This window comes from Oreochromis aureus, linkage group 2, assembly GCF_013358895.1.
Source record: "Oreochromis aureus strain Israel breed Guangdong linkage group 2, ZZ_aureus, whole genome shotgun sequence".
Taxonomy (NCBI): domain Eukaryota; kingdom Metazoa; phylum Chordata; class Actinopteri; order Cichliformes; family Cichlidae; genus Oreochromis; species Oreochromis aureus.
The window spans coordinates 36,168,572-36,240,660 of record NC_052943.1 but is presented as its reverse complement, the minus strand read 5'-3'; the positions used below and the strand labels follow the sequence as shown (position 1 = coordinate 36,240,660).

At 41.6% G+C, this 72,089-nt stretch overlaps 1 protein-coding gene across 1 annotated transcript; it reads left to right on the top strand.

Moving 5' to 3' along the window:
- The first annotated feature begins 43,123 nt into the window (after window positions 1-43,123).
- Window positions 43,124-56,392, top strand: LOC120441353 (G2/M phase-specific E3 ubiquitin-protein ligase-like). Its single transcript, XM_039615957.1, has 7 exons — window positions 43,124-43,342; window positions 54,734-54,851; window positions 54,933-55,032; window positions 55,130-55,292; window positions 55,395-55,501; window positions 55,596-55,740; window positions 56,237-56,392. The coding sequence occupies exons 1-7, from the start codon at window positions 43,124-43,126 to the stop codon at window positions 56,390-56,392; spliced, it is 1,008 nt and encodes a 335-aa protein (XP_039471891.1).
- Window positions 56,393-72,089: the final 15,697 nt, after the last annotated feature.

Below are 72,089 nucleotides of genomic sequence, written 5' to 3'. Positions count from 1 at the left end.
TCCCAACAATGGACTGTTCTCTCTGTTGAGGTCAGGGAAGCGATTCCGCCTCCCTGAGGACCAACACAGAGAGACTGAGGAGGAGCTTCTTCCCGCAGGCGATACGGTCTCTCAACCACACCACCACCATAGTACTGACCCACACATATGATTCCTACACACACACTGGACAGTCTGGACTTTGCTTACACTCAATCACTTTAAGCATATTTGCACTGCACAAGACACTCACAATGTGGTTTGCACAACACTGGACATTATATTTCTTATATTTCTTCATTTCCATTTAATATTTGTACAGCTGCTGCTATTGTATATATATTTATATTATATTTCCTCATACATTCTTATTATTTCCATACTGTTCATTTTGTTGTACAGTCACTTTATTTTCAACTTTAATTCATATATATTTTATCTTATTCTTTCCCAGTTAAATTTACCCTTCATTCTAATTTGTATTGTATTGTGTATTTTGTTGTACAGATATTCTATTTTCAACTTTAATTCAGATATATGTTATCTTACTCTTTCCCAGTTAATTTTACCCTTCATTCTAATTTGTGGTGTACAGTTATTTTATTTTCAACTCTAATTCATATATATTCTATTTTATTCCTTCCTAGTTAAATTCACCCCTTTTAATTTTCATATTTATTTCCTATTTCATAGCCTTTTCTTTTTTTTCTTTAGGTCACGAGCAGTTGTATAAGGCATTTCACTGCATATCGTACTGTGTATGACTGTGTATGTGACAAATAAAATTTGAATTTGAATTTGAATTTGATATTAAATTATGAAATCAGACCTGCTTCTATGATATCAGGCCTCTCAGTCCAGGTGGTCTTGAACTTCGGAAGAAGGACTGCAGCAGCAATCAGTTCAGGGTCTTCCATCATCCCACCAAAGCGCTTTTGGACACCATCCTTAATGGCACTGATGAGTGGGAGACACATTTTGGTGGAGGTCTCCAGTCTGCTCAGTTTAGCTTTTAGCTGGAAGATCACTGGAAGGAGCCACCCCATGTGCGTATTGGTCTCAGACTGAAGGAGGTTTAAAGCCTTCACCTCAGGCTTCATCACAGTGCAGTACTCAGTCAGGAAAGCAATTTCAGCTGGACTCAGCCTGTATGACATAAAGCAAAACAATTTTTAGTAAATTACCTTTTGGCCTTTAGTTGTGGAATGTAGAGCCAAGTATGGACATGTATTTTAAAAATTCAACAAAAGGTTGGAAAAACAAATAAGTGAGGTAGCTCCAGCATTGTGTTCCACCTGTGTCATTTATGTCATACTTTAGAAATAAGAAATAAAACTCACATTTTCACTTTGAATTCTTCACAGACATTCTTGATGCTCCCCCTTCTCTTGTATGATCCGTATGATTCTCTCCAGAGCTATGTATGTTGAGTTCCACCGAGTTTGATTTGGCCGGATGAGCTGGAACTTGCATTCACTTTCCACAATTTCTGCTGCCATGTAGGACCGACCTGACTTATTCCAGATTGCTTGGCCTTTCCCAAACGCTGCTCGTGATAGCCGTTTGTATGCATCATTCATCTCTTCTGCATTGGCGGTGTTAAGGGTGCATTACTCGCTTTTCTTACATGCTGCTGCTGGTGTCGTCAGTGTTAATGGTTCGGTTTCTTTTGTCTGCTGTTAATTCTTCAAGTCCACGATGTTCTGTCGGTCTTCATCAGGAGATTAACTGGCCTTTGAGCTTCTTCTCGGGGTCAAGGACAAAGTGACAGGTGAAGCTATAAATTTTAGCCAAAAAGTGGCCTGTTTTTCCCAATTATTTCTCTATCCTTTTGTCACTGTACCCAAAGTTCCAGGTTGAGAGAAGTCCACCTGTATCAACACACTAAAGCATAGAATTAATATTCTTTTCATTTCTTTTTCTTAAAACCTCCATTTGCTTCATCTCCCAAGGGTTTAACTCATCTGTCTCTCTTCTCTGGGTGCACACTCGTCACAGTGAGTTTCCCTTTTATGGGCATGCAAAGTTCCTGTTCACTATTTCCTGTCACACACCACAGGCACACATATTTCCTGTTTCTGCAGACTCTGTCTCTCTTTGAATTTCACAGTCTACAAACAATCAGTAATTCTACTAAATCTTGATCTAAAAACAATACACCTTCATTTCACTCACACACATTTAAATAGAGCTCTTTCAAACATCAGGACAATTAACACTTCTTCACACACATCACCATTCCTTAGGTCAGTTTTGTAGCATCAGTCACACAATAATTTCTTAAGTGGGTGTACCAAGTGTATATACTTATGTGTTTTTGAATTGAGAGAAAAAGAAACTCAACCTCTCATAACATCACTCATGCATTTCTTCAATTAAAAGCACTCTCAAACTTTAAAACATCCTACTTTACATCACAAACGAAATATATTTCACACCTTTATTTATCATTCAAAACCCTTCTACTCACCGCACTCACACACTTAAACTGTGACACTTAAACTTAGTCACAGATCACACATTCACAGCAATTAATTCAGACTCTATTTATACTCTCGTAATAAGCAAAACCAGCCTCTTAGTTACCGGCATTTAGCAAAATTTTCAAACAATAGTTATAAAGCTCAATAACCCTCTAAACTGAAAGCAACACTCTTCATGCGCGTCACCGCTCCTCATTTGCATAAACACACACACCATCAGTGCACATCCGGCAGTGCACTGCTGACACAGAGACTTCTCTCACACAAAGATCTCTTATTTTATATTACACAGACGTCTTATAATTACAACTGCACAGATTTTAGGCCTCTTAGCTCCTACCATATTTCGATAAATTTAACATAACGGTCCAACCGATAAAGTCCCAGACTTTTTTGCGACCAATTCACCAGACCAGACTCTAACTGCTCTGTCCAGATTTCTAGCCCTAACTTAATTTACCAGTAGCCAAACAAGCGCAGATAGAGGACTCGAACCCCTAGCAATTTTGAAGGTTCCCCAGTTCTTCCCGGCCGTCGACCGTACTAACCCTATTCGCCGATAGGTCAAGGATAGGCGTCCCTACCCAGGAGGGAGCGTTAATTCCGAGAAAATGCGCTTCTTAACAGACGCCGCTGTCGTTCTATACGAATTTAGAATAATTTGAAACAATTTCACCCCTAGCAATTTTGGAGGTTCCCAAGTTCTCCCCGGCCGTCGATCGTACTATCCCTATTCTTCAGGGTAGGTGAAGGATAAATATCTTTATCCAGCAGGGAGCGTTGCCTCCGAGAAACAGTTCTTAGGGGTCCCAAACTCCTCGTCCTAACCTTAATTAGAATAATTTGAAACAACAATCTACCCCCAAAACAGGATTAGGATTGAGGCAGGTCTACCCTTGTGGACATAGGGGACTTGAACCCACAAAATGACCATCACAAGATAGACCCAATGACCAACGGGACTTGAACCCACAAAAATGACCAAGTTCCCTACTTTCTACGTGAGACTCGAACTCACTTTAACTCTTTTCCTTTTCTTTGGGACTTGAACCCAGTACTTTTACTTATAACTTATCATTACTTCAACCAGCATGGTCATGAAATTACCATCAAAATCAAAACAGACATTCACCAGTAATTTCAGTGAGTAGACTTTAATTTTGTAATGTCCAATCTGGCACATTTTGGAAAATTCAACAGGTATGTGCCTTACCTTTGGATAAGCCGGCTTGTCTCTCACTTCTGACCACTGACTCGTATCTGCCCGTCTAATCACCACGGACCCCGGATCTCTCCATCTACACCTCCAAAATTCCCCTCTCCCCGGACGATGCCCCCAAATGTTAAGGGTCCAGAAATTGAGGAGGAAGACCAAAAAAAAATAATGACCACTGATCCGGCCGGGTCCAATTAGATGAAGAGTTTAATGAATACACATGTGGAGTCCAACACTGTGCAGATTCAGTGTTGAACTGTCTTACAATAGTCAGAACAAAGACTTTATAGGGTTGGGGTGATACTGCTCCCCCCCTTCTGTTGCCAGGCAGACTCAATACAGCATACGTCAATTCAAAACCACAAATGTTCTGTTGACAACTTTTAACATAGTTTAAAAAGAACATTGTCTTCGGCTCGAACCCAGGTGTCTTCCTGTTGTCCCCGGACGCTCGCTTATCTGTCTGGAACATCAGGCACACGTTCTGCACAAACTTTCACATAGGCAGGCACAACTTTGCAGTTGCAAGCAAAACATGATTAACTGTTACCTATATCACTGAGTCTATCTACGATGTGTGTGTATGTGTGTGTATGTATGTGTCAGCTTCTGCTGCCCTTTATTTCACCCTTCACTTCATCAGCTAAACCTTGTAACCTTTCCACCAGACAGAAGGCCAGCACATACACAACTGAAACTATGTGTGTGTATGTGTGTCTCGTCCGTAAATGCTCTCTCATCTCACCCTTTGCACTTCTGACCTTTCACCAGAACAGAGGCTCATCCTTACATGTAATACCCTAATTGGAACCATATATGTAATATGTTGAGTAAATGTTTTAATCAAGAGCCTCTACTAAAAGCTTAATCCAAAGATATAAATGCATAATAAAATAACCTGCTCTTAGCTTGCACTCAGACTCTGCTTTCAGTTTCACTTTTGCAAAGCATGGCATTTCCTGTCTCCTTTTGCACAGAGTATATTTCCTGTCCCTGCAGTCTGCACAGAAATATTTAAGATTATAGGAGCATTGAAAAGTATTTAGAATTATAGATTCAACTCAACAGTTTAAAGTGGTTCTTCTTGGACCTGTAATAAAAGCTTAATTGGGTGCCAATATGTTTAAACATCTAAATGCAATATCAATATTAATAATTAATGGAATAGTAATAATGATCATAAAAATAGCAGCAAATAATAGCGGTAAAATATTTCTACTCTTCACAGCGGCATCTGTTGTGGCGACTAAATTTAACAGGTGGCATGCACACCTTTGATGTGGTGGAAGCTGGTACTCAAGACCGCCATCTTGCTCCAGGATGGTGAATGTGTCCAGGTAGTCTGCTTTGGTCTTGATCTGACTCCGACTCCGCTTCCTCAGGCTGACTTTGTTCACCAAACACACTGAATGCTTTAATAAAGTTTGAGCCACTGTCTGTTGTCGTTCTTACTACTTTTCCCCTTATTCTGTATTGACAATGAATGTCATCAAGGGCACCAGCTAGGACATCAAAGGTGTGAGACCCTTTCAACCTCTGGCAAGCAAGGGCAGCAGATCTCCTCTCCAAGGTTTCCTCATCTATCCAATGAGCTGTGACTCCTATGAAACTTTGCTGGTGTGCTGTCCAACAATCTGTAGTGGTGGCAACATGGCTGACTTTACTGAGGTGCAACATCAAAGTTTTTTTCATCTGATTGGCAGCTCCCTCTATTCTGGTCCTGAGAGTGGGTCTGGAAATGACTTTGCATTGAGGATTCAGTGTCAACAAAAGTTCTTTAAATGAAAGTTGTTCAACCACAGAAAATGGATGAAGACCTTCACAAATGAAATTGATCATGAGCTTGTCAACCTTTGCCTGTGATACTCGTCTGTTTGCACCCACTGCCATCACACCACTGATTTTTGCTTGCTTTCTTGGGGGTTCTGGTTGCTCCAGGGCTCGCTTCCGCGTTGCTATAAAGTCACTGAAGGCCTTCAGCTTGGATGGATGTTTTCTCTGTTAACAAAATTTTTTAAATCAGCATGTAAATCAATTTTGTTTTCATTAAACACACCAAATTTTACATAAAATATTTTCCCCCATACGTCCCTAATAAGGCATCAATGCATTACATAGCTACTGCTGGTAAATGATACCATTTTACCAGGGCACAGACCTCTGGTCTGGCGATGCCTGTGATATCCTCGTGTTTTTTTTATTGGACAGTAACAGGCTAGTTAATGGCAGGTTGCAAGTGCTGATTAGCAAGTAACAGAAGTCAGCTGTCTTTGACTAATCTAAGGCAAGTGAGCGCTCTGTTATTCTTTTGCCTGCAGTGTGAACATATTGGGTTAAGTAAGAAAGTAGCCGCTTCTGTCTAATTTAACTATTTTTAAAAATAAATTATTATTATTAACAAACAGGAAAAACGTAAGTAAACACATTTTCTTTTGGCAAATTACCAATCCAGTAAAAAAAAATTTAAGTTGCATGGACAACAACGTGCCCGATAACAGCAAGTTGCTAGTACCAACCAACGACATTAGCCGTGTTCTTCACAGATGTCTTAACTTAATGTGATTAACTTGAGAACTCATAATTGGAGCATATTTGTCTTCTACATTGTCTGAGCTACCCATCTTGAATTCCAGTACATTGAATTCAATTGAATTCAGTTTTATTTATATAGCGCCAAATCACAACAAAAGTCGCCTCAAGGCGCTTTATATTGTACAGTAGATCGTACAATAATAGATACAGAGAAAAACCCAACAATCATATGACCCCCTATGAGCAAGCACTTTGGCGACAGTGGGAAGGAAAAACTCCCTTTTAACAGGAAGAAACCTCCGGCAGAACCAGGCTCAGGGAGGGGCGGGGCCATCTGCTGCGACCGGTTGGGGTGAGAGAAGGAAGCCAGGATAAAGACATGCTGTGGAAGTTGGTGTCTGCAGGCACAGGTCTCTCTGTCTTGATGCAGCATTTTAGTCAGGTTGTCTGGATTTTGACGGCACCATTGCAGCACCTTGATTCTTTCTTTTTATCCATCCAGGTTTGCTGGTGAGCTTGGGTTCATTGTCATGTTTCATAACCCAGTTTCAGCCGATCTTTAGCTGTCAGACGGATGGCCTCATGTTTTACTATAGAAGGAGTTTGTGGTCATGTCAATGACTGCAGATGCCCAGCTCCTCTGGTTTTCACCCACTATGGTAGTGTATGGGTAAAAACCCGACACCATGCACCATGGTGGAGGGGTAATAATTCAGGCTTGTTTCACATCCAAACATACCACATTGGCATAAACATCTCCACTTTGTTGCTCAGATGTGGTTTGTTCAGATGCAAGTTTGCACACTAAGCCATGCTGCTATGTTCTTTGAGAGAGAAGAGGCTTTCTCCTGGAAAGCCTTCCAGATGAACAATACTTGTTTTTCTAGTTGAAATATCATGAACTTTAACATTTAACATGCTAACACAGGTCTGTAGAGGTTCGACGTGTAGCTCCAGGGTTCTTTGCAGTTTCTGTAAGCATTGCACAGTTTGTCCTTAAGGTGGACTTTCTGGGACATCCACTTCTGAGAAGACTGGACACTCGTCACTTGTCCAGTTTCTCACTGTAGAATGATGGCCTTTTTATACTTCTTATAGATACCACCCAATTAAAAAGCAGCAAGATTTGGTCATCCAGGGACAGAACAATGACACTTTACTAAACAACAGTAGTAATATAGAGGTAGCATTGTTGCCCCCCCCCACCCCCCTCACCCCCTCCCCTCCACCCTGCGCGTCCATATGAGTGCATGTACGCATGCGTCTCCCCCTGTAGTAGGTGGCTTTGCTCGTGCATGTGAGTTCAGGGGTCATATGAGTTGACATGTGTTTAATAGCGTTTTATTTAATGAAACCATTATGTTTTAATTAAGCTGTTTTTAAGGATTGTATAGGTCTCAGCGCTCTGTTATTTAGACATAAATGATTTAATTTAGCTAGTTTAGGGGTATTTCACTTTTCTTTTGTGCTCTGAAACACACAGAGGCTAATAGTTTCAAACAGAGTTCCACAAATAACAGGTATCCCTTTAGAAATAAACGTTTCTTGTAATACTTCTAAAAACACATATCCCCACACAGCATTTAATTTAACTAGTATAGGAGCCTTTCACACTTCTAATAGTTTCATAGGCTAATAGTTTTTAAACAGTGTCACAAACAACATGTATTCTTTCAGAAATAAACTTTTCTTGTGATACTTCTAAAAGCCACATATTCACATCTAGCCACACTAGCACTGTATCAACCCCCCCTCAGTTTTCTTTTAATGCAACTAGCCCTCTAATTATCTACTAGTCACAAACACACGTAGATGATTTAACTGTTTTAGGAGCATTTTACTTTTCTTTAGCGCTCTGAAAGACACAGAGGTTAATAGTTTTTTAAACAGAGTACCACAAACAACATGTATTCCTTTAGAAATAAACTTTTCTGGTGATAATTCTAAAAACCACATATTCTTAACTAGCCACACTCTGCAACAGTAAGACTTGATGATTAGACAGATGCGGTTACAGGTAAGGCCCCAACAGTCAGCAAAACAAGTCATAAAACAATAAAAGCGGCTCTCTTATCAAGAGCAACCCAGCACACACATCCCAACTTCCACTTTTTTAGAGCATCCGAGGACACACATTTATCCCTTTAGAAATAAACCTTTTTTGTGATACTTCTAAAAAACACATATTCACACTTACTCACTAGTCAATGTTCCTTTAATGCAACTACCCCTATAACTATCTACTAGTCACACAAACATACTGCAACAGTAAGACTCAGTGATTAGACACAGGGGTTACAGGTAGGTCCCCAACAGTCAGCAAAACAAGTCATAAAAAGAATACACGTTGTTTCTTTATCAAGAGCGTCCAAGGACACACACACTAACGTTCACACAGAAAGGTATACCCCCCAACTGCACCTCTATAGTTTCCACCTTTTTCTTTACAACCTGCTCTTTATATCTGCATGTCAGAGGCCAACTGAAACCAAGTCCGCCTATATAAAGACACCCCATCAGACACACAGCACTTCGCAACTGCCGCAAGGTATATCATTTTAACTTTTTATTTTTTCGGACCCCAGACACAGCGGTGTGAGGTAGTTAGCACACAATTTTGCCATGTAGAAAAAACATCGTTTGTTTGGAACACATCATCACTGTTCATAAGAGTTTAATTTAATCAAACCTCATTTTAAGGATCTACGTGGCTCCGCACCACTAGCCGATTCATCATTTTTATTTAAATATCTGAATTTTCGGAATGGTGATCCAAGCGGGACACAGAGGCTGCTAGTTTTAATGCACCAGAATGCCGCAAATATAAATAATAGCCTGACTATCCTGAGAGCCTAGCCGCAGCGACACGTTTCTTTCAAACAGATGCCTGCAGGTGCGTTGGAGCCGACGTTGCTACCCGCACAGAGCGTTTCTGACAGTCAGGCTTCATTTATGCAATAGAGAAAAGCAACAATACAGCGTGTTTCTCTGCTCCAAGACATCAGAGGGCCTTTCACACGGTAATCATGTCTGTTATACCCAGCGCATAAATGTCTGTATGTCAGCGCTGATTATTCAAACCCTGTTTAAAATGTGACACATGTGCTGTCCAAAAACAATTCCTCTAAATTTGCAAAGTTACTGATTTAAAAAAATACATTTTTGCATTTGTAGTTGGATGTCACACATGTGACAGACTCTTGAGCATATTTATATAGCTACATTCACAATGGTATAACCATGCTGAATAAAAGAGGCCCAAGCACCACTGCACTCTAATGCAAGCCTCTGAACTGTATGTTGATAAGTACATGATGTGTAGCTCTACCTCTATAGCTGAAAACAGTTTGTATCCGCACTCTGAGGGTCTGCTGAATTGTTTTTAATATGGCACTTTTTTGATGAACTGCAGATGATGAATTCCTCTTTAGTGGAGAAAGTGTCCTTAAGCTATTGCTGCTCATACTTACTGAGTTCCCTAGCTACTTCTTTACTATGTCAGTAAACGTTTTGAAAAGGAAGCTGTTGTAGATTTAAAGAAACATCCTAATTGAAGCAAATGCAAAAATTTGGAGTAAATTTTATGTGACTGTTCATATTAAATCCAACAACAAGTGAAAATCCAAAACCGACTCCAATCCTTTGTATTAATGATCTCCCCCCCTCTCTCTCTCTCTCTCTCTCTCTCTCTCTCTGTGTGTGTGTGTGTGTGTGTGTGTGTGAGTGTGTGTGTGTGCTCACAGAAGGAAGGGCAGGGCAGGAGCTTTTTTTAATGCATTTCCAATCAGCTTTTTTACAAGAAGTGTAGCTCATACATTGGAACAAATGTATTCTTTTCGATACTTTATAAGTATGAAACTAAAGATTTGAGTTCATGCGCATTAAAATCTAAATCTTTGTGTCACAGTGATTTCTATAAAAGCATGTTGTTTATGGGGATAATGTGACCAATCTTTTGTGGCCCTAATAATGATCAATGGTGATTGAAGAGGAAGCTGAACCCTAACTCTGGACATTTTCATGACAAGTGACAGCGCAGACATCTACTAACGAGAGAACATGTTTTATCATCATAAACACTGTGATATGAAGCATTGTTAAAGGGTCACTCCAGTAATGTTGACTCATGTTTTTTAATAGATGACTTTAAAACACTAAACTCTAATTTCTGTGGTTTGTTTTAAGCTTACAGAATATAACATGTGGTAAGACGACGAGTTTTACTTCTCACTGTCCGTGTTATGTGTATCTATTTATTATGTATGCTACTTTGCTCTGTGGACTGTAAAATGTTTCATTGTATTCATGAAATAAACCAGACTTTCACCGTCTGCATCTTTTACTGTTTTTCTGCCTTTGTTCACTCCAAGTTTGACAAAACCTACAGATATCCAGAGTTAACTCACTAACAATGTGGAGCAGTCTCAGTGTATTTAGCTGCTTTTTCCCTAAAACACAACCAACTGAGAGAAACGCCTGTAGTCATCCACTTTGGTCATTGTGAACGTTGAAGGAGCTTTGTTCCATAGACACCTCATACTAGTGTTTCCTACACTTAATCCATCACTACTATGTTCTATTTAAATCCAGATTCCTTTTATAGTTTGCAGTGAAATTTGTTAAACTGTTGCTTAATGGGACAGAAGTACACGCCACTCTTTACTAACACATTTGTAGATAAGTTTATTGCTGAATGACACAGCTAGCAGTCTCACACACTCTTTAGGTTTTTGAAGTTTTGTGTGTAATGGTTTAGTCTGTCACATCTTACCCTTTTCTCCCCAGTATCACAACAGTATGACTCCCAAAGTATGGCTCAGTAAACAAACAAGGACTCTGAAGTCAGAACAGAAAGATACAGTTGGAAGATTAATGATTGCGTTTTTATGATGCTTAGTAAACTACCCCCTCTTCTTCTTCTCTGTGTTGTTGTTCTTGTGTGTGTGTGTGTGTGTGTGTGTGTGTGTGTGTGTGTGTGTGTGTGTGTGTGTATGGCTTAGAAGTCAAATAATACATTAGCCACACTTACAAAAAACATCTGAATTTCATTTAGAACTGAGACTATAAGTTGTAAGCAGAAATCTTATGCTCAGCCACAAACATGTTTCCCCACTTTCACAATGCTGAGGTGTCAAATCCACAACCCCCAACAAATGGTTTGTTACACGCGGGTGTGAAGGGCAAGCTTTACTCACACAGCCTCACACACAGTAGATTTTTAAAGTTCTTGGGTACAGCGGTTTAGCCACAGATGTAACTTCTACTGTTGATAAAGATCACTCCACCTGTTTATTGCTTAAGAAATGAAGCGTCTTTATTAAGCTCTTATTTATAAATGTCTACACAATAATAGACACTGTGTGCTCTGTGACATTACAGTCTTCTACTGCTGCTTCCAGTGGTTTGCATTTTAAACTCCCAACCTTTCAGCTTGTTTTGAACGACTTATATTTCTAACATTTTGTGATATAAAAGTGAACCATGTGGGTTTTTTATTTTCTGTGTGATGGAAGGACTTAAGACACGAGTTATTAAAACAATTCTAAATGACAGTGTGATGGCCATAGTACTTTATGTGGGCCAAATATGTTAAGGATAATGTTTATCAATGTAAAATTGCAAAGAACCTTTGGATAGGATACAACATTTGTAAACAGTTACCTCAGATCCTGTACTGGCAGATCTATGTAACGTAGAACTTTCCACAGTACTTCCACTTAAGTAAGTAACTAAACACATAAAGTCACCCTTGCCAATAATCGACTGCTGCTTGAAAAAGTAGCACAAACAGACAACTGACTCAGCAATGATGAGTAGAGCTACAGTACAGCAATGATATTCTTGGAGATTTCATTTTTTCATATTTATGCTTTTGGAGTAAGCATATCTAATACACACGTTGTCACCGCGTTTTGTACTACCAGCTGTGAGGGCTCTGCTTTTACTTTGAGCAGTCTGTTTTTATTTTGTCTTGTGAGTGTGTGTTTTTCAAACGAGATCCTCGTCAGTTTGATTTTGTTACCACAAACTTTGTGTGAAGTTCACAACAGAGGTAACCCAAGTTTAAGGAGGCAGGCAGGGGTTGGACCAGCTGCACAGGACAGGTGAAGCAGAGAGTGTCAGCGGAGACGTGCAACAGAAGCAGAGGGAACATTTTACAAGATGATAAATGGCAGATTTTGTTGACAAGATTAAAAGACACGTCCATCAGAGTTCAGCAACATTTTAGTTTGATTAAAGATTTTAAACTACACAGGGTTATTTTCTCCTCTGATAGTAATCATATTGAACATGTCAGTGATGGAAGAAAGAAAGAGTATAAAGAAAAATAGTAAACGTGTGTCTAATTGAACTGTTCCTGTGAACCTTAAATCATCCTTTAATATGTTCAGTGTTACGAACTTGAAGAAGCAGAGAAAAGATCATCAGACATTAATCTAATCAGTTTTCAACCTTCATTCATATTTAAATCTTTCCGGCTAAGTGCAGCATTTGATACCGTTGGACATAACATTTTATTATAGCTATGGAGAGTCCTCTTCACACACTGAGGTTAATTATGAAGCTCCACAGGCTTCTGTGCTAAGACCAGTTCTGTTTACATTACACGTGCTTTAGAAGGCATAGCGTACATTTTCACTGCTATGCAGATGATACCCACTTTTATTGGTTAAACTGCCGGGATGTCTTAGACACATAACGAGCTTTAATTTTCTGCTTCTAAGTTCAGATAAAACTGAGGTTATTGTAACGGGACGTAAAAATCTTAGAAACACTGTGGCTAACAAGATCCTTGTTAGCCACAGTGTGAGCCACCTGTTGTAGTGATTTGGCACATTATAAGTAAAATTGAAGCACACAATCCCATAGCAAAACATCAGCATTTATTTATATACAAAAATAAAAATGTGAGTGTGAATATGTGTTTTTTAGAAGTATCACAAAAAAGGTTTATTTCTAAAGGGATAAATGTGTGTCCTCGGATGCTCTAAAAAGTGGAAACTATGGAACTACAGTTGAGATGTGTGTGCTGGGTTGCTCTTGATAAGAGAGCCGCTTTTATTGTTTTATGACTTGTTTTGCTGACTGTTGCGGCCTTACCTGTAACCGCATCTGTCTAATCATCAAGTCTTACTGTTGCAGAGTGCAAAAATTCTGCCTCTATATTACTACTAACAACCTTTCACTAGCTGGGACCACATCCTCAGTTACGATGAATGATGATGGATGAGGGAACTGTGAAGTGGTGCTGCGGTTTGGGGAAGGCCTTGAAGGGGACTGGCAGAAGCTCCTCCTGTACTAACGAGAAGTGATAAAAAGGAAAAGGACAAGAGGAGAAGGAAAGGAGGGGGCGGGGGCGGGGGGTATGAAATATTACTATGTTATGGGGTAGAAGTAGTTTTAATCTTTTTTTCTATCTTTTATTGGTTTGGTTTTGTAGTATGCTTTTATTTTGAAGGTTGTTTTTTTTTTTTACTTCCTACCCACACTGTAATCAAAGCAATTCCACACCTGCTCACTGATTGAAGAAAATAAGAACAACCCCAGGTTTCTCTTCAGCACTGTAGCCAGGCTGACAAAAAGTCAGAGCTCTACTGAGCCAACAATCCCTTTTACGTTAACTAGTAATGACTTCATGAACTTCTTCACAAATAAAATTTTTATCATTAGAGAAAAAATTACCAATAATCATCCCACAGATGTAATATTATCTACAGCTACTTTTAGTACCATTGATGTTAAGTTAGACTCTTTTTCTCCAATTGATCTTTCTGAGTTAACTTCAATAATTAATTCCTCCAAACCATCAACGTGTCTTTTAGACCCCATTCCTACAAAACTGCTCAAAGAAGTCCTGCCATTAATTAATTCTTCGATCTTAAATATGATCAACCTATCTCTAATAATTGGCTATGTACCACAGGCCTTCAAGCTGGCTGTAGTTAAACCTTTACTTAAAAAGCCATCTCTATTCTTCTGTTTACATTATACATGCTTCCCTTAGGCAGCATCATTAGAAGACATAGCATAAATTTTCACTGCTATGCAGATGACACGCAGCTCTATCTATCCATGAAGCCAGGTAACACACACCAATTAGTTAAACTGCAGGAATGTCTTAAAGACATAAAGACCTGGATGGCCGCTAACTTTCTGCTTCTTCATTCAGATCAAACTGAGGTTATTGTACTCGGCCCTGAAAATCTTAGAAATATGGTATCTAAGCAGATTCTTACTCTGGATGGCATTACCTTGGCCTCCAGTAATGCTGTGAGGAACCTTGGAGTCATTTTTGACCAGGACATGTCCTTCAACGCACATATTAAACAAATATGTAAGACTGCTTTCTTCCATTTGCGCAACATCTTTAAATTAGAAATATCCTGTCTCAGAGTGACGCTGAAAAACTAGTTCATGCATTTATTACTTCCAGGCTGGACTACTGTAATTCTTTATTATCAGGAAGTCCTAAAAACTCCCTGAAAAGCCTTCAGTTAATCCAAAATGCTGTAGCAAGAGTCCTGACAGGGACTAGAAAGAGAGAGCAGATTTCTCCTGTTTTGGCTTCCCTTCATTGGCTTCCTGTTAAATCCAGAATTGAATTCAAAATCCTGCTCCTCACATACAAGGTCTTAAATAATCAGGCCCCATCTTATCTTAATGACCTTGTAGTACCATATCACCCTATTAGAGCACTTCGCTCTCACACTGCAGGCCTACTTGTTGTTCCTAGAGTATTTAAAAGTAGAATGGGAGGCAGAGCCTTCAGTTTTCAGGCCCCTCTTCTGTGGAACCAGCTTCCAGTTTGGATTCAGGAGACAGACACTATCTCTACTTTCAAGATTAGGCTTCAAACTTTCCGTTTTGCTAAAGCATATAGTTAGGGCTGGACCAGGTGACCCTGAATCCTCCCTTAGTTATGCTGCAATAGACGTAGGCTGCCGGGGATTCCCATGATGCATTGAGTTTTTCCTTTCCAGTCACCTTTCTCACTCACTATGTGTTAATAGACCTCTCTGCATCGAATCATATCTGTTAATAATCTCTGTCTCTCTTTCACAGCATGTCTTTATCCTGTCTTCCTTCTCTCGCCCCAACCAATCACAGCAGATGGCCCCGCCCCTCCATGAGCCTGGTTCTGCTGGAGGGAGTTTTTCCTTCCCACTATCGCCAAAGTGCTTGCTCATAGGGGGTCATATGATTGTTGGCTTTTGCTCTGTATCTATTATTGTACGATCTACTGTACAATATAAAGCGCCTTGAGGCAACTGTTGTTGTGATTTGGCGCTGTATAAATAAATTGAATTGAATTGAATAAAGTAGAAATACTGAAATGTTTATGTTTATTTTGTAGGCAGAAAGAGCGATAATCCATTGAGTCCGGACTTTATTCCATCTATTTTCAATTATGTTCCATCTCCAGAGAAGAGAAGAAAAATGAGACTGTATGTGTTCAACAGAAGATCTTTTTGATCTGTTCAACCCCACTTTATCCTACTTGGTAAAATTATAAACCAAAACATTTCTGCACAATTGGTTCCAAGTTTAGTACAAGCTAGTAGTGTTATCATGTACTGTAGTAGTATACTGCAGGAATAGAATGATTGACAAATATGCGGTTTATATCTTAACTCCCCTCTTAATATACTTCTTTTGTGTTTTCACCAGTCAACCAAGCGATTATCCCCAAGATAACAGCAAGAATCCTACTGCAGACCAAACTCCCATCTCACAGCATTTGAAGGACTCCACCAATGAAGAACCTGGAAATGATGTCCAGCCTGTTCTCCATGAAAATGTTCTATTATGTAGTACTGAAACATGTGGTAAACGCCTCCAATCTCTTGAGCAAGAATGCCGAGCTCTGAGGACTGAAAATGTGTTGCTGAAAGAAAAAATGAATAACACTACACTGAATGAAATGAGCTTCCATAATGATGATAAAAGGGTTGATATTCTTACTGGTTTACCAACATATACAATTCTCATGACAGTTTTTAATTTTGTGGCTCCTTTTCTCAAACTTAATCTTGTTTAACATGTTTTCAGCAGTACATGTTAATGTTAATGAAACTTAGAATGAACTTGTCCTTTGACTTTTTGGCTTTTTATTTCAAAATTGACTCAACCACTGTTGCAAAACTTTTCAAACACTGTACCAGTGTGATGCATTGTAGACTGGTACAAAGTCTAGTGTTGTGGCCTGACAGAGAATCCCTAAGACAATCTCTGCTATATGCACTTTGGAACAGCAGCTTTGAGAAGACTGTTTGCATCATAGATTGTTTAGAAATTGTCATGATCCTGGGTCCTTTTGACCCAGCGTTTTGTGTTTTCTATTATTGTAATTTTGGTTCTGTTCTTCCTCGGTTAGTGTTCATTCTTTTCTACCAGTGTATCCCTGTGTTTAGTCTGCGTTTTGAGTCTGTCATTACGTGCATGTGTTTCCTGTTTTACTTTAAAAGTCTCTGTCTTATCTCAGTGTGTTCAGTTTACTTTTCCCCTGTCTCGTCAGGTCTGATTACTCCCAGCTGTGCCCTCCTTTTGTGTCTCATTCCCTCGTTATCCTTCTTTGTATTTAAACCTCGTGTCTGCCTCTGTTAGTTGCTGGTTCGTCTGTGTTGCTCCCCTCCGTGTTCTCGTGTTTTCTCCCTGCATCTCCGTTTCTCGACCCAAGGTTTCAGGTTTGTTTGTTAGCTCTTCCCAGTTTAGTAGTGATGGTGAGATGAAGCCTCGTGATGAAGTGAAGCTTTCCATCCAACTGGTCGACTCATGGTTCGAAGCATTGTGATGATTCACTTGCTCTACTGCGCCATCAAGTGGACGATTCAAGTGAAACAGGCTCTTTGATTATAATGATGTGTAAACCTCTAAACTGATAAATTGTTTTCATGGTTATTTATCCCGAATATTGTCTCAGTATGTCTGATACAAAAAAGAAAGTGGAAACTATCAGGACAGAGTTTTGGTATGATTGTGTAACTGTTAGCCTCAGACAGTCAGTCAATAGTATAATTCAGATCATAGATCAGTACATTTACATATTTTTATAACTATAAAAAGAAAGCTGAGGCTAAAAACAGAAAAACGATTTTATAAAAATATTCAGCAGTAGATCAAAAATGAAAGAAAACCATTAATCAACAAATGAACATTACCTGATGCTGCTGAATTGAAGCAGAGCAAATTACAGAGGTTTGATTAGAGACACACCTTAGCTTTTAAAAATTTTGCATAATGTTAAAAAGTTTAAATTTGTTCAGTAGCCTATTGAACAGCAGAAATTAGGTTTTCTTTTCGGAAGTAAGTAAAAGGAAAAAAACAGCGGCTGACAGCACTGTAAACAACGGTAGTCGTATGTGTAACAAGCAAGCGAATAATGCAGAAAACAGATTTTTAGACGGGAAACTGTTCTTGAAGTATACTGTGTGTGTGTGTGTGTGTGTGTGTGTGTGTGTGTGTGTGTGTGAGAGAGAGAGAGAGAAAGCTGTGCATGAAGTGTGATTCTATCCTGGTGGAAGCAAAACAGCAAAAGTCAGAGGGAATTCATGACGATGTTTATATGAAGCGTAGTTTGGATCTTCTTTTGCTGCTGGTTCGGTCAATATCGTCGGGTGAGAAATGCGACATCTCACTGATTCTGATCCAACAGCAGGTCCACGCTTTGTGTTTGCGTCTATGAGCAGAATCTGTGTTCCTGCTCTCATTTACTGTTTTAGCTGTTTGGTGGTTGTTGAAATTTGGCGTTTCGGGCAAAATAAATTTATATTAAAAATCGATTCAGGATCAATATCACGTTATCCAAGCTAGAATCGATTTTAATCGATAATCAAAACCCACCCCAATAACTGTGTAATCATGCTTATGTACATCTGGATAATGACACAAACTGTGTGGCGCTTCACTTTTAATAAACTAAAAGGCATATATCAGGTTATAGAATCTGTAGTGTTGTTTATTTATATTATGGTACTTATCATTTGTGACATTTATTACTGTGTGCATACTTTATAGAAGAGGAAAAAAATCTCTTCCTTGCTGGCTCCATCGAAGAAGAAATGCTCAAGTAACTATGTAGCACGTACGTAATCCAATTCCACAACACAGTGTGATGGGAAATCAGCTGTGTTTTGCTGCCCATTTATTTCGAATCTGGCGCGAACCAGCGAGACAGTTCCTGAATCAGTCACGTGGTACGGACTGCTCGAGAGGCCTCGAACGTCACTGCATACGTAATCAAAGCAAGCCTCGATACGCGCTTCACAAAAACTCCCCCGAGATTACCCGACACACGATTCGAAGCTTCGACACACAGGACACATCACTACAGTTTAGGTTTTTCAGTTCTTGTTCACCTGCCTTTGTTGTTTGTACCCACGCGTGTAAATAAAGACTCACCTGCACCAGAGCTGCCGCCTTTTGGGTCCTCTCTATAATCTTCACACGCCTGCCACACCGGGCGTGACAGCACGAACCAGCCACCATGGACCCTGCGGTATTCAATCCGTCCGAGGAGCTCCAAGATGACATCACCTATAATGTGGAGATCCTCCTCGGGAAATGGCTGGAGAACCCTCCGTGTGATGAGTTTCGCCGCTGTTGAAAGCCGGCTTCAACAGCTCTTTTCTGGCCTGCCATGGCTTTTGGAATCTCTTCCTCCGACCATGCAGGCTTTTCTCCGGCGCACACCTCACCTTCTCTCAGCCACTCCTGCCTCGCTGCCCGACTCGCCGGATGTGATCTTGCCTGGCCCGTCGGAGCCATCTGCGGGGAGGAAACGCCGATCGCGCCGCCGGCGCGCCACCCCACAGCCAGACGTTCGGACTTCTAATTCGCCGGCTGTGGTGAGTGAGGACTCTTTTCCGTTTTCGGACTATTTGACTGTTCATTCTGGGGCTGTCTTCTGTGCGGCAGATGATTATGGGAACAGCTCATCGCCTGCTCAGCAGCCGCTCTCAGCTCAGTTTTCTGGTGTCACTCCACCGCTGCTTTCAGAAGTCAGGCCCTGCAGGAGGAGCAAGCAGCGGCGAAAGAAGGATTATGTGGTGGAAGACACTGGGCTTACTCCGCTGCAATCCTTTGCTTTGTTCTTGGGACTTCCACGTTCAGAGCTACACAAACTCCCCACCTCCTCGTCCCAGCCTCGCTCCGCCACTCCTGCCCAGCCTCCAGTAGCTCAGTTAGCTGCCCCGCAGCAGTCTCCAGTGCTCCCCGCTTCACCCTCAGTGCAGTCTCCAGTGCTCCCCGCTTCACCCTCAGTGCAGTCTCCAGTGCTCCCCGCTTCACCCTCAGTGCAGTCTCCAGTGCTCCCGCTTCACCCTCAGTGCAGTCTCCAGTGCTCCCAAAGCGTCACCCTCAGTGCAGTCTCCAGTGCTCCCAGCGTCACCCTCAGTGCAGTCTCCAGTGCTCCCCCAGCGTCACCCTCAGTGCAGTCTCCAGTGCTCCCACTTCGTCACCCTCAGTGCAGTCTCCAGTGCTCCCCGCGTCACCCTCAGTGCAGTCTCCAGTGCTCCCCGCGTCACCCTCAGTGCAGTCTCCAGTGCTCCCAGCGTCACCCTCAGTGCAGTCTCCAGTGCTCCCAGCGTCACCCTCAGTGCAGTCTCCAGTGCTCCCAGGTTCACCCGCAGCTCAGGCCCCAGTGCCGCCTGTAGTTCAGGCCTCAGTGCCACTTTCAGTCCAGGCCCCAGTGCCACTTTCAGTCCAGGCCCCAGTGCCTCTTTCAGTTCAGGCTCCAGTGCCTCTTTCAGTTCAGGCTCCAGTGTCCCCCGTAGCTCCAGTCTCACACACTCGCTTTATGCAGGGAGAAAGTCTAAGTTCCACCCAGGGAGATTCTTGCGCTTTGGCTGCTTCAGGCGAAGTAATGCACTCCAGGGCCTCCCCAGAAGCTAGGTTTCACCCCCCAGCTATTACTGGACCCCTGAAGATTAAGCAGCCCTCAGAGAACTCCTCCGTGTTAGCATTGCCTGGGCAAAGCCAGTGCTCAGTGCATTGCCAGCTGCCTTTATGTCGGCTAGTGGACTCTTTGCTTGTGTCTCCGCTGGAGGGTCCGGGGACCGCTCCGGCCTTTGCCTCGTGTCTCCGCTGGAGGGGTCCGAAGGCCAGCTCCGGCCTTTGCCTCGTGTCTCCGCTGGAGGGTCCGAAGGACCGCTCCAGCCTTTTGCCTCGTGTCTCCGCTGGAGGTCCGGCGACCGCTCCGCCCTTGCTTCCTGTCGTCGCTGGAGGATCCAAGAGATCCGTCCAGCCTGCAGCGCCTCCGTCTCCGGCTTCCACGCCGCCGCCGCCTGCAGCGCCTCCGTTTCCGGCTTCCACGCCGCCGCCAGCTGCAGCCTCACCATCCACACCGCCGCCAGCTGCAGCGTCACCGTCTCCGGCTTCCACGCCGCCGCCGCCTGCAGCGCCTCCGTCTCCGGCTTCCACGCCGCCGCCAGCTGCAGCGCCTCCGTTTCCGGCTTCCACGCCGCCGCCAGCTGCAGCCTCACCATCCACGCCGCCGCCAGCTGCAGCCTCACCGTCTCCGGCTTCCACGCCGCCGCCGCCTGCAGCACCTCCATCTCCGGCTTCCACGCCGCCGCCGCCTGCAGCGCCTCCGTCTCCGGCTTCCACGCCGCCACCAGCTGCAGCGCCTCCGTCTCCGGCTTCCACGCCGTCGCCTGCAGCCGCATCATCCACGCCAGCTGCAGCCGCATCATCCACGCCAGCTGCAGCCGCTTCATCCACGCCAGCTGCAGCCGCTTCATCCACGCCAGCTGCAGCCGCATCATCCACGCCAGCTGCGGCTTCTGCTTCTGCGCCTTCAGCCTCGTCTGGCCCAGCCTCCGTGTTTTCAGCGTCGCCTGGCCCAGCCTCCGTGTTTTCAGCGTCGCCTGGCCCAGCCTCCGTGTTTTCAGCGTCGCCTGGTCCAGCCTCCGTGTCTTTGCTTTCAGCGTCGCCTGGTCCTGCCCCGTCTGGGTCTGCAGCTAACTGGCCACTTTCCAGGCCACTGGCCAGGCGACATCGCCGTCGTGGGCGGCCCCCGGACTGCCTTCGCCTGAGTCGCCGCCGTTGCCTTCCGCACGGCCGGCCCCCTGAACTGGGTCCACATCGCCACCGCTGTCGTCCTCACGGCCGGCCCCCTGAACTGGGTCCACATCACCGCCGCTGCCGTCCTCACGGCCGGCCCCCTGAACTGTCCGGGCTCCTGTGTTGTCGGCCCCCGGGCCGGCCCCCTGAACTGGGTCCACGTCACCGCCGCTGCCGTCCTCACGGCCAACCCCCTGAACTGTGCCCACATCGGCGCCGCTGCCGTCCTCACGGCCGACCCCCTGAACTGTGCCCACATCGGCGCCGCTGCCGTCCGCACGGCCGGCCCCCTGAACTGTTTGGGCTCCGGTGCTGTCGGCCCCCTGGCCGTCCCCCTGAACTGTGTCCACGTCGCCATCCTCACAGCCGGCCCCCTGTGGTGTTCTGTTTTGGCCTGTTTTCCTGTGCTCTGGTGTGTTTCCTTTTTGTCTTCTTTTGGTTTTGGACTCGTGTTGTGTTTTCTGGTGCTCCTGTTTTGTTTTGGTCCTCTCTATAATCTCCACACGCTTGCCACACCGGGCGTGACAGAAATATTTCTAGAGAAACTGAGTAGATTGCTAGCCAGTGCTCAGTGTTACTCCTCGTACAAGTCACATCACACAGTAAAATATTTAATTGCAATTTGACCTCAAGGTTCTATTTGTTTTATTTCCTCTGGATGGGGAGGTTGCACAAGTGATAACTTTATTACAGAACAAAGTAATTTTTTTATCTCATTTGCTCCCAGGTGATGTAGTTTTAGCAGACAGGGGTTTCCTGGTTAAAGAGTCCATTCAGAGATACCAAGCAGAATTAAAGATTCCCAGCATTTACTCGTGGAAAGAAACAGTTGGATCCTGTTGATTTGGAGAACACCAGATGTCTAGCTTCTCTCAGGATACATATAAAAGAGTAATAGGAGTACTCCGTCTAAAGTACACAATCTTGCAAAGCACTGTGCCCATAACTTTCAGACAGAGAAAATGATGTGACCTATCTTGACAAGATTGTGGGTGTATGTTGTGCGCTTACAAATGTATCTGAATCTGTGGTGCCCTTGCAGTGATGTAAAGGAAAATTATGTGACTGATATGCTCAACCAATAAATGCACATTATTAACTCTCACTTTTTGTTTGCTTATTGTGACTTGACTTTTGAAGGGAAAGCTTTCTTACTTGTTCTACAAATATCAGAATAAGAGAATGGCCGATGTCACCTGGGCTCACTATTTTTTGATCTTCACATCCATCTCAAATGATTTCCACTAACCACGTTTCATATTCCTGATTGACAGATGCAGATCAGAATCAAAATCAGAAAAAAAGTTTTATTGCCTTTGTCAGAGAACAAAAATCTACAAACTAGCCACTTGCTTCAGTGGTAAGGTGCAATATAAAACACTGAATTATATTAATAACAAAAATAGCATTAATTTAGAATTTTAACTTAGGTTTGATGATCTTCCCCTCTTGTGTGCACCATTGGGAGAGGTTGTGATACAGTTGGTCTTGCTCAGCAGCAGCAGAGGTGGGAAAGCTGGGAGGACAGGATTTCTCTTTTTTATTTTGTTTAGAGTTGTTAAAAATGATGTCCTTGCATTGCTGTTACTCCACTTTCTTTAAAGACTCCTCACTTGGGATGGCCCACTTTTGCACTTCTTAGACGTAACAGCTATCTCTTTTTTTTCACTGGTATGCTGCCATGTGCTGAACAACACAGCTGACACATGTGAGCAGCTCTCACCAAGGCCAGCTGTGCAGTTACAGTGTGCTCCCAAGACAACCCCGTCTTTTCTCACTTTTACCCATGGCTTTAACTGCGGGTCATTAAGCCTTTGGGAATGTTGAACCTATAAATACAATTACAAATGTTAACAATCTTGGTTAAGTACATCAAAAACACAAAATGGCTAAGTTGCAGTCCGTTTGGCCTCTCAGGGCCACCGTACATTAGCCCCATTTATTTATTTTTTATCTGCCCCCCCCCCGATGAAAAAAAAAAAGGACCTCCCTCTTCCTTCTCCCTCATTATGACTACATGCAATCATCATCTCCAAGCACTGCGCTCTGAACTTCATCAACAAACAGGAATGACTGGTTTCATTTCACCAGGTAAAGGTATTATATAAATGAATGCATCCAATTTCCAGTGTGTGAGGAGGTTAACTGGTAACTTTGTCTATGTTGTCACAGAAGGAAACCCTTAATGTGCAGTGATGTCATACATCTCAGACCAACAGAAGAATGTAATATAATGAAAAAAATGTGTTTAATATTCTCTCGGCCTCTTTTCAGTGTTTTCAAAATTGAGGGAATACATTAAGCAGCCAAGCATGAAACCCAAATGCAATATCGACTTGTGTCTGCAATTTGTCAGATCTGTAAAATATATGGCAGCATGGAAATATCCCACACCACCATTTATGGGGCTTTCATAAAACATATTCTTTGGTAATAGTGTTCTGCAGACAGCTTCATGTATTATTGAACACTCTCATTTTCATTCAAACAACCTGTAAATCCTTCATGTAGGCAAACACACTGTCATAAATACACATCAACACATGTGCAAAAGCCTTTAAAACATTTTTGTGAGAAAATGAGTTAGCTTGTCCTTTGCAGACAGTTTTCCCTGACTTGTCGTGGCATTTATCAAAGTAGAGCGGTGCAGTTTCACTGAGGCTTATTTAGTCTCTGAGCTAACCAAACCTCCACAGACATACACTCACATACGCACAGACACTAAGCTAAATTAGCTCACAGCCAATCAAAACTCAGACTGCCATTAGCGGCACTGATGACATTATTGTGGTTTAAACACAAGCTTTTATTCATCTGAGAATGTTTATTCAAACCTGAGTTTGAGTTGTGCATGTCCACCTACTTTTGGTTTTCATCTTTGCACCAGTGTCTGGGGTCTGCTGCTCATATAATCCTGGACAAAATAATCCCATCAGCTTAGTTTGAAAGTGGCTGAAACTGAACTGCAAATTCCTTTTCCCAGAGTAAAGGCTGTCAGGGAGAGTGGGGCCATGAACAGTGAACTCTTCCAGTGACACCCGCTGTAGTGGCACCAAAGAGCAGGAAGGAAATGTTCTAATTGTCCCTGATTACTCATATCACGAATGTTCAGTAGGTCACTGCAGAATTATGCAGGTCAGGGGTCGATTTGTGATGAGGTAACATTCAGCTCTTTTCTTTGGAACTTTGACATTGGAAAGATCATTTGATTCATCTTCTAGTTTACAAAAACGTGTCCTATTTAGTAAAAAAAGACACTTTTTTAAGTCCCTAAAGCCCAGATGAGTCAAACTGCAAAACTGGTGCATATTAAGATATTTTTTAAATAAAACTGAACTGAAAGTCAGTCACCTGATCTTAACCCAACTGAGCATTTCACTTTTTGAAGACTAAACTTCGGACAGAAATGCCCACAAGCTGCTGCAGTAAAGGACTGGCAGAGCATTGAAAAAGAGGAAACTCAGCATCTGGTGCTGTCCATGAGTTCAGGCTGTCAAAGGGTTTTTCACCAAGTATTAGAAATTACCATTTTATTTTCAGTTATTCAAATTGGCCAATTACTTCTGAGCCCCTGAAATGAAGGGATTGTGTTAAAAAATGTTTTAGTTCCTCATATTTTTATGCAGGCTTTTTGTTCAACCCCCTGAATTAAAGTTGAAAGTCTGCACTCCAACTGCACCCAAGTTGTTTCATTTAAAAATTCATTGTGGTGATGTAGCGAGCCAAAATTTGGAAAAGGTTGTCTCTGTCCAAATATTTATGGATATTTAACAGTGTTGGGTAAGTTACTTTAAATTAGTAACTTAGTTACATTACTAGTTACTTCCATCAAAGGTAACTCAGTTACTTCAAGTTACTCGTTACTTTCAAAGTAACTCGTTACTAGGGAAAGTAACTTTGGTTTTACTCAGAATTCTCTTATTAATGTGTTGCTTCCCTAACTGGATACCCAGCAAGGATGCCAGTCTTCTAGCTTGCTTACATGTTAGCACTATCCTGCCACAAGTGCACTGTGCCACCTACCAACAGAAAGGAAAAAATAATGTGCATATTTCTACGAGGGAAATCCCACGCCTGGACCGTTGTCGACTGCCGCCATGATTCTAGTCTACGTCACAGCGCCACATGTGCTTTTTACGTCCAACACGGAAACTGCAGTCGTGGTGCATTCGATTGTACTCGGATTGAACTCGGAAATTCTGCCTTCCGAGTAGGAAGATGTAGGTAACTCCAGACTGCAGATGAGCTGCATACAGGGCTGGACTGGGACAAAAAATCGGGCATTTTGTCTAGAGACCGGCCCACCATTATAAGAAAAACCATAAAGCCTTTGAATGAAAACAAACGCTGCTGTCACAGTGATGTACACTGTCTTGTTGGTATATATGTATCAATCTAATAAACTTAAACCTACACCATTCTCCCTATTCTGGTATTCTAAACAGTATTTAGCCGAAACCCAACGACTGCTTGGTCGAGTTAACCTCCTGAACTATCTACAAGACATGGTGGAAACCTGTGAATTAAGACAGAGAAGACTAGAGGTGAGACATGATCATTACTGAATATTAAAAATAATACATGACAGATTTAGTGATATTTTCATAAACTATTTATTTACCACATCAATAAACAGCATGGCAGGGCAAAATATTTTTTCTAACATGGCAACCTTTAAAAAGTGAAAGACAGGTGAGAAAGAATAAAACTTAATTGACTTTTTGATGGCATTTTACACACAGTACTGGTACAGAATCTAGAAAATGTGGGAAAATACTGGCATCATATACAGTACTAAACTACTAATGAAGAAATTATGATGGGACCCTGAAAAATAATTACTATATACAGTAATGGATTTCTATATATTTTACATCAGATGACCACTTTAGTTGTAAGATTCAGATAATTATTTAATAAAAGTTTGACATTTTAAATGAGAGTAAGAAAGAAAAGTATTTCTTTGTGCCCCCCTTTCCCTGTTAATGCCCTGCCTGGCCCCTGGCCCCTGGCCCCTGCACAGTTACCAGCTGTCAGCTACTTAGAAAAGGATCCTGGTGTTATTTGTCTCTCAGAAACAGCTCATAACTTCCCTTCAACTCATTCATGTCACCTAAAAGGTAAACCTGTTTCTCCATCACCAGTTCAGCTCTGATGATCCAGTAAGAACATCTCCTGGTTTCATCTGCATGTTTTCCTCTCACCACATATCCAAACCGATATCATGACCAGCAGCTTTACAGCTGTGGCTCCAGCAAACATCAGTTGATACTAGAAATTAATATTAAATACATTCTAACAACAGCTGATCAAGCTTAAACGTGCTGCTGTTGTTTAGCGCGACATCCACTGGTTTCCTGTTTCTGGTGCAAAGTGAGCGATAAACAAACGAGAGAGAAAAGCCGATCAGCTGATCATTGATCAGTTTCATGAGAGAGGGGAGAGAGTGAGAGAAGAAGAGGCAGCTGTGCAGCAAAGACACAGAATAACTCCAGCTTTGTGTCTTTTTTTCATTCTAGCTGAAGTCCGGGACAAACTGTGTTCCTTCTCAGCTCAATATGAAACGTGTATTATTTTCTCTGAATGAGGGACGATTCCGTTTTTTACGGGATGGTTGGCAACTCTACTAACTAACCTTATGAATAAAATAAAGTTCACTATCAGTAACATCATAGCACCCGCCCAGCTGTATACAAACTCCGTCATGCTAGCTAGCACGCAGTACGAGTTATTGTAACTGACTGTAAAAAGTCAGCACAACGAAAATAAACTCCACCTAAACTTGGTTTATATCTGACCCAGATAGACTGCAGGTCATAACTTCTTACCTGAAGTTTAGTTCACCTGACACTCGGACCGGTGGCCGCCTCGGGTCTCTCTTCCTCCTGCCTCCCCTTCCCTCATGCACCTGCTGGCCTGCTCCGCCATAGACACCACCAAACAACTGAGTTATTTTTACACGTCGGCCAGCATCTGGCCAATCCCCCACCTTTCATTGTTTATACCGTTACAAAAAAAAAAAAACATCGGCCCATAAAAATGAAAAATCACCATCGGCCCACCGAGTCCAGCTATGGCTGCATATGTGTTTAGTAGTAATTTCTTTTTGTAGAGGGCTAGCAAAACAACCGTTTCCGAGGGCATTGCCATGTTGGAATCCTGACTTCTCTGAGGAGGCTAACCAGAACGCCATTTACTCGAGTGTGACATCATTCCCAGGTCTGTGTTCCGATTTCTGAGGTAAGTTGAACCAGCACACGAAGTAACGAATAACGACCCTATCTAAATCCCAGTAACGATTAACACATTCCTGATTTTGGCATAATAACTAGTTACTGTGCTCGTTACCACAATAATAACGTAGTTACGCGTTACTTAATAACGCGTTAGTCCCTACACTGGTATTTAAAGTATATATAATATATATGTCTTTTTGCAAAAGGAAAAGGAATATACACAAAATTAGCTGACTTGACCAAATTAAAGAGACGACGCTGGTTATCAGCTTTCTCTGATAAGCCCGGCTCTCTGCTTCAGGATCTACATAAAACAGGTGGTTTTGCTCTTTTACTCTTCTTCGCCTCCTCCAGTCACATGATTACCAGATGATGATGATAAAATGATGGTAAAAACCAACAAAGAACATAAAAAATATATATAACTGTCTTCAACGAGACAGGAAACCAGTACTGCAGAAAATTTAGTGCACAGAGCAGTAAAGTAAACATCTGAATTAATTGCTGAATAAAGTAAAATAAAGTAAAATAGATTTTATTGATTGAACACGTATTGTTGGTCTGTGTTCTACAAGCTGTGTAAATCAGTATAGAGGAGATTCGACTGAAGTATAAAAACCTTTCTGTGTCAAACCTGCTCTAACTTCACAGCTCACTTCACTCAGTGGTTTCAGCAGCCTTAACAGCCTCCAAAACATGGCACTTCCATTTTAAACTGAACCTCTGAACATAACCTGCTCCTTACCAGGTTATCTGTTCAGCATCAGCTAGCCAGGCAAAAAGAAAACTGGCTTTAAGCTCATCAGAGCTCACTGCCTGCTCCTCGTGTTCAGTGGGTTAGTGACACCCTCTCCTCTGTACACCTTTCACATGCAAATAAAATAAATGGATAAATTTCCACTGAAGATTGATGCACCTCTGTCTGACATGCCAAAGTGCTCTTGATTTAATTATGCTGCAATATTAAATAATCTGTTCAAGTGCAGGTCTAATTATTTGGGATGCACTATTGACCCAGTTTGTAATTAACTTCAAACAGCAACATCTTGTTCTGTTTATTAATTCATGAAGAACAGGCTCCTGCTAATGATTTAGCGCCTTGAAAATTAATTCCTGATTCTCAGTCGTCTCTGTCGTGGCCTCTGACAGAGCTGTTTTTGGGTTTTCTGTGTACTACATGCTCAGCGTAGCTCAGATCAAATATCTGTGTGCTGTGAAGTACCTGACAGGAAATGAATGTTTCATCTGTCTGCAACTGAAAATATTTAAATGCTGCTGTCTTTTGTTCTCTCTGAGAGCTTCAGCTGAAAGTGTATCTCACAAATGTAATGTTTGTTGAGTATGAGTGTAAATTACTGAACTGCATCCAGAGGCCAAATCCTACAGGCTCCCAAAATGGAATAATGCAAAATATTGTGTTATTGCATTTCACTTTATTCCACTGCATGTGCACCTGCACCACCAAGCCACCGTCCAAGAAGACAAAGAAACCTTATTAATTATTCTTAATAAGAAGTCAGCGGCCCAGCCAGCCTTCTTTCTGTACATACATACAGGAATATAATCATTTTAAATCATCTTTATAAATGGATTATATTTATGTATGTTTGAATAGTTTCAAATATTTTGGCTTCAGATGTGGTTTTGTTTATGTTTTTTTCCAGTTTCTTGGGGCACAGTGTGGTTGTATTTCTCCCTTTATCAACTCAAAATTACTCGTCAGGTGACAAAGACCTGTGGATACCGATCTCTGCTCTCAGCTCACACCATAAAGCACCGTTCTCAAACCTGTCCAGGTGAATCTATAGATTACCTAAACATAAGAGGCGAATACAGCGCTCACTCACTATTACGTGGTTCATCTTTTGCGGCCTCGCTGTTTCACGGATTTTTTTTGTGCAATTTTGCATGTTTTTTTTTTTTTTTTTTTTTTTTTTTTTTAGCGCATTGTGTTCTGTGTCCTGATTGGCTGTAGATCATTGTCCATCTCATGCCGTGTCTCCTGTCCAGTACAGAATGCATTCAGCTTGTCAAATTTACATAAATCTTGGATTGCTAGCAGTGTGACTGATGTACTGTATGTTTGTTAGTTTTCTCCAACAAACACAACAATGTCGATGAAACGTCGTCACCTGCGAGTGACTTTGGTTTCATTCTATAACACTGGACTTATTTTTCTATGAAAGGTAAGAATTTTAGGTGAGTGTTTAAACAAAAGAGAAAAGTGTGAAGATGTTCATGCCTGTCTGAGAAAAGTGTATAAAGTGTGTAGTGAGGGGTTTTACAGCCTTAAAACATCTATAATAACTGTAAAAAATAAAGTTGGCTACTTGGCGGATTTCACTTATCGCGGGTTATTTTTTGAATGTAACTCCCGCGATAAACGAGGAACCACTTAAGTGTAAATAAATTATATCGTGCTTTCCTACTCAGAGTATTCAAAGCACTTTATGCAACTTCACCCAGTTCACATACAAGCATTGCTTTATATAAGTGCATTTTCTAACTAACATTCATACTCTGAGCAGATTGGTGGAAGTGTCTTGGCCAAGATTTGAGCAGCAGGGATAAAACTACCAATTTTCCTATTAACAGATGACCAGCGCTACCTCCTGGGCTGCAGCGACCTCTAATTCTTCTGGTTCTATGTAGACGACCAGAAGATGAATAAGATTTCACAGTTTGCTGTCTAATGCCCCAAAATGTACATTTTCACTGGATCTGATGCTTGTAGAAGATGTTTGAGTTTTTGAGTACAGCCCTCAAAAAGGTGATAAAAGACATGGTCACATGATTGTTGGGTTTTCTCTGTATGTATTATTGTAGGGTCTACCTTACAATATAAAGCACCTTGAGCTGATTGTTGTTGTGATTTGGCACTGTATGAATAAAATTGAATTGAATCAAATAATGATAATAATAATAATAACAATAATAATAATAATAATAACAGAACGATTACAGTGACACTGTAAGTGCTCCAACTCATCTAAAATCTGCAAACCATCAACCTCCACATGGATCCAACAAGGGTGGCAGCCACTGTTTGTATATGAAAATGTTTTTGTACACACCATCTTTCAACACCTGGCAATAAATCAATCATCTGGCCAACAGTCATAGAGACAGACCAGATCACAGTTTACCTCATCATGTAGGGTGGAAGTGTCCACATCTATTTACTCTTGAAGAGGCTGTAAAACGTGGTGAAAGTAGCTGATACAGGCTGATGAGTCAGAGCAACTCTCTGCTGTCCCACGACACTAGTGATGGTAAATTTGATTCTTTTTACTGAATCGAGTTTTAATGAGTCACTCACCAAAGTGAATCGGGCTTTTTGAGTCATTTGAGTCACTGAGTCAGTTGACCAGAGAGTGCAAAAAATTTACATTTTCAATCAAACTTAATTTCTTTCTTTCTTTTCATGTATATCCTACTGCTAAGATGAGTGATTCTAAAAGAAAACAACTATTTTATAGAGCAAAAAAAAGCAAAAAAATTTCTAAAGGGAACATTTATTTTGTTTATTTTTATTTTATTAGTATTTTCCTTAAATGTGTCAAATATATGTTTTCTCATCTAAATGTCCACTGAGCTGTGAGCAAGGGGGCGGTAATGCGCCTTAACATTGGTTGCCAACCAAGAAGAAGAAGAAGCTGTGAGCCAGGAGGGAGGGGGTGGGTGAGTGAGTGAGTGGCCGTTTATCAATTCTCAAGTACGCGAGTACGTACTCACCGAGAACGCGAGCACGGACTCGCGATATGTACAATTGGAACACCTGCGTACGTGATGATGTCACAGGTCCGGAGTTTTTACTGCCGTCCCCTCCTAATTTAACTGTGAGTAACATGTTATGAAGCTTAACTGTAATCACAGCCAAACCGGTTTACTCAGGAACAAATAAAACACTGAAATAAACCAAACATTAACATTTAGAAGTGATCTAAGTGACTTATATATCATTTTTAACCTCAGTAGTGAAACCTCTATTAATAAAAATAGTGTACATGTACATACGTGTACATACCTTAATAAAAACAAGCAGGTGAGATGTTAGAACGCTTTTATTTCTATTTTAGTGGACACTCAATACTATAGACAGCTGCTGGGGTTTCTTTAACCTGAGTAGTGAGAAGACCGCGAGTGGGGGTGGGGGGTTGAAAACGATGTGTCGGGAGTCCGCTGTTGAGTTTTGGACGAAATGCATTCTGGGATATTTAGCTGTACCAAGTCCACACCGATGCATGCTCGATAAAACGGGCGGAGCGAGAACACATCCGGGACTTTTTCGCGTTCTCGGCTTGATGCGTACTTCGAATTGGAACAGTACTTGGTCTCCGACTGATGACGTATCACGAGTACACGAGAACGCAAGTACGCACAAGTACGCATATTGAGAAACGCCCAGTGATTTGTTCGCTCTATGATTCAGCACAGGAGGGAGGGGGTGAGTGAGTCAGTGAGTGATTCGCTTACGCTTACGATTCAGCACAGCAAGGGAGGGGGTGAGTAGCTCAAATGTGCTGTTAGCATGTTAGCAGAGCGGTGCTACTGTGAACCAAGGAGCTATTGTCTTGATGTGAGCTTCTACTCAGGGTTTTTTCTTCCAGTTCAGAGCAGAAATGTTTTTGTTAAGATACTGGATGTTGTGTTTTTCTCCACAATTTTAATTATAAGCTAGATATATTGCTGCTAACAGCAACAGGGATGAGTCAGTGAGTCAGTTGGGCTTGTGAATCATGATTCATGAGTCAGTAAAGTGATTCTCGAGTATTGAACGATTCGTTCATGATTCGAGCATCACCACACGACACGGACACTGAGGTGTTGAGAAGTGTCAGAACTTTTCAGTTGGGAAATGTTTTTGCAGTAATGAGCCAGCATTACTTCTCACACTGTATGAGAGTGAATGTAGTCAAACTGTTTATCAGAGGAAGAGTGTGACTCGAGTTTAATGTTTCCTGGCGTAACGTTGTTGTTGCTGTCGGGAGGGTTGCATCTCAGATCTGCTGAAAACCACTAATTGCGACAATATCCAGAATAAATAAGCATGTTTATGCACATTTTCCTGTGTTAGAGCCCTGACTGTGGTTCAGCAGATGAAGATGAGGCATAGATAAGGAGAGAGCAGTGGTTGAGGAGGAAGATAAAGAAGAGGAGAAAAAGAGAAATGTACAAATATTTAAATGTTAAGTAGGCATATATAATTTACAAGTGCTGTCTGTGTTCTTTAAATTACAGATAACTCTACAGTAATCCGTTTTAGCTATATTTAGAGTTTTAATCAGATATTCCCTTTCTCAGGAATATTCTGATGTAATTCTACTGGGATAAAGGAGAGGAAGGAAGGAGGCTCCCGACAGGCAACCCAAACCAGAGCGCAGTGCTGTTTCCATGTTGGCAGAGAAGCAGTTAGCAGTTTTATTTACAAGGAAAAATGTCTTTATGGAGATGGGCTAATAGAAATTTAGGTGGATCACACAGTTCAACATCCACAGCAGCTGAGCCAAAATAAAGACTGTCCTGGAATTAGCTACAACTGGGAACTTTTTATTTCTAATCCAGTTCAAGGAATCTTGGTTTTAACCAAGAAGGGGCTTCACAATCATAAGCAAGCATCACTGGGTACATACGGAGACCCATTTGAATTCTTGTGAACATTTTTTCAGAGGTCTTAAACCAGAAAAATTCCATTCAAAAGATTCCATTGCAGCCAGTCGCATACATTCAATTCACCACTATTGAATAACTGAAGGTCTTAACACAGCTGTAAATATGTTTAAAGATTTCATAAGTAGTGGCAGGTGCTGTCTTTTAAAAACCTAACAGTGTGAAGCAAATCAAAAGCAGCTGAAATGTCAGAGTCTCGAGAATGTCAAGGTCTAATTTGTTCTATTTACTTTCATAGGTCTGCGATGAAAGCAGCAAAAACATTGTGTCACTGGAGATCAGAGTGTGCGCACAAACACACAACAGAGAAATACACACCACCAGGAGCAGCAGAGTTAGTCTGTTTACTCCTCTCTCAGAAAAAGTGCTCGTCAATAGAAATCAGATTGACTGGAACCACAGCGCTCAAAGCACTGCAAATACATGTACCGTTCAAGTGTGCGTGTGTGCAGGCATTTTTGAGACTCAAAATGTGGTTTTAGTGTCAGGGTTACAAGTAGGTTATGGTTAGGTTTAGGGGAAGGGTTAGGGTTAGGCATTCATTTTTGATGGTTAGGGTAAGGGGCGAGGGAAAGCATTATGTCAATGAGATGTCCCCACAAGGATATAAATACACACATGTGTGTGTGAGTGTGTGTGTGGCTGTAATTATTATGTCCAGCACTGAACAGAGGCTGGTTACCATCTAAATAACTGATCAAAGTTACCTCATGTCTTCTACTAGTTGCAGTATTCAGATCCTGGAGGATAAAATAATGACAGTATCAATCCTGGTATTATTCTTAGAGTTTAAGCATTATCATGCAAAGTATTAAAAATAAAAGTACAGGATATTGTTGCGGCTGCAGGGTGTAGGTTGTGGTGCAGCAGGTTCATGGGCGGTGCTAGGAGAGGTGGACTGCTCTCTCTACAAGCAGCGGCACACTGGGCATCCACAGAGGTATACCACTTCAACAGGTCACAGTCAGCAGTCTGAGGAGACCATCCCAGACCTCCAATCTGCCAGCTCCAGCCTCCAGCCCTTTACTGATATGTTCCCAAGCTAGTGTGACACCTACATGTGTATGGTCACAGCTGTAGTCTTTAGTAAAACATTTAGTGATGTAAAAGGCCTTGTTTCATTGTGGCATTGCACATTTCAGTTGAAGTTATGAAGATGTAATTGGGTGGCATCACCACAAGGGGGAAGTAGCTGTGAGTGCAATAGGCCGTTGCAACGCTCCCGTACCTCAGACGAGGAAGAGTGTGCAGACCGAACAGCTCATGTCTCCTGTCTCTACTGTTCTGTATAAAACAGGTCAGTAGTTGGAGTTAGCTAACTGCAATGCACATATAAACCAAGAAACCGCGAATGTTGTAGGAAAGTGTGTTTCAAAGGTCAAGAGAAAGCGGTAATGGAAGCTTCCAGCTGTAGTGTGAAGAGGTAGCTGGTCTTATTACATGTGTTTTATTATGTGACAAATGTAGCTCCGAGACACACCTCCTCTATCCTGATGTTACTGTAAGGTTTGAGAAAGATCAACATAACCCAGTTCTTACTCTTTATGTTGTTAAATGTAAACAGTCTGATGTATACTGTTAAGATTACTGCACAGGACGATTGTTGATGCTGGACAGCAATTTGTTGTAAATGAGGAGACTGGTGTAAGACAATTATTTTGTAGATTTACACTTGTGAAAAAAACAAGTTAACCAAGTGCGGCTAACATGTGAACTCAATTGTGATGTTTTATTTGTCACAAGAGGAATGTGTGTGTAAATGAACAGAAGAGAATGGTGTGAAATTTTGTTTAATAAAGAGACGAGGAAGAGCCTGCAGACCGAAGGCAGCTCGTGTCTCCTGTCTCTACTTTTCTGTATAAAACAGACCCACAGAAGGCCTGAAAAACACTAGCAAAGAGAAACGACCCCCCCAGCAGGGTTTGGGTGTCCTCCCAATAGAAAATGCCCAAACATCAGGAGGCATCTTCATATGATGTCATCTCGACTGGTGTTTTGTTATCAGACTGTTCCAGCCATGGTTTGGTGAGCACTTTGAACTTATTGTTGCACCATGTGATCTATACAGTGTAGACACTCAGGTGAAGCAGGAAGAAGAGCTTTCCACTGATCACCACCAACTGGTGGATGAGCTGGAGGGGAAGGGTGCTTGATTATTGTGCCCATGCCTGTGTTTTCTTCCACGCTCTCACCTTAGAAGCTGTGTGTAGGCTCGTTGTCTGTTTTGATGCTTTTCATGTTGCACGCAGCAGCCAGCAGTATTTTGGTGCTTTTAACATTTGGACAGCCCACGTTTAAAGTGCTGTTTAACCTTTCAAAATGCTGCCAAGGCTCTGAGCAACATTTGAATAATATTGTTGCTGCCAACATTTTCCCTTCTGTACAGTGAGAGGATTGGAGGCAGCTGACGATATACGGCTCAGTACATCAATAACAACTATGCGTCTATATTTAGGGTTCAAGGGAAAAAGTGTATATTTATTTTTAAAACAAATGTTTATTATTCCTTTTTATCACCCAGGCTCTTGAAAAACATGTCAGTTACTCCCCCTGTTTCCCTTCACATTAAAAACTCATAAGAGATGTTTAAACTGTAAAAGGCTGTTTAAGGAGGATGGAGATAAACTTTAGGCCCTGTGTATTTTCAGTCTCAGCCATTCCCCCAGGTCCTTCCTTTACTGCCTTTAAGAGAATACAAATCACTTCAATTATTCAAACCTTCAGAGAACAGGGAATAAAAACGAATACACAGATAAATAATCCTATGTATAAACAAACTCTGCACACATTAATTACAGATTTCAAAAGACCGAGAGGAGGATGCAGCTCACTGAGAATAAAGCATACATCTACTGTGTTGTGTATTAGGCTTGGAGCCAGCTCTTTGTCTCCTCTACCTACAATGGAGTAATAAGCCCACACAGGTAAACAATGCAACTCCCTTGATATATTCGAGTGAAACATCTTCCTTTTTCCCTTCCTTTTGTCATTCTTCACTCAAATGTTTTAGTCATCTCATACACAGACAGCTTTCGTGGGAGGATGATGTTTACAAGTCGGAGCATCGAGGAAACGGTGACCTACTTTCTGGATCTGTGCTCTTTGTGTGCAGCAGTGATGGAGCCTTATTGCAAAATGGTTTACCTGCTGGTCAGCAGGAGCAGGGAAGTCCTCTGAAAAGTACAGACATACAGAGAATGACCCCCACTGAGATTTTCAGGTCTTGTAGTGAAGGACGTGGACCCTGCTCAGTGAAATATGCAGGTCCTTCTGTGTGTTGATCACCTAATAGATGGTGGTCTTCCAAAAACAGGATCTAAAAACAAAGTCCTTTAAGTTAAAAGATATGTGTGTGTGTGTCATATGTTATTTATTTACTGTATTATTGTAGAGTCAATAATATAAAGTTATATTACAATATGAAGTGCTTTGATGTGATTTGGCGCTGTGTCAATAAAACTGAATTGAAACTATGGAGTAAATTATGATACTTAATTGCTCATTTAGCCCACAAAGGGAAATAAAATCCCTTATCCTGTTTTCCTTCTCTCGCCCCAACCGGTCGCAGCAGATGGCCCTGCCCTTCCCTGAGCCTGGTTCTGCCGGAGGTTTCTTCCTGTTAAAAGGGAGTTTTTCCTTCCCACTGTCGCCAAAGTGCTTGCTCATAGGGGGTCATATGATTGTTGGGTTTTTCTCTGTATCTATTATTGTACGAGCTACTGTACAATATAAAGCGCCTTGAGGCGACTGTTGTTGTGATTTGGCGCTGTGTAAATAAAATTGAATTGAATTAAAATGGTAAAAACATGTTTTGATACTCATAAGTCTTTTTTTGTTTAACTGTTATGGACTAACATGATGATGGGCTGATGAAAAGTTAACACAGGTTGATTCACAGGAGTTTGACCTGATGAGGAGCAGGTGAGAGTAATCAGCTGATGACAGGAAGGTGGCGAGTTCAGAGGAACGTCCTCTGAGAGAGGCGAACAAACACGCCTATAAACATACCTGCAAACATGGAGGGCAGGCCGGGCAGAGATGAGGTATTCACATTCATATCCAAAATCTGATGTCCACTGAATAATAAAGCTGCTCTTTCAGTTGGAATTAAAATATTTCTAATGTAATGACTCACACTCTCTACTCTTCATCTTTTCTATTGTAATCTAATGCACTTTATTTATAGCACTTTCACGTACATTCACACAGTATTTTATTGTTTATGCTTCATGAACTTTATCTGCTTCACATTGACAGACAACAGCAAATCAGCAGTTGACCTGATGTGCAGGTCTGTGGACTGTGGCAGGAAGCTGTTGGGTCTGTTATACTGATTATATGGATTAGGCATGAAACCATCTACAGTTCCTACTGCATGAGCTAAAGCTGCTGTTAGAATGACACCAACAGAGAACGTGCTGATGCCAGTGTTGTGCACGCTGAAGGTGGCCACCAATAAAACAAGACTGCAATTAAAAATCTGTTTGAATGAAGAAGAAATCAGGAAAGTTTTGATTCATTAAAAGTGATAAAAGAGGCCCATTGTCTCTGGGTTCAGTTGTCATGTTAATGTTAGCTGCACATCAAAGACGAGAGGAATCCAGTTCATTGCTTTCATCTCACAGTGAGAAGGATACCTCGAGTAATTTAAAGCATTAATGCTACTTTTAGCTGCTCCACTCTCACACGGGATCTCCACAGCGAGTAGGTCTGCTTGTTTGATTTGTCAGAGTTTTACACAGGATGACACGCTGTGTTAAGAACTACACTGTGAAGGCACACGTAGTCATCAAGGCAAAGGTAAGACTAACAGACAGAGTGAGCATGCCTGACCTTTGAAGGATGACCTGTGGGTGGTAGTGTTTGGTGGGGGTGCTGGGGGTATTGTCTCCTGTGTTGGATAAATGTCACAATGGTGAGTACACAGAGAAACCAAAGGAACAAAGGCCCACTGGCACCTTTGGCTGGCTATAAACCTGCTGTGACACAAATCCCGTGTATTTACCATCTCTAACAAAATCCTCCCACGTGCCTTTAAGAGTGGTGAGAGCAGCTATCAGACATTTCATAGGCTCAGTAATGTCCACCTTTATGATGGAGCTGGACTGTGTAATGTTCCCGTGTTCTTTTTTTCAGTGTTCCTCCTGAGCAAGTATGCCTGTGGGTTCACACTGCAGTAAAAGTCCACTCTGTGGGTTCACCAGACACACTGTTCTTGTCAGTAATTTGGTGCATTTTAAGAGGTGGTGGGGTGGGCAGGGCTGGGTACCTTGATTTACAGCACAGTAATACAGGCTTCAGTGTACCTGCTGTTTAATCCTATCCATGCTGAATGAGAGGCTGATTAGGAATGCATGGCACCTACTGCAAAGCAGCCAAAGCATTGTTGATTCTGCTGACGGGGCAGGCTAGCTGCTTGGATGGCTGCAGAAATGAAGGAAGGCATAAAGGAAGCGAGATGAGTGACGATGGGGGGTTAGGGGCTGGGGCTTTCTGTATGTACTGGCAGCTAATTTCTTCATTTAAACAAGGAAAAGAGTCTAAACCTTTTATATTACACTAAGATATTAATAACAAAGGTATTTGAAAGCATTACTCCCACTCTTCAATAATGAATCATGAGGCCTAGCTGTGCAGCACGTGACGATGCACGCTATAGACCAGACAGACAAACAAGAAGAAAAACACTTAAAATATTCAATATGAAACCATGGTGCTACAAAAGATGTTCACGTGTTACTAAAATAACAAAAACAGTCATCCAGTCATTTTCTTCTGCTTATCTGAAATCAGCCCAGACCTCCCTTTCCACGCCTCCTTCACCATCTGATAGATGTAAAGTCCCCAGCATGTCCTGGGTCTATGATGAGGCCTCCTCTCGATAGGGAAAGGCCAGTCGGAGCACCTTAACAGGAGGAGACAGCTTCAACTGGCTCCTGTCAATGTGGAGGAGTAGCCGTTCTACCCTGAGCCCCCCCTGAATGACTCAAATTCCCATCCTATTGCTAATGGAGAGCTCAGCCACCATTCAACAAAAGCTAACTTAAAAGAATGAACAATAATAGTTTATAATAGATGCTCCATCTGGTGGCTCATGGCTGCATACCATTTCTTTGTACTTCAAAGAGTCATGTAATTCAGCTGGAAGTCTGTCCAAATCCGACATTTCCTGTTCCTGTTTATGCTGATGTCAGTTGCTAATCTCCAGATATATCACATCCCAAAGGTGCACAGAGCCCTTAGTTTCAGCTAAACTGTGGACAGAAAAGCTTTCACATGGTAAGCGACAGACCTCCATGCTCCCTGGCCTTCATTCATTTGTATCAGGAAGCTTAACCAATGTACCAGCACCCTGAACTGTTAGCACAAGTCAGGTGGACACTAGATGGATTCATGCTGTTGTCAAATCCTGACCTGAACTTCAGCCTCAGCAGATCCATCAGGTGTTTTTTCACTCACTAATCATCCAGTTTGGGTGAGGCTATGCCTGCTGCATCCAAGCATGTCAGGGCTGGATGTGTGTGCATTTATGGTGATTAGTTGTCTTTTTGTTTGGACCAATCTGTTTGGATTGTTTGTAACTATGTGTTGTTTTCTTCATTTCTTTTCACATAGTCTAAATTAACTTCAGAGATATCCATTCCACACACGCAGCTCTGGATGTCTTTTGTTTGCAAAGGTGGTTACATGAAGGAGCCTCTGTGCTAAAAGTCACTTTTTCAGAGGATGAACTGCACGACTGAACCGAGGGGACCTGTCAGGCTTCTTTGGAAGTGCAGAATCAACAACAACTACAGGAAAAAAGAGAGAGCGAAATAATAAAAAGTAACCTTTAAGTAAACGTCAAACAGCTTTGTCTTCTTGTCTTGAAGAGAAATCAGCGTCATCTTCATGACCAGCATGTGAGAATTTGGTTCCCTACTCACAGCCACCCATCTGACAGGCCCACGCTGTTACAAAGCCCCTTTCCTGTGGTGTACCCAGACTTAAAGCCAAAGCTTTTACTGCTATGTTCAGATGTATTACACAGTAAAACTGGATTAGCAGGCTGTATGACAAATCAACATCTATGTGACAAACTTTGGGGAGAGAGGAGCAAGAAAAATCTGATTCTCTCTTTAAAAAGAGGCTGAAAATATAAGGCTGTTAACCAGCACATATTTCTCCCATAAGCCTCTTAGAGTGCAGAAAGACACACCTAGGATGCCAGGCCGCTCCCTCGGAAACTAATCCTGAGCCATAACGTAATCTTGTGTTAGGTGATCAAACGTACGAGAGGAAAACCTGTGAGCAGGAATTGTAAGAGCAGCAAATCCGGGGAAACAAATCTTATTATGGTGAGAAACCTCTGACTTTACCTCGGCATCAACCATACTGACTTCTCAGGCTTCCCGTTAAAGAAGCTGTAATGTTGGTTTGCTGCTGCATCTCCTGCTGTCATCGGCTGCAGTCAGCCTGTGCATTAGCTTGGTTTTTAGACGCAAAAAAAATGAAAGAGAAACCATCCCACTGCAGCTGAATTCGAACAGCAAATTAGTATTTGATTTGCACCCTGTGAATAAGCTGTTATGTTGTACTTTTCTCACCCAGTTCTGTACTTTCAAAGGAAAATAAATTATTATACACCAAAACAAGGATCAGCTGGGTAGAATCAAATGGGTGTGTTGACACAGCAAGAGAGGAATTTCATATAATGATTGATATGAAAAAGAGGAGAAAAGAACAACAGCTTAAAAACAACAGTAAATAATAAGCTCAGGCTGAGCTTTCACCACCACTGATCAGAGTCATTTACATGGGCAGGCAGGGGTTGGCTATCATTTCCAACTCTTCCTGTGGAGCGTTGTGTCTCTGACATCACATCCTATGGGCTTGTTTAAACAAAGGTCCCTGCAGTGGCAGCCAGCAAGCTCATTACCATGATGGAGAAAGCACCGAGCTGCATGGCAAATATCAGGTGTCATCTCCACTAGATCAGATGTGAATTGTGGAATGCCTGCTGGCCATAACAAAGCTAAACTGGTTGTGATATATGTCTGTGGTTGTCTTAGCTCATTTTTGTGAGCTCCACAGTTCCACAGTGCTTTGCTGTCCAAAGGCCACGAACATGCTATATGTGTTTTTAAACACAGCACCCACGTCTCGTCCTCATTTTGGATTCCAGCTTCAACAGATTTCCACCTCACTCACACGGTGTCTTACTGCCATACAGTACTGAAATCCTTCAAGCTTTTGACATGGTTTCTTAATCTTGATTTATGTTGCTAGATATCAATGTGGTGCATGTATAAGCATCAACATAAATAGAGTGATTATGACTAATAAAGACTGTTATTTTTATTTTTTTGTACATACAGTGGTCCCTCGTTTATCGCTGGAGTTACGTTCTAAAAATAAAGAAGTAGCCAACTTTATTTTTTACAATTATTATAGATGTTTTAAGGCTGTAAAACCCCTCACTACACACTTTATACTCTTTTCTCAGACAGGCATGAACATCTTTACATTTTTCTCTCTTGTTCAAAACAAGCCCAGTATTATAGAATGAAACCAAAGAAACACGCAGGGTGACGACATTTCGTCTGCATTGGTGTGTTTGTTGGAGAAAACTAACAAACATACAGTACATCAGAGTCACACTGCTAGCGATCCAAGATTTATGTAAATTTGACAAGCTGAATGCATTATGTACTGTACAGGAGACACAGCACGGGATTGACTGACAATGGTCTGCAGCCAATCAGGATGCAGAACACAATGCGCTGAAAAAAAAAAGCGTGCAAAATTGCACAAAAAAATCTGCGAAACAGCGAGACCGTGAAAGGTGAAGAGCGTTATAGCGAGGGTATACGTATTGACTCACAGTGTTTATTTTGTAGATCATAGACCCTTTGTCTGTCATCCCACATATTAAACAATTATAATTTTGGTTATAGTATACAAAGTCAACTCTTGTGAGTTTCTTATGTACTATTTATTGATAAAAACAAATGTGCTGCAAACTTTGATACATTGTCCCAACTGCATACACTACCAGTCAAAACTTTTAGAACAGCCCAATTTTTTCCAGTTATTTATTGCAGTTTAAGTAATTCAAGTCCAATAAATAGCTTGAAATGGTACAAAGGTAAGTGGTGAACTGTCAGAGGTTAAAAAAAAGGTAAAGTTACCCAAAACTGAAAAATATGTATATTTCAGAATTATACAAAAAGGCCTTTTTCAGGGAACAAAAAATGGGTTAACAATTTAACAATCAAGCCTTGAAAGCGGGTGCTAATTCCTACAGATGTTTCAACTTTTCTGGATTACTTCCCCCTCTGTCTGCATAAAGCAGTGTTGAACACACTGTGGTACCATACCCTCGTGAGCATCAGTTGAACAGTACTGTACTGCAGAAAGTAGAGTGTTGGTACAAAAATGCTGAGAAAAAGGATATTAACAATGGAAGAGAGACAGACCATCATAACACTTATAAATGTAGGTCTGTCCACAGAGAAATTACAAAGAAAGTCACGGTGTCAGTGAGCACAGTTTCCTTCAGCATCAAAGGCTCAGAAACAAACAGGAAGAGGTCTGCAGACCCAAAGACACGACTGAACCAGAGGACAAGTTTCTGAGAGTTAACAGCTTGTGCGATCGGCGGCTCACAGGACAACAGCTTCAAGCAGCTTAATAGTGGTCGTAGCAAGTCTCAGTTTCAGCTGTGAAGAGAAGACTTCAAGCTGCAGGTTTGACAGGACGAGTTGCAGCAAGAAAGCCAGACATCAGAATAAGACAAAGAGGTTTGTCTGGGTCATGAAACACCGACACTGGATGGAATTTGTCTTCAAACTGAAATTTGCAAAACTGTGAAAAAGAAAAACCTACATTAGCTTGCCATGACAGCTATCCTCATCCTGGGCTTCTGTCACATGGAGTGCAGGAGAGTTTTGGTAGGCTGAGGTGTCATGACGACACAGGACCCCATTATGGTAGGACTGCAACCACTGGAGGCGGTTAATCAACTCACCTACCTGGGCAGCATCCCTGCAAGCGACAGGGATGGTGACTATGACGTTGTGTGTCAGATTGCAAAAGCAGGTGTGGTCTTCCAGCTGCTCCGGCCAATCTGGTCAACCCCAAAGATCGATCTGGCGACGAAGATTCGTCTGCTCAACTTTACGCTTGTGAGACGTGGAAAGAATCAGCCAAAATCACCAAAGACTCAATGTGGCCCAACAGCGCTGGCAAAGACGGATCCTGTGGGTCTCTTACCGGGACCATGTCACCAACGAAAAAGTCCACTGTCAGATTGCCAGACGTCACCTCCATGACATTGTGACTGAGGGGCGTGTGCCAACTCCCGCACCGACTGCCCAAGATCGCCATCACGTGGAACCCTCATCATGGAAGACACAAACCAGGCCACCCCCGTACAACATGGCGGAGGACTTTCATTGAGGATTTATGGGATGGGCATGGTATGAGGCCGAAGCAACCTCAGCTGATCGAGTACGCTGGTGGAGATTTGCCTCCCAATGCACCAAACGGCGTAGGAGGACCTAAGTCTAAGTAAAGTAAGAGGTGTCATAGTCCTGAATGATTTGACCCAGTGTTTTGAGTTTTCTTGTGTCTTTTGTCATTTTGTATTATTAATTCCCAGGATTGTTTTTTTATTATTATTTTCCTTTCAGCAAATAAAGCTGTGTTTTGAGTTTCAGTCCCGTCTCTGTGAGTCTGGATTTGGGTCCTCTCCTGCCTGCACATAGCCGGATCGTGGCACTGCGGTGACCCAGTGACCTTTGAGGTACAAAACTACCTGGTGGCCCATCTACCCATGTGTGCAGAGACATTGTTCTGGGGTGTAATGTCAGGACTTGCTTGACTGCCACAGAAAACCACAAACAGTATAGAGTTAAGTGTATTCAAAGGATGTCTGTGAAAAGTGATTTAGATATAAGAGACCGTTTTAAATGGTGGTACTTCAGGTTTGGTATATTGTAGCCTTAATAAAAAGCAACTGTTGTTGTGTTTTGGCAATACATAAATAAAATTAAATTATACTGTATAAGATTTAATGCACACAAAAACTTGATGTTGTTTGGAGATTTTCAGCAGTGTTTGTTCTATGTTAGCATGTCTGTGCTCATATAAAACAATCATCACCTGACTGCATTCGGAGGTTATGATAACAGTATAGTCCATTGTTTTGGTGTGATGGGGAAGAAGGAATCTCTTCTGCTTCACTCTTTCCTAATCCTAATCCGACTATTGCAGTAAGGATATCTGCTGGGCTAGTGGATGAACTGCAAGGCCTTCTGTGTGCTAGAATAGGGAGTCAGTCAAACCACCATTTAGTTTACGCTTATTTGAAGGAAACTTGGTGTCACAGCCTCATGCAGCAGAGTGGGATAAATAAAACACATTGTTACAACACAGCTAATAAGACACAGTAGTTTTTTTCCCTTTCCAGGTGTGTGTCTGTTTAAAGGTCACCACTGTCAGAGAGGCTTATTGGTTAACTCCTGCTTTCTTAACACAGACCAGCACAGCCAGTTCATGCAGCCATTGATCAGGTGCAGCAGTACTAAAATATGAAGACAAATGACCCATTCAGTCACTGTATCCTGGCTTGTTCTTTACGTAGCATATCTCTGTTAAAGGACAAACTGTATGAGAGTGTATGGCATGACCCCCATTTGTATAAATGTCGAACACTCTCTTGTCCAACATTCATTGTGACCTACCTGTAAGTGTGATTATTCAAAGCCCATACTACTTTACTTTCAAACATGGTCAAACTACGTGGCATAAGAACAAGCAGAACTCTTTAGTGTTGTTAAAAATCAGTATATGTGCTACATTTGACTTTTAGATAATGGTGTGAATGGCTTGGAAATGTCTATTTACTAAAACTGTTAGTGAGAAGAGATTGGTGTTGGGATTTGTGACAGGAGGTTGCTCTTATCTTTAAAAGTTTCCTGGTGCCCATACAGCTTGAACTCACAACCTGAGAATAGTATAGTATTAGTGAGGCTGTTGACTTGTATTTAGTGATTCTATGAAGAGGTTGCTGCTTAGTTTTAGCATGTAGACTAACTTCACAGGGAAACACAGCTGCTGTCTCAGAGAGGTGTGTTAGTCTCTAACAAAACTATTCAGAAACTGTAGTGCCGTGACAAATGCCTTTACTAAGTGGACCATTTCTTACTGATGCTAACTCATTCACAACTGACAGTGGAAAAGGAATGCTCTATGAGATAACTCACACAAATACAGACACAGTCCTTCGCTACTGTACTTTCGGTCTGCATTAATCTCTTTCTGTTTTAGCCCAGAGAATATGTACAGTGTGCCTTGCTATGTTTAAAGAAATGATGAATAGAGTGTGCTTTACTATTCAGTGGTTTGTTCAGCTGGTTCCTTGCCAGTGTATTGTGTCTCAATGAAACACTTGCTTTCTTAAGCCAAATAAGCCTCTTCAGTATACTGTTGCAGAACATGGGATAAGTATCTGCTTCCCATTAACAAATGAAAACAAAGACACTGGTTTGAGCAGCCTCTCCAGCCCAGGTGCTTTGTTCTTTGAACATGTTAAAAACCTCACCAGGATCCAACCAACGCCACTATCCAAGTATAATGTGTTTAAAAAATGGTTAATGCCTGAGTATTTGTGGGTTTTTATGAAATCTGACTCTGGGCCCATTTGTGTTCTGTGCACCCTCATAGTTCCTGAACTCTCTTGGTAACACTGAGTCCCAAAAAGCCAGCACCAACGATCCAGTTAGAGACACTTGGATCAAGTCTCGTGATCTGAAACTCTAGATACCAAATAATAACAAAACTCAAAGACGCTTTGTCCTGTAGCAACATGCATCTAAACTCTAAACATCCAAATCTTTGTGTTTTTATGTGTAGGTCATTGACTTTTAACAATCAAGGGCAACTTTTAGCAAGTGAGAAAAAGTGTTAAACTACAGCCAGTATTGTTGCTAAAGGTTTGGGGAATCCATGTGTAGGATTTCCTAGTTCCTCTCTTTCTCAGGTGCAAATGCATCACTCCTGTTTTAGCCCAAATGCATTGGCTACCTGTGAAAATGTGAACTGATTTTAGATTGTAGCTACAATGCATCACAGATCTTTCAGCTGCATATTTTGTCTCCAGGTCACTAAGGTCATTCCCCCTATCACTGACCTCTTCTTGCCTAAAATAATAAGGTGATTGGGCCTTTGGTATTATTGACCCCAGGCTCTGAACAGACGGTCATCGCAAAACAACCTTTAACTGTGTTTATCTTTTGAAACCAGCTGTAAAGACCTAAATGTTTTCAAATGATTTTATTCAAGTCCGAGGCGCCACATGGTAAGTGTTTCTCTAGATTTTATGTGGTATTTATTTTTATTCTTGATCATTTTATTAAAGTGTTACTACATTATTCTATAAATACTTCAATTTTTTTTTTTTTTTTTTTTTTTTTTTTTTACATTTTCTTTATTTTGATTTTTGCTTGGTATTAATTTTCATCATGTTTGTTTGTAGGACTTTTGTGTTTTGAGACTGGGTTTTTGGAGATCTGGAAAACACTTTGGGTCAGCTTCTGTTGCTTTAAATTGTGCTGTATGAATAAAATTGACTTATTGCCTGACTGGTTGAGCCTAACATCAGGATGCAAGAAACCATACACACCTCTTTCTGTTGATCCCACCATTCACTTAGGTCTGGGTCATATCTTTACATCTTGTATGATTCAGGGTGCCTTCCTTTTGGCTCTCAAATTGGAAATGCTCTTATTTCACATGATATGAAAAGAGTGTGATTGTTGTTTTGGTGCAATAGGTTTAAGCCATGCATTTGAGCTCTTCAGGGTAACGCCTCATTTGTGTTGGAAAGAGTTTATTGAAGAAGCAGGGCCGGGCTTCGTACCAAACACAAAGGTAATTGGACACTGCCACAAAGATGTGGCACTCAAATTCACAGAGTGAGCGATAGATTGTTTTGGATTGATTTAAATCCTATTCTCACTTTTCATAGCAGCACTGATCAAGTCAGCAACATACGAATCATTCCTCTCTGTGTTACCAATGGACGCATGCATTTACATGTGGAGGAGATGGGTTTTAAAACAGAACAGAGCGAAACTAAAGCCGACCCACTGGCTTAGTCTTCTTTCCAAATCTCACTGGAGTCCCTCCCAACAATTACAACCCAGCCTTAGAGCAATGTGATCCAGTCAAGCAGCATAAGGGGATTGGTGGTCAGATACCACTTGATTAGGCCACAGTGAATCGAGCTATGTGCTCAGTCCCAACAGAATTTTCACAGCACTTGACTGAGGAGATGCTGGTTTCAACCTGTGATCTGCTGCTTTACTTTTCATGTGCACGTGTTTAACATGGGGAATCAGAACACCCGGACACCTTTAAATTCAATTCAGTTCTATTTATATAACAACAAATCACAACAACAACCTCAAGGTACTTAATATTGTAAGCTAAAGACCCCACGATAATACAGAGAAACCCCAATACTCAGACAACCCCGTATAATCCTCCACATTTGATTTCCATGTGTGACAACTGCAAGTGTCCAGAGTGAGGACAGACTGAGGGACCCACTGCTGCACATCATCTGTGAGGCTTTGCACCCCTGATGATCCACCAGGACAAACTCAGCAGTGTGTGAGAAAGAGGAGGAGGAAGAGCCAGCAGCAGCTGACAGATGGAGAGAATAGACAGACTGTTCCCTGTTTGTGAAGGACTGCTAGAAAAGTTTGAAATAACTAATTGTCTGTCCTGAATCAGTCTTATTAGGTAATGTTCAAATAATGTTATCATCCCAGTGTTTTCAGTGTGGGAGAAAGTACTCAGGGCCTTCTGTAATTGCTGTAATTGTTTATATGCTTTATATATTCTGAGGTAAGTTGATCTATAGTGTTACATCATATTCTATAAGGATGTTATGTGTTTGTAGACTTTCTGCCCAGTTTGACCCATTTAGCAGAAGTCAGCCTGTTTAAGGCTCTGATATCTATTCTGTATGACTTAAAGCAGTTGGGCGATCGTGGCTCAAGAGTTGGGAGTTCGCCTTGTAATCGGAAGGTTGCCGGTTCGAGCCCCGGCTCGGACAGTCTCGGTTGTTGTGTCCTTGGGCAAGACACTTCACCTGTTGCCTACTGGTGGTGGTCAGAGGGCCCAGTGGCGCCAGTGTCCGGCAGCCTCGCCTCTGTCAGTGCGCCCCAGGGCAGCTGTGGCTACAACGTAGCTTGCCATCACCAGTGTGTGAATGTGTGAGTGAATGGGTGAATGACTGGATATGTAAAGCACTTCGGGGTCCTGAGGAACAATAGCAGAACAGCACCACCAAGGCTGGAGACGGAGCAATACTGGAAGAGCATATGGGAGAAGGACGCAACCCATAACGGCAATGCTCAGTGGCTAGTGGATCTGAGGGCAGACCATAGCGACCTCCCTGAACAGGGTCCGGTAAACATCACAGTGGCAGACATCCAAGAAAGGGTCTCCAGTATGAAGAGTTGGACAGCATCAGGGCTCGACATGGTTCACGCCTACTGGCTGAAGAAGCTGACTGCACTCCACGAGCGTCTGGCAGCACAAATGAACCAGCTGCTAGTTAACGAGAGACACCCGGAATGGCTAACCGAAGGTCGGACGGTCCTGATCCCCAAGGACCCCAAGAAGGGACCGGTCCCATCCAACTACCGACCAATAACCTGCCTCAGTACTACATGGAAGCTCCTGTCAGGCATCATATCGGCTAAGATGAACAGGCACATGGGTCAATACATGTGCGGGGCACAGAAAGGGATTGGCAAGAATACCAGAGGCGCAAAACACCAGCTACTGGTAGACAGAACAGTCAGCCGAGACTGCAAGACCAGACTGACCAACCTGTGCACAGCCTGGATTGATTACAAGAAGGCCTATGACTCTATGCCCCACAGCTGGATACTGGAATGCCTAGAACTGTACAAGATCAACAGGACCCTAAGAGCCTTCATCAGGAACTCAATGGGGATGTGGCGTACAACACTAGAGGCCAACTCCAAGCCCATAGCACAAGTCACCATCAAGTGCAGGATCTACCAAGGCGATGCTCTGTCCCCACTGCTGTTCTGCATAGGCCTGAACCCCCTCAGTGAGATCATTGACAAGACTGGCTACGGATACTGGCTACGGATACCGACTACGGAACGGAGCGGTTGTCAGCCACCTCCTGTACATGGATGACATCAAGCTGTATGCCAAGAGTGAACGAGACATCGATTCACTGATACACACTACCAGGATATACAGCAATGACATTGGAATGTCGTTCGGACTGGAGAAGTGTAGTCGGATGGTAACAAAGAGAGGGAAGGTAGTCAGAACTGAGGGGATTGAACTACCAGAAGGCAACATTGCAGATATAGAGGACAGTTACAAGTACCTGGGGATCCCATGGCGAATGGGAACCATGAAGAGGCCGCTAGGAAAGCTGCAACCACCAAGTACCTGCAGAGGGTCAGGCAAGTCCTGAGGAGTCAGCTGAGCGGTAAGAACAAGATCCGGGTATCAACACCTCGCCCTGCCCATGATCAGGTACCCTGCTGGGGTAATAGGCTGGCCAAAGGAGGAGATAGAAGCCACTGACATAAAGACAAGAAAGCTCCTTACCATGCATGGAGGGTTTCACCCCAAGTCCAGCACACTGAGGCTGTACGCTAAGCGGAAGGAAGGGGGCCGGGGACTGGTGAGTGTCAGCACCACAGTCCAGGATGAGACAAGAAACATCCACGAATACATCACGAAGATGGCCCCAACTGACAGCGTGCTCAGTGAATACCTCAGGCAGCAGAAACCCAAGAAAGAGGAGAAAGGCGAGGAACCATCATGGAAGGACAGGCCCCTGCACGGTATGTACCACCGGCAGATAGAGGAGGTGGCTGATATCCAGAAATCCTACCAGTGGCTGGACAAAGCTGGACTGAAAGACAGCACAGAGGCACTAATCATGGCAGCACAAGAACAAGCTCTATCACACCAGGCAAGACCCCAGGTGCAGGCTGTGTAAAGATGCCCCAGAGACAATCCAGCACATAACAGCAGGGTGCAAGATGCTAGCAGGCAAGGCATACATGGAACGCCATAACCAAGTGGCCGGCATAGTGTACAGGAACATCTGTGCCGAGTATAACCTGGAAGTCCCAAGGTCAAAATGGGAGACGCCCCCAAGGGTGATGGAGAATGACCGAGCTAAGATCCTGTGGGACTTCCAGATGCAGACGGACAAAATGGTGGTGGCTAACCAACCGGATATAGTGGTAGTAGACAAACAGAAGAAGACGGCTGTAGTGATCGATGTAGCGGTTCCGAATGACAGCAGTATCAGGAAGAAGGAACACGAGAAGCTGGAGAAATACCAAGGGCTCAGAGAAGAGCTCGAGAGGATGTGGAGGGTGAAGGTAACGGTGGTCCCGTGTAATCGGAGCACTAGGTGCGGTGACTCCCAAGCTAGGCGAGTGGCTCCAGCAGATCCCGGGAACAACATCGGAGATGTCTGTCCAGAAGAGCACAGTCCTGGGAACAGCTAAGATACTGCGCAGGACCCTCAAGCTCCCAGGCCTCTGGTAGAGGACCCGAGCTTGAAGGATAAACCGCCCGCAGGGGCATGCTGGGTGTTTTTTTATATATATATATCATAATAATCTGACAATACTATAATATTGGCCATATTATACTAACATTACCACAGTGAGATGACTTTAGACTCATGAATAACATGAGCTAATTGTTATTTACTAGCTAATCTTAAAATGACTGTTCAGTACAGAAATGAATCCCAACAGTCATATTTTACAGTCCTGTGGTCTCAGCCTCAGATACTCAACTAATCAAAGTGATGTCATAAAAAAATGAACGAACAAAAAAACATTTTTTCTCCTTCATTTTTGTCAAACAGTGCTGTATAAAACCTTTCTCGCGGTTAGTATCATGGTTGCTAGGCAACCTGAACAGCGCGACAAAGGCCAGACCGTCCAATTTCACAAGCCTCTCACTTCCGCACTTCTCGTACTTCCTAGTACGCGCCGTACGTAGTACACGAACAGCGCGTACTCCGGAGCGTGCAGTCGCTGGACTGGGACACAGCCCCTGTCACCCAGTTGGGTTGAAAGCTGAAGGCTCGGCCTCCCATACTACTTTTAATATTACTTTTAAATCACTTTTTGGGGTGATATGTTATTAGAAGTTCTTTAAGATGAGATGGAGCTTGAATATTCATGACCTTGTATGCAAGAAGGAATCTGGATTAAGCCAATATAGAAGAAATCTGTTCTCTCTTTCTAGTCCCTGTCAGTACTCTTGCTGCAGCATTTTCGATCAAATAGAGGCTTTCCAGGAAGTTTTTAGGACTTCCTGAATTATGTGTTATCTGGCTTCATGGATAGATAAATTTGGTTATCATCTGCATAGCAGTGAATGATACTGCCTAAGGGAAGCATGTATATTCTGAAGAGAATTGGTCCTGGCACTGAACCCTGTGGAACTACATAATTAACCTCAGGGTATGAAGAGGACTCTCCATTTCAGCAGGTATGAAATCACTGCTTCACCCTCCTGAGTTGCCTGAAGGTTTGTCAGAGTCACTTTCAGGCCTATCACCAAGGGGAACTCCAAACTGAAACAGCCAGCCAGCCATGACACTTGTTGCAGGCTGCTGAGTTTGCATCTTTTGCTGTGAAGTACAGTCAGACTTTTGATGCTTCGTCTTGGGCATTTTTAATCTGTAGCTCTGCTCTAAAAGAACGTACGTACCTGGGCCCGCCTACTATCCTTGGAAAGGTAAAACGATTGGCGCGAATCCAAAGTGTACGACATCTCAGGAAAATAAAGCACCGAAATGTGCGCTGCTTTTTGGTCTGGTTACTACCGTTTATGTCAGAACCCGGTACCCATCCCTAGTGTTGAGGTGGTCCCAAGTATATCTAGCTGGTATCTCTCAACCTCATGGACTGTTGCAGGCTTCTTCCTGACCAGAAAGGCAATGTTCCATGTCCTGAAAGCCAGCCTTGATGGCTGGGGACCGCCAGGGCCTCTAAACCTGACCGTCACCCAACACACATTGCACCTCTATGACATCTCCTGTGGGTGGTGGGTTATGTTCTTGGCATGATTCCCTTCTGAATCAGATCATTTAAGTCCAGAGCAGTGGACTGAAAACAGATAAGTTAGTTCTGTTTACATAAACTCTGAATGGAGTCAAAGACTGCTAATAGTGACATTTGACACATCTATGCTGCTTCAACTGTTTGTAATCATAAACAAATTGAAATCATATTTTAGTCATATAAGGCCTCATAAAGAACGAAATTAACTTGCTGTGATGAACATCCATCAGGATGTTGGGATTGATGCTGAGATGATTTTGCTAAAGCAGCCATTCCAGTATCTACAGGGGAGACACAGAATGTTTTTCAGATAGATGGGAATGCCGTTTTTTTTCCCTTTTTTCACCTGCCTTTTTGTTTGTTCCTCTCGGGTGAAGGATATGAAGTCATGACATTAATATTTTTATCTAGCTGTTGGATAGTGGGCTAAAAACTAATGATCAAGGAACTAACTTCAGAGTCCAGTGGTGCTAGTTTCAGTCATTATGCAGATGTACTGTTTATAAGGTTGGGAACCTGCAGTCAGCTGAGACTGAAGAAGTCACCTGGATGAGTGCCTGAAAAACTTTACGTCCAGAGGAACAGAATCAACCTTTTAGGATTGATGGATGGATGATTGAGTATGCATCAAGACAGCTAATGAAATTAGTTAGTCTCTCAATCCATTTTCTAACCCATTATCCAGGATTGAGCCATGGAGTCAGCAGTCTATGAAGTGTTTAGACCTGCCTTTCCATGATGCCTGCTCTCATTCTTTTGGGCGACATGCAGATGTTCCTAAGCCAACTTGCTTCGCCTTGGATGTCTATGTAACTTGCAAGGGTCTTTGCAATGTTGTTAATCTTTATTTAACCAGGAAATATATATCCATTGATATCAGAAAATCTCTTTTACCAGGATGTCCTGGCCAAGATGAGTAGCAGCACAGTGTGCAAAGTGCAAAACAAGCCAATTGATATAACTATAAATTGGCTTGGCCTAACTGTTGCTAAAGCATATAGTTAGGGCTGGATCAGCTGACCCTGGATCCTCCCTTAGTTATGCTGCAATAGGTGTAGGCTGCTGGGGGACTCCCATGATGCACTGGGTGTTTCTTCTTCACTCACTATGTGTTAATAGACCTCTCTGCACTGAATCATACTTGTTATTAATCTCTGTCTCTCTTCCACAGCATGTCTTTATCCTGTTTTCCTTCTCTCACAGCAGATGGCCCCGCCCCTCCCTGAGCCTGGTTCTGCCGGAGGTTTCTTCCTGTTAAAAGGGAGTTTTTCCTTCCCACTGTCGCCAAAGTGCTTGCTCATAGGGGGTCATATGATTGTTGGGTTTTTCTCTGTATGTATTATTGTAGGGTCTACCTTACAATATAAAGCACCTTGAGGCGACTGTTGTTGTGATTTGGCGCTATATAAATAAGACTAAATTGAATATACCAGTGCAACTGTGGAGGAGAAGCAGCTGTACTCTGAATCCATCCCAAATGATTGAGCATCTGTTGTCTGTTTGCTGCCTCACTAGATATATATGAATTCACATTTTAATGACAGTTTCACATATGCAAGGGGTGACAAAAATAGTGCCCAAGGGTCAAAATTGACCCGGCCAATTCCTAAGAAAGGAATTAGTAGAAACACCAGTAAATGATGACTTTGGGCATAAATGCTAGACATAATTGTATTTTCATAAGTGTTAAAGTTTATTGGCCTGATAAAGACCTTCCCAATGGCCATACATACTATAATGAAATTGTAAAAATTAAATATTTAAGCCCATATAGTCATGCTAATGGATTGCATACACTATAGATGGATTTTTTTGTTATGCAGAGAAAAACAAGACACTGTTGAAAATGTACTTCTTTTTCATATATCAAGATATCTCACTGATTAAATGTCCACTTACTTTTCTACACACTGACAGAAAGAGAAGTTTGATGGGTCCAGCCTACATTTGATCAAAGTGGGTTATGTGTGGCCCGTGATGTAAAAGAAATTTGACATCCCTGTTTTACCATATACATGTCAAGTACTTTATCTACCTCTGTATCTGACTCATAAATGACCAATTTTCAATCATTAGTTAACTTAACATGCACATTTCGTTGACTGGGGGGAAACTGGAGTATAGAGAAGAATTTTCACATAGAAATGACCAGCCAACGTCAGTGTGTGTGGGATTGTGAACCAAGATGATAATGGATGGCTGACATATATTGTTTGGATGTGTGCTCTATGAAACTAGAGCTAGTGGTGCCACTGATGAAAGGTGTCACTTTATTATGGCGTTATTTTTATGCCACTATTCTGAGCTGTTATGATTCAGTGTTATGGATATTTTTGCACTGTGTTTTTTGTCTGCCACACCAGAGGGTGGCATAGTTTGTGTCCTGTGTTATTGCTGCTATGTGAGTTCCAGGTGGAGGCTGACCAGTGGCAGAGAAAAAAAGCTGCATCTCCCACCAGTGTTCTTAGGGTGGTTCCCATTGGAGAGGCAGGCGTGGATACAGGAGCACTTAGGAAAGAGTTTTTGAGTGGTGAGTTGCCTATTACCTGTTTTGTCCTAGTGTCAATAAATAATGGATAACTTAAAAATGCGGATATTTTTTGTATGAAAGACATGATTTCAGGTATTGAAAGCAGATTCTTTGAAGGGCCTGAGAACAAGGGCAAAAACCCCAAGTATTCTCTGACCGATCTTGATAATGAAAACTTCAGGTTGGTTACATACGAGCTTTGTGTATTACATTTAATACGCATCCGATATTTTTGTAAATGTTACCTGAAAATGAATTATAATCATTTGTCTACACAGAACTGTTGGTGAAATAATTGCAGTCAGCCTCGCCCAAGGAGGCCCATCTCCTGCCTTTTTCAAAGAATGGTGCTACAATGTCCTCTGCTCAGGAGAGGTTGATTTCAGCTGTCTGTCTAAGGAGGATGTTGCAGATGTGGAATCTTCCCTGCTCATCAGCAAAGTGAGCACCTGGTTTAGCTCTGGCACATGATATATTATGAGTATGGTGTTTTTAAACACTTTTAACCTTCTGTATTTCCTCTTTCACATTATACATTTCCAGGTTGAAGATGCAGCAGACATACAGTCTCTGATGTTGTGGGCTGATGAAATTGTCAGCTGTGGATACACAAACCAGATAGAGATGGATAGTAAGGAAAGCATGATACGGTAAGGGAGAAAAAGTCAGAGAGATCATTAACCCATCCCCCCATCCCCAACTAGTTTTTCATGTTTGTTTTTTTTGTTTGTTTGTTTTTTTAAGTGCTATTGTCTTACACTGCACAACAAGACTGATTCCAATGCTACAGGAGCTCAAAAAGGGCATGGAACTGTATGGTCTTGTGAACCTGATGGCTGTAAATCCTGAAGCTTGCCACAGTTTGTTTGTTACTGGGAAAATCCTCAAAGTAAGTATTAACATAGCAGCTTCATTCTGATCCGAAGACAGTCCACTTATCTGTACTGTAGTTATCCTGTATTTATTTATTAGTTTTGAATGAACAATATATCTATAATATAATCTACTTTATTTCCTTATTTACAGCCAGACGCTGATTTCATTATGATGAGCTGCCAACCACATTTCAGTGAAAAGAGGGTTAGAGGAAGATCATAAATTTTTTTGCAAGATTTCTTGCAGGAGATTGAAGTATCAGGTACTATATAGTATTAGCTGTATATACCTATAGTATTGTATATATACCGTATGCATCTGTTAAATATTTTTGCTTTAACATGCAGGGCACTAGGAAGTATTTTTAGTTGTTAATTTAAAACATTGTAATCCAGATTGCTTTTTATTTAGAAAAGACTTCAGAAACATTTTCAAACATCACAGATGGAAACAAAGGCGGTGCAGGTGGTGAAAAATCAGAGTCTCTTGCTGTCCAGCATGTGCTCCAGTGGATGACCGGACAGTCCCATGTTCCCATCCTTCCTGATGAAAAGAGACATTTCAAAATAACATGCAAGTTTGACCACGAATGTAAGGAGCGGCTGGGAGATCACTCAATTTGTTACCCAGTTGTGAGCGCAAGCACTGTGACTTTTGTACTGTGACTTTTCCAGTGCAGCATCTGGACACTTACACAGAGTTTAAAACCATAATGAGTGCAGCAGTTAGATATGGTGGTGGATTCCACAGAGTTTAACACATTGTTGTCTTGTAATTTGGAAACTAAATGAGCAAAAATGTTTCTAAACATTAGCTGTTAAGATGTTCGTAGCTGTTTCATGAAAAGACTTCAAAACTTTGTGTAGGGTCCCATGTTGATAGATAATAAGTGTGAAGTGTGTAAAAAGTGCTTTGTTTGCTTGTCTACTTGTAATCTGAATGTTTTAGCAAAGAAATCCAGTATTTGAGAACTTAACAGAGCGTTGATTTTCACGTCCATGTTAAGTGTCACTGTTGGTTTGACACCTGTAGCAAGATTTGTATGTACAGGTCACGACCGTGTGACTCAGAATAGGTACTTTTGGGAGTAATGTGATTTTGTGTAAGCGTTTTTTCCATTAAATACAACAATTTAAAAAGAATGCCTTTGTTTTCATGTTCTTCTTACTTAGATTACTTGCTAGTGACTGCAATCCAGACATCACGCCAAAGTCGTACTACTCTGGTGTATGATGGTTGTATGATGCAACTACATTATACTACACCAACGATAGTCTTAAAAAATAATATATTTTAAAATAAAATAATTAAAGATATTATCCGCAAATTGGGGTTTAATAGAGTTTAGCTGGATTTAGCAACATTTTGGACAGTGGTTCCGGAATGCTAGTGAGCTGATTGGAGACCGTAAGAGCCATAGCCATAATTCAAAGCTTGAGTAGTCTATACATCAATATTGGTAGTACTTATCAAAAAATAAAAATGGCCCTTTAATTGAACCTTTTTTGTAAAGAACTGATTATAAATTTAAAAAAAAAAAAAATGCAAATCGTCCACTATGTTGGCTTGCTGAATAACTGATGTTCATGAAAAAATAACCTAATAAAGCTCTCATTTCAAAACTACCAAATATTCTACATAACAGTTAAAATTTTACCTTCCTTGAGTAGCCATCCACTCCACCAAAGATCACAACATTGTACCTGTTTCAGAGGGAAAACAATCTCACTAAGGCTTGATTTGCAGAACATGTAAGACATTGAAAATAAATTTTTCAGTATGCACACTGATTTAAACTGGACACTTGTCAGGTGTGCTGAAAATAATACCAACTATATGTGAAAGTGGATAAGTTCAATGAGACTAAATATTTTAGTTCTCTTGTCATGAATTTTCTGGAGCACTTACCACATTATGTGTTGATAGGCTTGTTATCATGGAAAATATCGATATACAAAGTGTAAATAATTGCTCAAGAAAATTTACAATTAACAATATTACTGGTTTTGTTACACATCCTGTAATCCTTTTACTTAATATTACTCTATCAAGTGCTTTTTAAAATATTATAAATACACTGAAAGACCTATCAGATAAGGTTGATTAAAGCAGATTTAAAGTATAACGTGCATCTTTCTGCCCAACTTGTGTTAGAGCTATATAAGTGGGTATTTTACCTTATTAGCTTGTGATTTGTGTCTATGTGGACCAGGGAGAGAGGTCCTCGCACCGAGTAGCTTCTTCACACAACACAGCTTAGTTCTGTGACCTGTATGAAGATCCCTACAGCATCAACTCGATGCATGGAGGCCATCATTCTCCACCACTGAACACGGAGACCCATAGAAACCAAATGTCCTTGAACCATTCGATAGCCAGCATTTGTCATCCGATTTTTGATAGCCGATATGATGTTGTCCAGCTCTTGGTCATTCATTGTGCTGTATGTTCCTCTCACAGACAAGTCAAATTCTGACATCCTCCTGTAGATTGTTCTTCTTGAAACACCAAGACATTTAGCAATGCAGCTGAGTGTCCAACAAGTTCTTCAGTTTTTCTCTCTCTAGTACGATTTTGGGGTGGCCAGGACTGTGACCAACTTCTGTTTCCAGTTCAATAATGGCCACAGAGCTGATGTTAATTTCACACTGAACCAGATGATGAATGTTTTGAGAGCCTCTGTAATCTCTGACAGACCGCCTATTTGCTGAGAGAAAGATTCAAACAGAACAAGCTCATGACGAATCAAGAACTCCAAATAATCCAGATTTAGTGGTTGTTGGTTTAAAGCAGCTTCCAGTTTAGAGAGGAGTCTATGCATCATTTGCTGTCTCAGTATGTCCTGTTAAAAGCAGCAAACATGGACAAGTAGTTAGAAAAATACAATGAAATGATGTATCTCAGACAAAAATAAACAACCCATAAAACGAACTAAATGAGGTACGTCATTTTTCAAGTTTGCATACACTGTAAAAAAAGTCAGTAAAATATACAGCAAAACACCGTCAAATTCCAACGGTAATGGAGTGTAAAACCAAAAACTTCCTTTTACTGTATTAAATAGATTGAATAACCGTTAATTGTGAGACTGGATAAAACTTTGTTTTTTACTGTGATAAAATGTTGAAATTATAAATACTGTCTGTGAAAACAAATAAATATGCATACATTTTACAATTAAATATTGTAATGTTGAAAATGTCTGAAAAACTTAGATTTTACGGTATTATTTGAGTAAAACTACATCTTTTCGGGTTGTGCACATTGGAATTCACAGTATAAAGCTGTAGATTTTTAAGCAAACAAAAACATTCATTTTTACAGAAGCAAGATGTTAAACAATAGGGTCCACCGTAATAATACAACCAGTAAATACCATTTAAAAAAAAAACAAAAAAAGCAAATATCAGCAGTGAAAGACAATAAAATTGATAGTATTTTTTTTTATTTTAAAATTCAGATACTGATATACAGATTAAAAGTTAGGCCTGCAGTATATCATTGTTAACCTTCTGATAAAAAAAATCAACAGCAAAAGAAGATGTTAAAAATAAAGTTTATGGTTGTGAATAAAATTGATTTCAATAATCTTTTTTAATTATTATTTTAAAACAACTTTATGTTGTTGTGTTTCACGCCATATTATCAGACCACCTTAAGTGGGTCCGCCTTAAATTTTGAGTTTGTGTGATCGCTGTTGATTGGTAGCTAAACTGCTGGTAAACTGTGTACAGGCGTTTTACGTTCGAATTGCAGAGAAAAAAAAATTCTGGTAGCAACATTGTGCAGTATGAGCGAACCATTTCACCAAAAAAGGGAAGCAAGGCAAGACGTGGCTGCAGCGGTCTGCAGACGTGACTTCTGATCAAATTCGAACCTCCTAAAGAAACAAAGAGCGACATTACATTGCGGGATGACGTCACCTGAAAATGACCAATAGCGCGGGGCGCTGCTGAGCTGTGTGCCAACCGCTCTTTTTTTCATGCAGGAGACTCAAGTTGGCTTAGCTAACGGACACAGTTTTGAACTCGTATATTAGCGCCATTTATTGCTGCTTGGACCACAGCATCTTCGAATTTGTAGACATCCTGGCAGCTTACAATTAGTTCGAGGTGAGGTGAGTACATGCAACTTCAAGTTATCTCTGTTATAAAAATCCACCAGCCCAGCGTTTATAGATAATTTTAGCAGTTCGTTTTTTATGAGTGAGGTTGTGAATTTAGTTAGCATTTGTGAGTTGAGTTAGCATTACTGTCGCCAGGAAGCATTGCTCTGGATTAGTTTCTGTGTTTGGCGTGCTTAATTCGCTAGGGAGGAATTACCAAAGTACATGGAGTTATGTTAACCTGTAATTTCTGTGGTAAGGTAGTTCAGTCATCAAGGGGCTACGTGCTTCATTGTAAACTGCATCGGAATGAGCCACGTTGTTTCTTTCGGTGTATTGAAGCAGGCTGCAAGCAGACATACACCAGGTATGGCGCGTTTAAGGCTCATTTTACCGAAGACACTCTGCCCCACCCATGTCACTGGTGTGGCGGTGGTTTCTTCGTTTACATGTGCAATGGCGATGTGTGAACGTCAGTGTCAGAACTCTCTCTTTATGATTAAAAGGTTTGTTTTGTTCCTGCCCTTTTCAGACACTGAATTTGAGCAGAAACCATAAGGATACTCAAAGGACCTGTGACTCTCAGGAAATGGTGAGATTTCAGGTCATAATCTTTTTCTTTTTTTCCATTAAATTCATTTTCCTTTTCCCTTTACAATATTGCTGTTTTGTTTTGTAAACAGCATCAAATGAAAGGACAGATGAAACAGTTTCAAGACAATGGCAGGAAAAACATGCTGAAGATTGAAACAAACCTTGGCTGGAAATATTTGGTATGTGTTTTACCGTAAATCAAATTGTTGAAAACATTCAGCTACACTGCGACACAGGAAACTTCATTTGCACTTATTTTGTTACTTTAATTTCTTGTCTCATTATTTTGTCAGTTATTATTGTTTATGGTGTATGCCCTTCTTGTTTTCTTTCTGAATGCAGAAGGTATCTAGCCAGTCCACAATGAAAGCTTCGTTGCACCCATGAGTCTTCTGGCAGAAATGATGGCGCCTGTATTCTTTGGTTTCCTAAACATCACACCCTGCCTGTTTATACGAGGCTCTTCAATTAAGTCTGCACCCAAAGATTCAATAAGAGGTAAGCAGTGGTATTATTCAAGTTTTGCTAAAGAAAGATGGACAGGAGACACTAATCTTAATCAGCCGAGCTCAGGTTCATGTCCAGGTGAGCAGTTTCATACGCTATAAAATGTAGATTGAATGATAGGTCTCATCACCATGCATTCAGCCATTAACTTCAAGTTCTATGATAAATCAATAGGAAACTTAAATACGCTTCCAACAAATTATGATTGTGATTATGGCTGCGTTGTCTACAGGGAGTGCAGAATTATTAGGCAAGTTGTATTTTTGAGGAATAATTTTATTATTGAACAACAACCATGTTCTCAATGAACCCAAAAACTCATTAATATCAAAGCTGAATGTTTTTGGAAGTAGTTTTTAGTTTGTTTTAGTTTTAGCTATTTTAGGGGATATCTGTGTGTGCAGGTGACTATTACTGTGCATAATTATTAGGCAACTTAAAAAAACAAATATATACCCATTTCAATTATTTATTTTACCAGTGAAACCAATATAACATCTCCACATTCACAAATATACATTTGTGACATTCAAAAACAAAACAAAAACAAATCAGCGACCAATATAGCCACCTTTCTTTGCAAGGACACTCAAAAGCCTGCCATCCATGGATTCTGTCAGTGTTTTGATCTGTTCACCATCAACATTGCGTGCAGCAGCAACCACAGCCTCCCAGACACTGTTCAGAGAGGTGTACTGTTTTCCCTCCTTGTAAATCTCACATTTGATGATGGACCACAGGTTCTCAATGGGGTTCAGATCAGGTGAACAAGGAGGCCATGTCATTAGTTTTCTTCTTTTATACCCTTTCTTGCCAGCCACGCTGTGGAGTACTTGGACGCGTGTGATGGAGCATTGTCCTGCATGAAAATCATGTTTTCTTGAAGGATGCAGACTTCTTCCTGTACCACTGCTTGAAGAAGGTGTCTTCCAGAAACTGGCAGTAGGACTGGGAGTTGAGCTTGACTCCATCCTCAACCCGAAAAAGGCCCCACAAGCTCATCTTTGATGATACCAGCCCAAACCAGTACTCCACCTCCACCTTGCTGGCGTCTGAGTCGGACTGGAGCTCTCTGCCCTTTACCAATCCAGCCACGGGCCCATCCATCTGGCCCATCAAGACTCACTCTCATTTCATCAGTCCATAAAACCTTAGAAAAGTCAGTCTTGAGATATTTCTTGGCCCAGTCTTGACGTTTCAGCTTGTGTGTCTTGTTCAGTGGTGGTCGTCTTTCAGCCTTTCTTACCTTGGCCATGTCTCTGAGTATTGCACACCTTGTGCTTTTGGGCACTCAGTGATGTTGCAGCTCTGAAATGGGCAAACTGGTGGCAAGTGGCATCTTGGCAGCTGCACGCTTGACTTTTCTCAGTTCATGGGCAGTTATTTTGCACCTTGGTTTTTCCACACGCTTCTTGCGACCCTGTTGACTATTTTGAATGAAACGCTTGATTTTTCGATGATCACGCTTCAGAAGCTTTGCAATTTTAAGACTGCTGCATCCCTCTGCAAGATATCTCACTATTTTTGACTTTTCTGAGCCTGTCAAGTCCTTCTTTTGATCCATTTTGCCAAAGGAAAGGAAGTTGCCTAATAATTATGCACACCTGATATAGGGTGTTGATGTCATTAGACCACACCCTTCTCATTACAGAGATGCACATCACCTAATATGCTTAATTGGTAGTAGGCTTTCGAGCCTATACAGCTTGGAGTAAGACAACATGCATGAAGAGGATGATGTGGACAAAATACTCATTTGCCTAATAATTCTGCACTCCCTGTATGTATCACTTTTACATAAGTAGATTTAAAGGATAACTATTGCCAAAACGCAACCTGGGCTGTTTTTTTTTTTTTTTACTGTATCGATTTTGATGCGCTCAAATTTATGCCCCAGCCCCTAGTATTCCCATTCACTGGCTATTGACCACAAAACAAAATCACGGTCAATCTCAAAAAGCGGCTCGTTTGTCGTAATTATGCTTTTAGATATATGTTTGTCTCGTTTACAGTTAAAAAAAAAAAAAAAACCCAGCCCAGGTTGCATTTTGACAATAGCTATCCTTTAAGAACTGTATATTTTACACTTAAGAAATCATTTATCATTAGATCTGTTTTGGCAGCACGTTTTGTTCATTTCTGTGCATTTTGCTCAAGCACTGATCAAACTTTGTCCATTTTTGCTGCAGAGGGGATCCTGCCAGTCCAAAGTGAACTCCTGATGGACATTGAAGTACTCCTGCAGAGCTTGTATCTTCGACACCATGTGCATTAGAAACTCCACTGAGTCCTTTCCTTCACCAAGGCAGGACACAGTGACTCATTACTGTTGATAGGTCAGGGGCAGGTAATATTTTGTTTCATGTTTATTCATTCCTCCATGGATTACCAGCCATATATATGGACACATGCTGTATTCTCAAGATCTATGCTGTTTTGTAGGAATAGAGAAATGATATGTTTAGTCTGTTTTCAAATGGTATGTCAAATTTTCTCATTGTTTATCAGTAATATTCACTACCTTGGTTATATATGAGCATCTTTAGATTTTTCTATATTTAGCGGTTGCAAATGTAAAATGTCACGGTAAACCATTTATGTTCCTCACATATTGTACTGTATTTTTAGCGGTAAAATACCGGCAGCTGTGGTTGCCAGGAATTTACCGTAAAATGTATCTGGTCAAAATAAAATGCTGTAATTTGTTATACAATTTCACTGTGTTTTTTACTGTCAAAGGTTTTAATAAGGTTTAACATATTTCTGTTATTTTTACAGTTATTTACAATAATAGGGTCTATCCTATTACTGTTAAATTAACAACAAATTACTGTAAATATTATTATATTATAACTTTTTTTTACTGCAAATATCCGTAAAAAGCTATGGAAAGTTGCATTTTTACATTAAATTGCTGTATAATTGACAAATATATTTGTTTTTTCTATCATGATTTTGGTAAAATAATACGTTGTCTACCTTAAAATTTAGGGTTACAAAACCAGTATACCGTATTGTCTTTTACAGATCCCACATTTTTTTCACGGTATATTCCTGGCTACCACAGCTGCCGGTATTTTACCGTAAATTTGACAGTTTTTTTTTTACAGTGTAGTTTGCAAATTAGCTAACGTCAGTTATCAAGCGAATAATCATGTACAAAATGATTTTGTGTTACTTACATGTGGCCGGGACATGTTGTTTTCGTGCTGCTGTTCAGTATTCGACGACATAAAAGAGAGCAACTCAAATATAATTTGGAAAAATGAGTCAGTTGGCATGGTTGTATGATGCAACTACATTATACTACACCAATGATAGTCTTAAAAAATAATATATTTTAAAATTTTAATTAAATGTTGAATTTTAATTAAAGATATTATCCGCAAATTGGGGTTTAATAGAGTTTAGCTGGATTTAGCTACCTTTCGGACAGTGGTTCCAGAATGCTAGTGAGCTGATTGGAGACCGTAAGAGCCAATCAGAATCAGAAAAGTCTGTGATTGGTTGGTTTTGTGGCACACTTATAACGGTGTACAGAGAGTTGAGCGCGCACGGAGCAGAGAATGTTGTGAGCGCAAGCAACGCATTGCGAGCAAGCGCAAATGAAAAAACTGAGCGAGAGGGGCTGCTATTGTGTGTGTATATGGATAAGCGCAAACACTGAAATACATTTTTTGCACGCAGCAATGAATTTTGTTCACTCAAATTCAGCTTTTATGCGCTCAAAATAAATTTCTCCTCAAAATGCAACACTTGCACCTGCAATTTTTTTTTACGTGCGCTCAATTTTTTTTACGTGCGCTCAGAATAGTGGCACAAAAATAACGCCATACTTTATATGACATCACCGTGTCATGATCCCGGGTCTGTCCCTGCATTTTTGCTTTAAAATTCTTGCTTATTTTCTAGGACCCCTCTACTTTGCTGCTTTGCGTTTCTTTTTTCTTAGATTTTTTTGGCTTTCCGTTAGTATTTTGAGTCTTCAGTTCTGGGCCTATTTTGTGGCTGCAGAGGTTTATTTAGTCCCCTGTGTTTCCTTCTGTCTCATCCTCCTGTCTCTTTTCCTTCGGTTAAATTAAGATGCCTCGTGTTTCACTTATAGTTGTTATTCACCTAACGTCTTATTTTGATTTTCTTGACTGTGGTCTCTTACATTGTGTATAAATATATATACCTGATATATCTAAAATGGTGTAATATGAAGACTTTAATACCAGTTAAATAAACTATATATAACTTGTCTTACACTCAGCACCTGAGTAAAATATGTGAACACTGCTGGTGACTGAAGACCTTTACAGATGACTTATATAAGAGTCGTACTGATTTTGCTCTATGGACACTGAAAAGAGAAAATATTGATGTGGTGTAAAATGTCATGTTGAGGATCAGAAATGACAGCCACAAAGACTAGCCCAACAATGTACCTTAAATATTTCAGACAGATATATGCCTGAGCTCTGACCACATATCAGTTTGTCAGAAGAACTCTGTCAGCTCACATTTACCTCTTCATGCAGAGAACAGCTGTCTGCAGTAGGGACCAGCAGACGTTTATACATATGTTTAACAGTACAGGCACACATATGGCCCCACACTAATACCCAAGCACACACATAACCACACTGACATATACATTTCAAGACACTTGCCTAGACAAACCAGGCCAGAGCTGCCAGAATCATTTTCAGATCACTGAAAGTGAGCAGGTGTGTGATAGGTACAGTCTGTCTGTCATGGTAGCCACAACGTGCTCTGACATCTCCTGACTGTGTTGACTGGGTTTTGTGATCCCTCCTGTCTCCTCTACCATCCCTTTACCTTCCTTCACCCCTCCCTTCCTACTCCTATACCTATGGTTGGAAGCATCACATCCTATCATGTCAAACCAGCCATGCAAGGTTTCCCTGCTCCCCCCTTTTCTCTCTGTACAAAAATAACACTGGCAGTAGTGGGTAGATTTTTTTTGACCACCTGGAATTCATGAGCAACATAGAGCAAAATAAATATTGGCATTTCACAGAAAGTAAACCCTTCTCTGTTAATAGCAGAAAAAAATATTCCAAGTAAAAGCAACCTAACAGAAAAGTCAAATGCCCCCCAAGTACAGTGAACTGACGCATCAGTTCGATCCTATTCAATTTTATTGATGTAGCTCCAAATCACAACAACAGTTGCTTCAAGGGACTTTCCATCAGTATTTGGAAACTTGGACTCTCCATGACCGATTGCGAAGACTACGTGAACTACCCTCTGAAGGTCTACTAGAAGAATAAAGGAATGAAGTACAGCAAGCTGCCCATGCATGAAGCCTTAAACTGCCAAAGACTCACAGCCTTGAAAATATAGTTGCAGGGAACAGTATGAGAACAGCCCCACCAAGGCTGGAAATGGAACAATGATGCAACCCATAAGACTGCCCACCTCTCATTTAATGTTTTTTCTTTATTTTCATGACTATTTACATTGTAGATTCTCAATGAAGGCATCAAAACTACGAAGAATCTAAAAATAAAAAACATGTGTTCATTCAAAGTAGCCTCCCTTTGCTTTCGATGCTTTGCTTTCTCTCGATGAGCTTCATGAGGTCGTCACCTGAAATGGTTTTTCAGTCTTGAAGGATTTGTTGGCCTTGTTGGTCTTTGTGCCTTCACTCTGTGGTCCATCTCATCCCAAACCATCTCCATTGGGTTTAGGTCAGGTGACTGTGGAGGCCAGGCAATCTGGTGCAGCAGTCCATCACTCTCCTTCTTGGTCAAATAGCCCTGACACAGCCTGGAGGTTTGTTTGGGGTCACTGTCCTGTTGGAAATAAATGATGAATACAACCCCAACAGCACCAGCAAAGGCCCCCCATCACACCTCATCCTCCACTCTTCATGATGGGAACCATGCATGTAGAGACCATTTTTTCACATCTTTATTTACATGTGGTAACTTGAACTCTTTTTTTAAAAGTTATTTTCTTGACCCACGGTAAAACAAGGCATCAAAATTCTTTTGAGCATTGTTTTTTACCCTCTAAAGTCAAAGCCTTTAGAAAGCTCCCTAGATTCCTCACCCTAGGTAATCAGAATATGCAAATATATATCCTTTTTATCCCCTTTTTGTCTGAAGAACAGCCTGTATTTGAATTTGTTGGGTAGCTGTGGTTCTTTAGTACTTTGGCATCACAGAAAACAAGCTGTAGGCTAGTAGATCAGCAATAGCCAAATACTTCAAGAAGGTAACCTAGGTCCTTAGACATCAGCTCTACAGCAGGAATAAGATCCAAGCCATCAATACAAATGATGTACTTGTCATCAGAAATGAAGCTGGAATAATAAGCTGGCTGCAGGAAAAGATAGCACCTGAGAGATGCATTTTCCCGTTCACTTGAATTTTATTAGTTTTTATGCCTGCCACTCTTCTTTTGTTGTTCACTTGTGTTCCAGTGTTTTAAGGGCACACTGCATACCATCTGACAGTATGTCAAGTTCATCACTAACAGCTCCTTGTTGGTTCACTCATACCATCTTATTCCTGTTAAACAGTCAAACATATTATTGGGATTTTCTCATATGTTAAACTTAAGAAATGGGAACAATTTATGTGTTTTTCCATTAGGATGCTGGTAACGAAGTACCTAAAGATACAATTTAATTGATTGCAAACCTGTAGCAATACAATAAAATGAGTTTGCTTTGGGTTTTAATTAGATATCTAACTGTCCACAGTCTGCTCATATAAAGCCTGCGTCATCCCAACTGGAGCTTGTCTCTCTATATAATCTAATATTTTATGATGCTGCCATCCATTAAAGTAACCAGGGTTGTCATCAATCTTTGTACTTTATCAACAGTCTCAGATTCTTAAAGTGATGCTCAATTAATTTCCAGCAGATTTATAGTTTCGTATCTCAACACTTAGTAAACTGCCCTGTGCACAATTTATGAGGGACTTTGATAAAAGTGTTAGTGTTTGGGTATCTTTCACCACGCAGAGGCACATATAGCTTTGTATGTAAACATAATATGCACATCAATGTATGAGGACAGAATAAAATAACATAGCAAGGTGTGGAGTAGGCAGAATGGAAACGGTCTTTTCCAGGAAATAAAATATGTTCCACTCCAAACTAATTTGAGACTGCTGTGTGTTTGTCTGGGAAAATAATTTTCATAATTTTTATTACATTAGCAAACACCTCTTTCATTAAACAACATTATGCTGAGACACCCTGACATGGTCCCAGCCCACCTCACATGCTGTCTGCTCTCTCTTTCTGTCACAATTGGCCTGGAGGCCGGCGTGAAGGACCCAGAAGCAGACACAGTGAACTCAGCAATGACTGCACAAGTGATTTATTTGTGATGACAGAGAATAAAATGCCTAAATTCTGAACAACCTAAACCAGTGACACAACAACTATTTACAAGATATACAAGAGGTCAGGAGGTGTCTCAGGGGAAAACTGGGAACGGGGATGAACACAGAGGACAGGATTATCCAGGGCAAGGGCACAGAGTCTCCAGGATACAGGAAGAGCAGAGTTAGTGATGAAATCCAAGGCAAGTGAACGAGTGACCTTGTGGCTGGAGAAGTCTGACCAGTGAGTCCACTACAGTGAAGCAGACAGTGGGACAGGCTGCAAATGGTGAGAAATATTCCGGGTGAACAGTCAAGCAAGCTGCGAGCACAAGGACAAAACAGGTAAGGCAAATGTTGTACAACAGGAGACACAGAGGTGGCCTGTTACCACCATGAGTAGCTGATGGACTGGTGAGGGAGAGTTGACCAGGCATGGTTTAAATGCACCCTTCACACAGCAGCTGATTCGTCCCAGGTGCAGGAGTTTGTCTGACTCCACCTCAGGGAGGACCCAAGGGAATGGTAAATGGTAAATGGACTGGCTCTTATATAGCGCTTTTCTATTCAATTCAATTCAATTCAATTTTATTTATATAGCGCCAAATCACAACAAAAGTCGCCTCAAGGCGCTTTATATTGTACAGTAGATAGCACAATAATAAATACAGAGAAAACCCAACAATCATATGACCCCTATGAGCAAGCACTTTGGCGACAGTGGGAAGGAAAAACTCCCTTTAACAGGAAGAAACCTCCGGCAGAACCAGGCTCAGGGGGGCGGCCATCTGCTGCGACCGGTTGGGGTGAAAGAAGGAAAACAGGATGAAAGACATGCTGTGGAAGAGAGACAGAGATTAATAACAGATATGATTCGATGCAGAGAGGTCTATTAGCACATAGTGAGTGAGAAAGGTGACTGGAAGGGAAAAACTCAATGCATCATGGGAATCCCCGGCAGCCTACGTCTATTGCAGCATAACTAAGGGAGGATTCAGGGTCACCTGGTTCTACTCTTCTGAGCACTCAAAGCACTTTACACAACTTGTGTAAGTTGTTACACTGAGGTTAATTATGGGTGAACACCATAATTAACCTCAGTGTGTGAAGAGGACTCTCCATTTACATGCACAAATTGGAGTCTATTAGATAGATATGATACAAACCACTGCATTGCAGTACCTGTAATACCTACAGCATGTTCTAATCGCTCTAATAGGATATTATGGTCAACAGTATCGAACGCTGCACTGAGGTCTAGCAGGACAAGCACAGAGATGAGTCCACTGTCAGAGGCCATAAGAAGATCATTTGTAACCTTCACTAAAGCTGTTTCTGTGCTGTGATGAGCTCTGAAACCTGACTGAAACTCTTCAAATAAGCCATTCCTCTGCAGATGATCTGTTAGCTGTTTGACAACTACTCTTTCAAGGATGTTTGATATGAAAGGAAGGTTGGAGATTGGCCTATAATTAGCTAAGACAGCTGGGTCTAGAGATGCTTTTTAAGTAAAGGTTTAACTACAGCCAGCTTGAAGGCCTGTGGTACATAGCCGATTATTAGAGATAGGTTGATCATATTTAAGATTGAAGCATTAATTAATGGCAGGACTTCTTTGAGCCATTTTGTAGGAATGGGGTCTAAAAGACACATCGATGGTTTGGAGGAATTAATTAGTGAATTATGATTTTACTGAATTTACGTTTACCCTTAGCCAGCAGTTTTAAATTTCCTTCAATGTCGCCTGCTCTGGCCCCTGGAAGACAATTGAATATGGTTGCCGGTGTCGGTAGCTTCACATGTCTGAGAACAGAATCACCAATTACCAGAGTTTGACCCCCGGCGGGTGTGTCGCCGAGTGGGGAAAAACGGTTAGACACATGAACAGGTTGGTGGTGTACCTGGGGCTTCTGTTTAAGACTATGCTTCCTCCTCACCGTCACCCAGCCGCCCTCTTTCCCCAGCTGCTTGGGGTCTGCCGGGGAACAGCTAGCGGGGCCTAAGCTATCTTCGGCTGCACCAGCTACAGGGGCCTGGCTAGCTACGGATGAATGAAGGGTGCGAAGCCGAGTCTCCAATCCAGTAATCCTGGCCTCCAGAGCTGCAAATATGCTACATTTGTTACAAGTATCACTACTGCTAAAGGCCATGCTGCTAGCAAGTTGGCTACAAGCTAAGCTAAGCTAGCGAAACAGTAAAGACACAGTGAGTGAATACTTTGGCTATAAATTAGGGAGTGAGTACACAGAACGTGTGCTTCGGATGAAGCACGTGAAGGTTATGCCTTGAAGAGAGAATGTTTCTAAAACGTTTTAAATAAATCGCTAAGCAGGTAAGCTACTCAAAAACACCACCGTGTTTGAGCAGGAACAGGAAGTGATACTCTACCGCAGAGCACCAAGTGGCAATGCCACCAAGAGTTTGGAACAAACCAATAGGGAGTTGGAGGCTGCCCTGTGTTGTCATCTCTTCCAAGCAAACTACCTGGAGCACAGAGCTTGCTTGGATCGAGTATGCACATAACTCCATGACCTCCTCCACCACCGGCTTTTCCCTGTTTGAATCCTCTTTGGGATATCAACCTCTGCTGTTTCCTTCAACAGTGGGTGAGCACTCTGTCCCGTTGCATCATATCTGCAGGTGCCAGCGGCTGTGGAGGTTGTTCCAATCTGCCTGCTGCTTGTACTGCTCTTTCATCCTCAGCAGAGCTGTCTAGGTCAGCGTCCCAGCTTCCACCTACACACCTGGTCAAATGGCCTAGGTGTCTACCTGTATGTGCCCCTTCGCACAAAATCTAGGAAAGTGTCCTTTCACTGGCCCATGTGAGGTTGATTCTATGGCAAATCCTGTTTCAGCTCGGCTTAAGCTTCTCGGAATATGAAGAGTCGCAATGTTTCTTCCATGTTTCCCAATTGAAACCTGTTATCTCCAGCCCGCTGTGTTTCCCATCCCTCTGGATTACCCTCTGGATATGTTGAACCTTGTGTGATTAATGTTGCCTTTGAATAAACCTTTCAAATATGTAGACATGAGTCTACACATTTCATACAGTGGATCACGGAATTCTGCTATCAAGATTGGAAAATTGTGTGGGCATTAAGGGTACTGCACTTGGTTCAGATCCTACCTAACTGATAGGAGTTTTTCTGTCAGGTTTGATGGCTCTTCTTCCACATCCAGCCCACTTACCTGTGGGGTTCCACAAGGTCTGTCCTTGGACCAATACTTTTTTCCCTGTATATGCTCCCGCTAAGTTCTATTTTTAGAAAACATGGAATCTGGATCTACTGTTACGCTGATGATTCTCAAATCTATTTTCCCCTTAAAAAGAACTCTGCAGACTCCTTTAAAGTTCTACTTGACTGTCTTGGTGACATTAAATTATGGTTCGAGTTACATTTTTGCATGTAAATGATCAAAAAACGGAGATTATATTATTCGGCCCCTCCGACCCCTGTTCTTCCCTTAATGTTGACCTTGGCCCACTGGAAAAGTTCAGAACTCTGTTTGCAAAAGATTTAGGAGTGTTTCTCAATAGTGTTACAAAATCAGTTTCACCCCGGTTCTTTTTATTCCTCGGGCATCCAGAGACGGCACCGGACTCAGTAGTCATTTTCACAAAACCTTTATTCATCTTCAGTTAAGCATGCATCTTCTAGAAGGGGAGACGTGCAAGGCCGGTGTCCCTCTGCAGATCTTCCACTCCTTTGTTTGTTACAGTCAGCTTTATAGAAGTGACCCCATCATAAAACCCCCATGGTGTACTGCCAACTCTGTGTCTGTGTATGTATGCACGAGCACGTGAGT

Excerpts from the sequence above, each read along its gene's own strand:
- LOC120441353 (XM_039615957.1), top strand. The coding sequence starts at position 43,124 with ATGACGACACAGGACCCCATTATGGTAGGACTGCAACCACTGGAGGCG. Across the intron at positions 55,033-55,129 it reads CTTGATAATGAAAACTTCAG|AACTGTTGGTGAAATAATTG; the intron begins GTTGGTTACATA and ends TTGTCTACACAG. Across the intron at positions 55,741-56,236 it reads TTACTGGGAAAATCCTCAAA|TGGATGACCGGACAGTCCCA; the intron begins GTAAGTATTAAC and ends CATGTGCTCCAG.